Source organism: Triticum aestivum, chromosome 5A (assembly GCF_018294505.1).
Source record: "Triticum aestivum cultivar Chinese Spring chromosome 5A, IWGSC CS RefSeq v2.1, whole genome shotgun sequence".
NCBI lineage: Eukaryota > Viridiplantae > Streptophyta > Magnoliopsida > Poales > Poaceae > Triticum > Triticum aestivum.
The window spans coordinates 554,248,454-554,320,542 of NC_057806.1; the positions used below are offsets into that span (position 1 = coordinate 554,248,454).

The window sequence follows — 72,089 nt, forward strand, 5'->3', positions numbered from 1 at the left end:
AGAATAATAGACATACTATCATCCTCGGGAATATCAAGAATAACAAAGTCCGTTAAAATAATAACGTTTGCAACCACAACAGGCACATCCTCACAAATACCGACAGGTATAGCAGTTGATTTATCAGCCATTTGCAAAGATATTTCGGTAGGTGTCATCTTATTCAAGTCAAGTCTACGATATAAAGAGAGAGGCATAACACTAACACCGGCTCCAAGATCACATAAAGCAGTTTTAATATAATTTCTTTTAATGGAGCAAGGTATAGTAGGTACTCTGGGGTCTCCAAGTTTCTTTGGTATTCCACCCTTAAAAGTATAATTAGCAAGCATGGTGGAAATCTCAGCTTCCCGTATCTTTCTTTTATTAGTAATGCTATCTTTCATATATTTAGCATAAGGGTTCGTTTTGAGCACATCAGTTAATCTCATACGCAAAAAGATAGGCCTAATTATTTCAGCAAAGCGCTCAAAATCCTCATCATCCTTTTTCTTGGATGGTTTCGGAGGAAAAGGCATGGGTTTCTGAACCCAAGGTTCTCTTTCTCTACCATGTTTCCTAACAACAAAGTCTCTTTTATCATAACGTTGATTTTTGATTGTGGGTTATCAAGATCAACAGCAGGTTCAATTTCTACATCATTGTCATTACTAGGTTGAACATCATCATTAACATCATCATTAATATTTTTGCTAAGTTCATGTTCATTACCAGATTGTGTTTCAGCATCAGACATAGATATATCATTTGGATTATCAGGTGGTTCAGCAATAGGCTCACTAGAAGTTTGCACAGCTCTATCATTTTTTCTTCTTCTTCTTTTTAGAAGAACTAGGAACATCAATATTATTTCTTTGAGAATCTTTCTCGATTCTCTTAGGGTGGCCTTCAGGATACAAAGGTTCCTGAGTCATTCTACCAGTTCTAGTAGCCTCTCTAACAGCATAATCATTTTTCTTACTATTCATTTCATCAAGCACTTCTTTTTGAGCCTTAAGTACTTGTTCTACTTGAGTGGTAACCATAGAAGCATGTTTGCTAATAAGTTTATGTTCACCTTTAATATCAGCCATATAATCACCAAACCGTCTAATCATATAAGCATTTTCTTTTAATTGTCTACCAAAATAAGCATTGAAGTCATCTTTCTTATACATAAAATTATCAAACTCATCCAAGCATTGACTAGCAATTTTAGTAGGAGGGACTTCAGCTTTATCATATCTATAGAGAGAATTTAACTTTACTACCTGTGTCGGGATATTGGGATCAGGAGGTTCTTCGGTAAATAAATAATTGAGATCGTATGTTTCTTCAACAGGCGGTATATTAAGACCATGTATTTCTTCAATAGGAGGTAAATTCTTAACGTCTTCAGCTTTAATACCTTTTTCTTTCATAGATTTCTTTGCCTCTTGCATATCTTCGGGACTGAGAAATAAAACACCTCTCTTCTTTGGAGTTGGTTTAGGAATAGGCTCAGTAATTGGAGTAGGAGTTGGCTCAGGAGCTGGTTCAGGAGGTGCCCAATTATTTTCATTTGTCAACATATTATTCAATAGAATTTCAGCTTCATTCGGTGTTCTTTCCCTGAAAAGAGAACCAGCACAACTATCCAGGTAATCTCTGGAAGCATCGGTTAGTCCATGATAAAAGATATCAAGTATTTCAGGTTTCTTAAGAGGATGATCAGGCAAAGCATTAAGTAACTTGAGAAGCCTCCCCAAGCTTGTGGGAGACTCTCTTCTTTAATTTGCACGAAGTTGTATATTTCCCTCAAAGCAGCTTATTTCTTATGAGCAGGGAAATATTTAGCAGAGAAGTAATAAATCATATCCTGGGGACTACGCACACAACCAGGATCAAGAGAATTAAACCATATCTTAGCATCACCCTTTAATGAGAACAGAAATATTTTGAGTAAATAGAGGTAACGTGATCTCTCATTATTAGTGAACAGGGCAGCTATATCATTTAACTTAGTAAGATGTGCCACAATAGTTTCAGATTCATAGCCATAAAACGGATCAGATTCAACCAAAGTAATTATATCAGGATCAACAGAGAATTCATAATCTTTATCAGGAACACATATAGGTGAAGTAGCAAAAGCAGGATCGGGTTTCATTTTATCTCTAAGTGATTCTTTGTTCCATTTAATCAATAACCTCTTGAGCTCATATCTATCTCTGGAAGCTAAAATAGCTAAAGAAGCATCTTGATCAAATAAATAACCCTCAGGAATAACAGGCATATTTTCATCATCACTATCATCATCGTATTCAGATTCAATAATTTCTCTTTCTCTAGCCCTAGCAATTTGTTCATCAAGAAATTCACTAAGGGGCACAGTAGTATCAGGCATAGAAGCAGTGTCATCATAAGTATCATGCATAGCAGAAGTGGCATCATCAATAACATGCGACATATCAGAACGAATAGCAGAAGCAGGTGTAGGTGTCGCAAACTTACTCATAACAGAAGGTGAATCAAGTGCAGAGCTAGATGGTGTCGGCGTTCTGGGAACGGGGGTCCCCAGACTTGCCTGCCTGCGGCCTGCGGCGTGGCTCGAGGAGGGGCCCTGCACGGCCCATCTTCATCAACACAGACCCAAGACCCTCGTGAGGGGTCAAGCCTCGCGGGGCGGACGACACGGAGCTTCCTCAGGCACGGCCTCATCAGGTGGGCTCGCGAGGAGGCGGAGAGATCAAGGCGGGGTACCTCACGAGGTGCCCGTGACGCAAGCCATGACGACCAAGGGTGCCAGGCGGGCGCCAGCCCACGCAGTGTCCTCCTTTCCTCTTTGGTGCAAAGGGAGCAAGCACAGGCGAGAGCATCAAGCAAAGGCACCCGTTTCGGTGCAACGAGACCAAGACCAGTCCAACGGCAGGGAGGAAGTCATTGTGGAGCCCAATCCAGCATCACCACCAGAGCCTTTGGCAGGCGAGGACCAACTTTAGTCAGGATAAGTGTACCAGATGTTCCCCTTCAAAATGGCCAATTGTTGGCGCCCTTCCCGCTCAATATTTGGGAAGAGGCCCAGGGCCTTTGCATATAAATAGGACTAGCCACCCACAGGGTAGAGGGATCAAAATCGAAGAGAGAATCGAGAAGAGAGAGAGAGAGAGAAGGGTGACTGAACTCCTCCTAGCAGTTCATCCCCTCAGCCAAGAACAGACCCTCGCGAGGTTGTTCTTCCTTGTATTGCTCATCATCATCAGCCCAAGAGGCAATCCACCATACCACACACTGGAGTAGGGTATTACACCACAATGGTGGCCCGAACCAGTATAAACCCTGTGTCTCTTGTGTTGTTCTTTCCATAGCTTAGATCTTAGCGAGGCGGAGGGGTGCAGGTAGGTAGAAGGCAAAATCTCCGCGCGCACCCCAGTGTTCGAACCTCAAGGGTCTGCCGAAACCCGAAATCCGACATTTGGCGTGCCAGGTAGGGGTGCACCGAAGTTTTCCCTTCTGCCACCGCCATGACCTGCCTCGGAATGAGTAGCGCGCCGCCCGCTCCGGCCGCCGGTGCCAGCACGGGGGCCAGGGGGCTCCGAGCCCTGGCCCCAGCCCTGCAACGGGTACGGTGGCCGGACAAGTTCAAGCCAACGACGTCGCCGCGCTACAGCGGCGCGACTGATCTGTTGGCCTTCTTGCTGGCGTACGAGGAGGCCATCCTCGAAGCTGGAGGTGACGATAGGGTCATGGCCAATTGGCTCCCCATGGCCCTCACCGGCGCTCCGCGCGCATGGCTGCTCCACCTGCCGGCAGCCTCCGTGGCCTCTTGGGAAGAGCTCCGCAGCCTCTTTCCCGCCCACCATGCTACACCAACACCCCCGGTCGTCGCGGCCCTCCTGGGCGGCTCGCAGGCGCCGCCTACGAGTCACCACGTCAAGCCGTTCATCCGCCGGGACAGTGCCGCTTCCACGCGGCAGGGGGCTCTCCCGGATCGGGCGGCGCCCAAGGCTGGCCTGACCTTCAGCTCGGAGGACCACCCCTCCAACTCGGCCTGCTCGGGTGCGCTTCCCATGCTGTGCACCCCCACCATCTGCTAGGTGGCCGTCACCAGAACTCTCATCGATGGCGGTGCGGGCCTCAGCGTGCTCTCGGTTGAGGCCTTCAACCTCCTCTACATACCCCTAGAACGGCTGCAACCCAGCCGACCCTTCTCAGGCGTTGGGGTGGATCATCCAGCTCCTTGGGACATATCCGGCTCCCAGTAACCTTCGGCACCTACAATAACTTCCGCACGGAGCTGGTCGACTTCGACATCGCCCCCATCGGCCTCCCCTACAACGCCATCCTCGGCTACCCAGCGCTGGCCCAGTTCATGGCTGCGACGCACCCGGCATACAACCTCATGAAGATGCCCGGGAGCAGCGGTGTCCTCACCGTGCACGGGCACACCGGAGACGCGCTGCGAGTGCTCAAGCTCGCCTCAAGACGGCGGTGTCGGCACAGCCCGCCGACTCGGAGACCCCCGAGCCCAAGGGGGCTGCACCCGCCAAGAAGAAACAGTTGTTCACCCAAGACAAGGTAGAAACCAAGCAGATACCCGTTGATGAGGACGGGTCCACCAATGCCACTTTCACCATAGGCGCCAACCTCGAGCCCGAGCAGGAGGAGGCCCTGGTCAGGTTCCTGCGCGCAAACAAGAAGGTATTCGCTTGGGAGCCTGACCAGTTGGCGGGGATCCCTAGGAGCGTAATCGAGCATCACCTCAACGTGTGCCCCAACGTGCGCCCTGTGAAGCAGAAGGCAAGGTGGCAGTCCACAGAAAAGCAGGCCTTCATCGTCCAAGAGACCCGCAAACTAGAAGCCGCTAGGGTCATTCGCGAGGTCCGATACCCAAATTGGTTGGCCAACCCTGTCGTTGTGCCAAAGAAGGGAGGGGAGTGTCGACTTCACCAACCTCAACAAGGCATGCCCGCAAGATCCGTTCCCGCTCCCCCGCATCGACCAGATCGTCGATTCCACCGCAGAATGGGACCTGCTATGCTTCTTGGATGCCTTCTCTGGGTATCACCAGATCAAGATGGCGGTAGAAGACGTCGAAAAGACAGCCTTCCTAACCCCGTGTGGGGTGTACTGCTACACCTGCATGCCATTCGGGCTGCGTAATGTAGGGGCGACCTTTCAGCGGCTGATGCACATCACCTTGGGCCTGCAGCTCGGGAAGAATGTTGAGGCTTACGTCGATGACATTGTGGTGAAGTCTCGGGAGGCCAGGACCCTGATACAAGACCTGGAGGAAACCTTCGCGAGCCTCAATGCAGTGAACCTGCGGCTCAACCCAGAGAAGTGTGTGTTCGGAGTCCCCTCGGGCAAGCTCTTGGGTTTCCTCGTGTCCCACCGAGGCATCAAGGCTAACCCGGAAAAGGTCAAGGCGGTCGAGGACATGAGCCCGCCAAAGACCCTCAGAGAAATGCAGAAGCTCACTGGGCGCGTGACCGCGCTAGGGCGCTTCATCTCCAAGTTGGGGGAGCGAGCGCTGCCCTTCTTCCAGCTAATGAAGAAAAAGGGGCCCTTTGAATGGACTGAAGAGGCCGACAAGGCGTTCCAGGATCTCAAGAGATACCTGACCAGCCCTCCGGTCATGGTGGCTCCGCGCCCTCAAGAGCCCCTGGTGCTTTACCTCGCCGCCACTCCCTACTCCGCCAGCGCAGCCCTGGTGGCGGTTAGGGAGGAGCGTCGAATCAAAACCACAGCAGCAGCCCGGGACAAGGCAAAACAGGAACAAGGAAGGCCCACAGAAACCGCCACCGCGGCTGAGGAGGATCAGCCGCCGCAGAGGAGTGCACCGGAGGCGGAAGAGGCCCCTCTCCCAGATGGCCAGCCTCAGGAGGCCTCATCGCCTCAGGAGGCACCATGGTCTCCGGAGGGCGCCACCAGCACTGACGCACCCAACCTCGTTGAGCACCCAGTGTACTTCGTCAGCACGGTGTTGCGAGACGCGAGGGCATGGTACCCCATGCCTCAGAAGCTCCTCCTCACGCTACTAGTGGCCTCGCGCAAGCTGCGGCACTATTTTCAGGGTCACCCGATCAAGGTCGTCTCGTCATACCCCCTGGAGAGAGTGCTCAGGAGCCCTAACTCAGCTGGAAGGGTCGCTGAGTGGAACATAGAACTGCAAGCGTTTCAGCTCGAATTCAGCACGACCAGAGTCATCAAGGGAGCAGCATTAGCGGATTTTGTGGCAGAATGGACGGAGGCACCAGGCCTCAAGGCCGACGAGGATCGGTCCCTCTCCCGGGAAGTGAGGCGCCAGAAGGCTGGGTCATGTACTTCGATGGGGCGTTCTCCAGGCATGGCGCTGGGGCTGGGGCGGTGCTTATATCGCCCACTCAGGACAAGCTCTACTACGTTGTACAGCTCTGTTTCCAGCAAGGTGAAAAGGTCTCCAACAACATAGCGGAGTATGAAGGTTTAATAGCGGGCTTGAAGGCCGCAGCTGCCCTGGGGGTGAAACGCCTCACCATCAAGGGCGATTCGCAGCTCCTTGTCAATTTCTCCAACAAGGTGTACGAGCCGAAAGATGAGCACATGGAAGCCTACCTTGCGGAGGTCCGCAGGATGGAGAAGCAGTTCTGGGGGTTGGAGTTGCAGCATGTGCCCCGTGGCACCAATCAGGAGGCCGACGACATCGCCAAACGGGCGTCCAGGCGGTTACCTCAGGAGCCTGGCGTCTTCGAGGAGCGGCTCTTCAAGCCCTCAGCCCTGCCGTCATTGTCAAACACGGCTCAGCCTCGGGAGGAGCTCCCCCAGCCACCTGCCTCAGGAGCCCCGGTCTGTGGCCCGGCCTCAGGAGCACGCCTGCTCCTGACGATGGAACCTCAGGAGGGGTGCTGGATCACGGAGCTCCGGAGTTACTTAACACAAGGGACCCTGCCGGAGAAGGAGGAGGAAGCGGAGCATGTGGCACGGCAGGCCACGGCATACTGCATCAAGGATGGAGAGCTCTACCGGAAGCGACCAAACGATGTATCCCTGCGCTGCATCTCCAGGGAGCAAGGAAAGGAACTGCTGGAAGATATACACGGCGGAGACTGTGGACATCATTCATCATCACGGACCCTCGTCGGCAAGGCGTTCCGTAGTGGGTTTTATTGGCCCACCGCACTCAATGACGCTGTCGAACTGGTGAAAGCTTGTGAGGCCTGCCAGTTCCACGCCAAGCAGATCCATCAGCCGGCAGGAGGCCTGCAGACTATACCCCTTTCATGGCCATTCGCAGTCTGGGGGCTGGACATCCTGGGCCCGTTTCCTCGGGCGCCAGGGGGCTACCGCTACCTCTACGTCGCCGTGGACAAGTTCACCAAGTGGGCTGAAGTAGAGGCCGTCCGCACCATCCCCGCGGGTTCCGCGGTCAAGTTCATCAGGGGCATCGTGAGCCGGTTCGGGGTGCCGAACCGCATCATCACAGACAACGGTTCGCAGTTCACCAGTAACCTCTTCAAAACATACTGTGCTAACCTTGGAACGCAGATATGCTACGCTTCGGTGGCGCACCCCCGAAGCAACGGCCAGGCCGAGCGAGCCAACGCAGAGGTCCTGAGGGGCCTCAATACCAGGACGTTCAAGAAGAAGCTGGAGGCCTGCGGCAGAGGTTGGTACGACGAGCTTCAGTCCGTGTTGTGGTCCATCCGCACAACCGCGACCAAGCCGACTGGAGAGACCCCGTTCTTCCTGGTCTACGGAGCCGAAGCAGTCCTCCCTCACGAGGTCAGACATTGCTCCGCGCGGGTCCTAGCATTCGACGAGGCGCAGCAGGACGCCATGTGGGGGATGGACCTCGTGCTGGGGGAGGAACGTCGCCGAGAAGCCGCGTTGCGAGCGGCGAGGTACCAACAAGCACTGCGACGATATCACTGCCGCAACATCCGCCCCAGAACTCTCGAGGTAGGAGACCTCGTGCTCAGGCGGGTTCTCTCCAGGGAGGGACTGCACAAGCTCTCTCCCATGTGGGAGGGCCCGTTCAAGGTTGTTCATGTTTCCAGGCCCGGCTCTGCGCGCTTGGAGACTCAGGAGGGGGTGCCGGTCCAGAACACATGGAACATCCAGCACCTCCGGAGGTTCTACCCCTAAAAAGGCCCAGAGCCTGTGAAGAAGGCGAATGCCTGTGAAGATTATCCTTTTTGGAAAAGGCCCAGAGCCTGTGAAGAAGGCGAATGCCTGTGAAGATTATCCTCTTTGGAAAAGGCCCAGAGCCTATGAAGAAGGCGAATGCCTGTGAAGCTGTCGCGTTTTGGAAAAGGCCCAGAGCCTGTGAAGAAGGCGAATGCCTATGAAGCTGTCGCGTTTTGGAAAAGGCCCAGAGCCTGTGAAGAAGGCGAATGCCTGTGAAGCTGTCGTGTTTTGGAAAGGGCCTGAAGCCTGTGGAGAGGGCAAATGCCCATGAAGTCTGCTTCCCCCAAGAAAGGCCTGGAGCCTGTGAAGAAGGCCAACACCTGTGAAGCTCGCCGCCCGTGACACTCTCACGTAATAATGAGTTGGGGCTGTACACGCCCCGGAGTCTCAGGAGCGCCGGCCTCAGGCCCTGGGGCTCCCTCCCACGCCCAGTGGCAGCACTTAGCTCCGCGCTGGTGAGAAGACGTCGAAGACTAGATTAGGTGCCGGACGCGGCTTTTTCATTTGCTTTCCGCAGTTGGCTTGTTCATTCTCATTCGAAGTTTTATTGAAGCTGTTGCCGTCTTTGGCTTGTGGTTCTTCGACTTTTCACTCTCCTGCCTCGATTTCTCTTATGCAAGGCCTCGCGAGGGGGGCAGCCGAGCGCCCTCGCGAGTGTTCCTGTCCTAGTCGTTCAAAGGTTTCGCGACCTGGGTCCATTACAGGAGCACCCCTCCAGTCCGTGCCCCACGGGCACCGCGACACGAACACATGGCCTGGGTCGGTCGCCCCCCCACGGCTGGGGCCGGGAACTATCCATGCGCGGGCACGTAGCCGGAAGGCACGATAACGGAAGCAAAGCGATGATTAACAGCAATAACCCAAACACGCCCCCGCGGGGCTCCACGCTACTGTCTTTTTACGCAGGAAAAAGGAAAAGAAAGAACAAATCAGGCGCAGCTCGCCTCACACCGGCCTGCAGGGAAGACTCGAGCTGCCTCCGGGGCTCAGGCAAACTCCCTCTCGCGCTTCACCGAGGCACGACGGCGGGCAGACAAGCTACCACCTCCCAAGCAGGTACGACGGCGTGGAGGCTGACCGCGGCCACCGCTAGAAGAGTCGCCGCCTGAAGAAGAATCGGTGAAGCTTGGGGAACCCTGAGCCCCGCCAATCACGCGAGCGCTGTCCTCTCCATCATCGCCGGGGCTGGGTTCCCGGCCGCGGTCATCTTCCTCAGGGCAGCACCCTGCGCGGCGACCATCTTCCCCTAACACCCTCACGTGGAGGGTGGCATCACCGTCAAACTTGAAGTGCAGGGTGCACCGACAGCTCAGGCCACGTGCGTGGGCAAACGTCTGCCAACCGCGGGTCAAGGCCAGGCTCCCGGCTGCGGAGACCTTCAGTGAAGCCCATGAGGCCCGGCTGCAGCAGCCGTCTGCCTGAAGCCAGAGGCCGCCCAGGGCGCCGGCCGAGAGCTCGCCGATAAGGAAGTGAGGAAGTTGAAGCCGGGTGCTAGTCATCTCCGCCGACCACACAACGAACTCCGGCAGCACCTCTGCAGCGCGAAAGCACGGCCTAGGGGAACGCGCGACCGAAGCGCGCCCCCCGGCCATAGCAGTCCGCCCGTCACCATACTGGAAATCATCTCCACGGCTGCAGGGAGCTGTCGTGGTGGCCACAGGATGTTTGCGAGGGCGCCCTCGGCCGCGCTTGGGCGGGGGAGAGGCAGGCTCAACCTGGCGAGCCTTCCCCTTCTCTGCGGCCGAGAACCTCCTCGATGGGGCCATGAAGAAGAAGGAGAAGCAAGGGGGGATGAACTGGAAGGGCGCGCGCCGATCCGTACTTATAGCCGGCGAGGGCCAACCGTCGGCCCCCACGATCGCAGGTAATCCCCGCTTTGCATGCAGGGACTTGTCCAATCCGTACAGTTGCCGAGGCGCCATGGGGAAGTGGGGACGCCCATGTACAATTAACCGCCACGCAGCGCACAAGGCCGCAGGCTGTTAGGGCCCGCGGTGCTTTGCTCTTGCCCTTTCGCCTCCCTGCACGGCCAAGTCCGGGTGCGACTTGGGCCCGGGGGCTATTGTCGGTGTTTTGGGAACGGGGGTCCCCAGACTTGCCTGCCTGCGGCCTGCGGCGTGGCTCGAGGAGGGGCCCAGCACGACCCATCTTCATCAACACGGACCCAAGACCCTCGCGAGGGGTCAAGCCTCGCGGGGCGGACGACACGGAGCTTCCTCAGGCACGGCCTCATCAGGCTGGCTCGCGAGGAGGCGGAGAGATCAAGGCGGGGTACCTCACGAGGTGCCCATGACACAAGCCATGACGACCAAGGGTGCCAGGCGGCCAGCCCGCGCAGTGTCCTCCTTTCCTCTTTGGTGCAAAGGGAGCAAGCGCAGGCGAGAGCATCAAGCAAAGGCACCCATTTCGGTGCAACGAGACCAAGACCAGTCCAACGGCAGGGAGGAAGTCATTGTGGAGCCCAATCCAGCGTCACCACCAGAGCCTTTGGCAGGCGAGGACCAACTTTAGTCAAGATAAGTGTACCAGATGTTCCCCTTCAAAATGGCCAATTGTTGGCGCCCTTCCCGCTCAATATTTGGGAAGAGGCACATGGCCTTTGCATATAAATAGGACTAGCCACCCACGGGGTAGAGGGATCGAAATCGGAGAGAGAATCGAGAAGAGAGAGAGAGAGAGAGAGAGAGAGAGAGAGAGAGAGAGAGAGAGAGAGAGAGAGAGAAGGGTGACTGAACTCCTCCTAGCAGTTCATCCCCTCAGCCAAGAACAGACCCTCGCGAGGCTGTTCTTCCTTGTATTGCTCATCATCATCAGCCCAAGAGGCAATCCACCATACCGCACACTGGAGTAGGGTATTACACCACAACGGTGGCCCGAACCAGTATAAACCCTGCGTCTCTTGTGCTGTTCTTTCCATAGCTTAGATCTTAGCGAGGCGGAGGGGTGCAGGTAGGTAGAAGGCGAAATCTCCGCGTGCACCCCAGTGTTCAAACCTCAAGGGTCTGCCGGAACCCGAAATCCGACAGATGGCAGTTCCTTACCTCCCCTCGTGGTTGAGGGATAGATCTTGGTTCTTGGATCTCTCAAGTTCTTCATAGTGTCCAGCAGATATAAATCCCAAGTGACTCAAAGAATAGAGCTATGCTCCCCGGCAGCGGCGCCAGAAAAAGGTCTTGATAACCCACAAGTATATGGGATCGCAACAGCTTTCGAGGGTAGAGTATTCAACCCAAATTTATTGATTCGACACAAGGGGAGCCAAAGAATATTCTCAAGTATTAGCAACTGAGTTGTCAATTCAACCACACCTGGAAACTTAGTATCTGCAGCAAAGTGTTTAGTAGCAAAGTAATATGATAGTCGTGGTAGCGGCAACAAAAGTAAAGACAGCAAAAGTAATATTTTTGGTATTTTGTAGTGATTGTAACAGTAGCAACGGAAAAGTAAATAAGCGTAAACCAGTATATGGAAAACTCGTAGGCACCGGATCAGTGATGGATAATTATGCCGGATGCGGTTCATCATGTAACAGTCATAACATAGGGTGACACAGAACTAGCTCCAGTTCGTCAATGTAATGTAGGCATGTATTCCGTATATAGTCATACGTGCTTATGGAAAAGAACTTGCATGACATATTTTGTCCTACCCTCCCATGGTAGCGGGGTCCTATTGGAAACTATGGGATATTAAGACCTCCTTTTAATAGAGAACCGGAATAAAGCATTAGCACATAGTGAATACATGAACCCCTCAAACTATGGTCATCACCGGTAAGTATCCCGATTATTGTCACTTCGGGGTTAACGGATCATAACACATAATAGGTGACTATAGACTTGCAAGATAGGATCTAGACTCTCATATATTCATGAAAACGTAATAGGTTCAGATCTGAAATCATGGCACTCGGGCCCTAGTGACAAGCATTAAGCATAGCAAAGTCATAGCAACATCAATCTCAGAACATAGTGGATACTAGGGATCAAACCCTAACAAAACTAACTCGATTACATGCTAAATCTCATCCAACCCATCACCGTCCAGCAAGCCTATGATGAAATTACTCACGCACGGCGGTGAGCATCATGAAATTGGTGATGGAGGATGGTTGATGATGACGATGGCGACGAATCCCCCTCTCCAAACCCCGAACGGACTCCAAATCAGCCCTCCCGAGAGGTTTTAGGGCTTGGCGGCGGCTCCGTATCGTAAAACGCGATGATTTCTTCCCTCTTATTTTTTTCTCGCCGAAAGCAAATATATAGAGTTGGAGTGGTCGTCGAAGGGTCAACAGGGGGCCCACGAGGTAGGGGGCGCGCCCCCACCCTCGTGAGAAGGGTGTGGGCCCACTGGTCTTCATATTTGGTGAGGATTTTTTATTATTTTTTCTAAGACCTCCCGTGGAGTTTCAGGTCATTCCGAGAATATTTGTTTTCTGCACATAAAACAACATCATGGTAATTCTGCTGAAAACAACGTCAGTCTGGGTTAGGTCCATTCAAATCATACAAGTTAGAGTCCAAAACAAGGGCAAAAGTGTTTGGAAAAGTAGATACGACGGAGACGTATCAACCATTCCGCAGTTCCTCGTCATGTCCGTGATCTTATCCGGAACTCCGAACAACATATGGTCACCAACATACATAACTCATAGTAATATATCGTCAATGAATGTTAAGCGTGCGGACCCTACGGGTTCGAGAACTATGTAGACATGACCGAGACACCTCGCTGGTCAATAACCAGTAGCGGGACCTGGATGCCCATATTGGTCCTACATATTCTACAAAGATCTTTATCGGTCAGACTTCATAACAACATACGTTGTTCCCTTTGTCATCGGTATGTTACTTGCCCGAGATTTGATCGTCGGTATCTCAATACCTAGTTCAATCTCGTTACCGGCAAGTCTCTTTACTCGTTCCGTAATACATCATCCCGCAACTAACTCATTAGTTGCAATGCTTGCAAGGCTTATAGTGATGTGCATTACCGAGTGGGCCCAGAGATACCTCTCCGACAATCGGAGTGACAAATCCTAATCTCAAAATACGCCAACCCAACAAGTACCTTCGGAGACACCTGTAGAGAACCTTTATAATCACCCAGTTACGTTGTGACGTTTGGTGGCACACAAAGTGTTCCTCCGGTAAACGGGAGTTGCATAATCTCATAGTCATAGGAACATGTATAAGTCATGAAGAAAGCAATAGCAACAAACTAAATGATCAAGTGCTAAGCTAATGGAATGGGTCAAGTCAATCACATCATTCTCCTAATGACGTGATCCCGTTAATCAAATGACAACTCATGTCTATGGTTAGGAAACTTAATCATCTTTGATCAACGAGCTAGTCAAGTAGAGGCATACTAGTGACACTATGTTTGACTATGTATTCACACATGTATTATGTTTCCGGTTAATACAATTCTAGCATGAATAATAAACATTTATCATGAAATAAGGAAATAAATAATAACTTTATTATTGCCTCTAGGGCATATTTCCTTCGGTCTCCCACTTGCACTAGAGTCAATAATCTAGATCACATCGCCATGTGATTTAACATCAATAATTCACATCACCATGTGATTAACACCCATAGTTCACATCTTCATGTGACCAACACCCAAAGGGTTTACTAGAGTCAATAATCTAGTTCACATTGCTATGTGATTAACACTCAAAGAGTACTAAGGTGTGATCATGTTTTGCTTGTGAGAGAAGTTTAGTCAACGGGTCTGCAACATTCAGATCCGTATGTATTTTGCAAATTTCTATGTCAACAATGATCTGCACGGAGCTACTCTAGCTAATTGCTCCCACTTTCAATATGTATCCAGATTGAGACTTAGAGTCATCTGGATCAGTGTCAAAATTTGCATCGACATAACCTTTTACAACGAACCTTTTTGTCACTTCCATAATGGAGAAACATATCCTTACTTTACTAAGGATAATTTTGACCGCTGTCCAGTGATCTACTCGTAGATCACTATTGTACTCCCTTGCCAAAAACGACGGTGCACGACTATCTCGGTTACGGATATGTCGCGGGGCAGGTGGTCCACAGATTTTCTGGATGCGTAAGGTGCATGGATGACACAACGTATCGCCAGCTAGATAGAGATCCCGGGTCTTCGAAAACCGTGTTCATGGGACATCGAAGGTGGCTTCGCGACGATGACCCGTGGAGAAAACGTAAGGATCTGTTCGATGGTGAAACCGAACCCCGAGAACGCCTGCGTACGAGGAGCGGCGAGGAAATAGACGAGCTGTTGAAAAATTGGAAAGACTGCCCACTGCCGGGAAAGAAGCAAAAGGCGCCAGAGCCGGGAAAGAAGCGAAAGGCGCCAGAGCCGCTGCTGAAGGTATGGAAAACGAGGTCTGTTTTCTGGAACTTGCCGTACTGGAAGATCCACCGTGTGCCTCACAGCCTTGATGTCGTGCATATCACGAAGAACGTGTGCGAGAGTTTGCTTGTTACCCTGCTCAACATGCCAGAGAGGACCAAAGATGGACCGAAAGCAAGGGCATACTTGAAATCAATGGGCATCAGGCAGGAGCTTCACGCTATATATGATGATGATGATGATGAGGCGAAGCAGGACACGGAAAGTCGTCGCAAAGGCAAAAAGGCCAAGAAGACCGGAAATGACTACCCTCCCACGTGCTTCACTCTAAGTCAGGAGGAGATCGAGCAGTTTTTCACCTGCCTCGTAGGAGTAAAACTTCCTTACGGTTACGCGGGGAAGATAAGCAGATACCTAGACCCAGCGAAGCTGAAGTTCAGCGGGATGAAGTCTCACGACTGTCACGTGCTGATGACGCAGATACTTCCAGTTGTAATCCGTGGGATCATGGACGCGCACGTCCGTGAAACCCTATTTGGCCTATGCAACTTTTTCAACGTCATCTCTCAGAAGTCTGTTGGCGTGAGGCAACTCAGAAGGTTACAGGAAGAGATCGTGGTGATACTATGCGAGCGTGAGATGTACTTCCCGCCCGCATTCTTCGACGTTATGGTGCATCTGCTGGTCCATATTGTGGACGATATCATCCAACTCGGGCCGACGTTCCTACACAGCATGATGCAGTTCGAAAGGATGAATGGTGTCATCAAAGGATACGTTCGCAACATGTCACGTCCAGAGGGAAGCATAGCCAGGGGCTTTCTGACCGAAGAGTGCATCTCCTACTGCACGAATTATCTAGGCATCGAGAACTCCGTTGGTCTGCCCGTCAACAGGCACCTCGGCAGGCTCGCTGGATGGGGTCACCGTGAGGGTCGTCGCGAAATGCATGTCGACTTCGAGGATCGACTCGCCGACTTTGAAAGAGCAAACCTAGTCACGCTACAACACATAGACGTGGTCGATCCTTGGGTGGTAGAGCACAAAACCTTTATTAAGAAGACGTACAATGATCGAGGCCAACAGAGGACGGACGGAGATATACTCAAAGAGCACAACTCATGTTTCACGCGTTGGTTCAAGCAGAAGCTTCTGTCATACCCTTTACATGAGGATTCTTCCGCGGAAGAACAACTCATATTCGCCTTGTCATAGGGCGCCGAGCACAACCTGATGACATATGAGGCGTACGATATCAACGGCTACACATTCTACACCGAGGCCAAGGACATGAAGAGCGATGGTTATCAGAACTCTGGGGTAACGATGGAATCCTACACCGGTAACGACAAGGACAGATACTACAGAAGGATCGAGGAGATCTGGGAGCTGAGCTACGCTGGAGAGAAGGTCCCGATGTTCCGTGTCAGATGGGCCAAGAGCGTCCTAAAAGAAGACCGATATTTCACCACCATGGTTATACCCGAAGCCAAATCCAAGACCGTGGGCGCAAACGTCACCGCGAAAAATGAGCCATGGGTACTGGCTTCCCAAGTGGACCAATGCTTCTTCATTACCGACCCGTCAAAGCCCAGTCGTGTTGTCGTGAGGAGAGGCAAAAGGAAGATCATCGGAATGGATGGAGTAGCCAATGAGCAAGACTTCGACAAGTACGGCGACCCGAGGATCGAACATGACGACGATGATGAAGTAGCAGCATACACCACAAGAAGAAGCAGGACCACCCTACCTAAAGGACGTCCGTTCCACAGAAGAACTCCATTTGCGAAAAAGAAGGGCAAGAAGATTGTGAACAGATAGCTAGCTAAGATCGATTGTATTTAAATCGTAGCCTTCATTTCACGATTGTATTTCATGGGCACTTTTTGAACTATCATGAATATTTTTAAATTTCATGGACACTCGATCTCGATCCCCCTCCATCTCGATCGCTATCCCACCTCGCCAGATCCGGCCCTCCTCGCCGCCGAGCACCCCCCGGTCCACCGGCCGTCGCCGCCGACCCCCCGCACCCTCGATTCCCCTACTCAACCGCCGCCGAGCACCCCCCGGTCCACCGGCCGCCGCAGCCGACCCCCCGCACCCTCGATTCCCCTACTCAACCGCCGCCGCCGACCCCCCGCACCCCTCCCCTACTCAACCGCCGCCGCCGACCCCGCGCACCCCGCGCACCCTCCCCCGCTTCACCGGCATTACTGTTTGATGATATTTTTAAAAAAATATTACTGTCTTATAAAAAAATATTACTGTTACTGTCTTATAAAAAAATATTACTGTTATGATTTAAACAAGTTTAAAAAAATATTACTGTCTTATAAAAAAATACTAATGGCGCACCACGGTGAGGTGCGCCATTAGTATGGATGTACTTATGGCGCACCGAGGGTTGGTGCGCCATTAGTATTGTGCCATTGCTATAAGAAAAAAAACTACTAATGGCGCACCACGGTGAGGTGCGCCATTAGTATGGATGTACTTATGGTGCACCGAGGGGTGATGCGCCATTAGTATTGTGCCCGATCCCCCCTTCCCTCTCCCCCTTCGCCCGATCCCCCCTTCCCTCTCCCCCTCGCCAGTTCCCTCTCCCTCCCTCCACCGCGCCACCGCCGCCGCTGCCCCGACCCACTGCGCCCCCGCCGCCCACGCGCCCCCGCCGCCTCCCTCTCCCCTTCCTCCCCCTCGAGCCCGCGACCTCCTCGGACGGACGGCAGCGCGAGCCTCCTAGGTCGTCCCCGTGACCGCTCTCCACCGTCGACACCGCATCGTCCCCGCGACCACCGTCGTCCCCGCGACCACCGGCCCTCCTCCACCGCGACGACCAGGCGCCGCCGTCTGCGGACTGCCTCGAGCTCTGTCCCCGTCCGCGCGAAGATCCCCTCCACTCCGCGGGCAGGGGCTCTTCTCCTGCTGCTGCAGCTACAAGAGGAGAGGAGCACCGGCCAGCCACCACCGACGGACGCCTTAGTTTGGTATGACTCCCTCACTGTTTTCTGCTTCAAAAGTATGAATGCCATGATTTCCAAGAACAAGATAGGATTGATGGGCCCCTGAAGCGGTTGCCATTAACCTGGTACTTGATCAGTAGCTGTTTTGGTGTAGCAAGTGCAGCAGCTGTAGTACTCCATTTGGTACTCCATCTGGAGACTTTAACTGGATCAGATTAGGTACTCCATTTGCTGTAGTACTCCAGGTAACTGAAACTAGTGACATCACTTGAAGCAACTTAAGTCTGAATAATCAAATTCATCATACACTATTACTTGAATAAAAGATTGTGTGCTTGCAGTGGAGTGCATGCGTTTTGGAGTAGCATCAGTAGCTACTGTTACTTTTCCACATGAAGTACAGTACTGGAGTAGCAAGTGTACCAGTATTATTGGAGTAAAAAATTCAGTTAAGTTGTGCAGTAGTGTGCTCATGCTTGCTCTTCTCTGAATCTTTTAAGTAAAATGAAACCTTTTTACTCCAGTAGAATTAGATGAATTTTGTTAGTACTGTGTATTTAAATGAATCTTTTGCTGTGTATTTAAATGAAAGGGGAGTATAAATACTGTTTGGTTAAAACCAAGATTCAGTATCTTGAACTACTCCAGTTGTTTAAATTTGACTTGGTGTAGTAATCCAATACTCCAAACTGTTGATGGACAGATGGCCATTATTGGTGTTGTACTGCTTGGAGTAGCTTGCTGTAGAGATTTGTGTATTCTGCAGTTGAGTGCCAAAATAAACCTTGCTAGGTGAATCTTGTTTGCATTAGGAGTAATCGCTGGAAATTTACTGAATTTTGTTTCCAGTAGATGCACTATTGGAGTATTGGATTACTGCCTCTGTTTTTAATTAACCACTACTAGAAAAAGGACTATAGATGGGAGCTCTGTCAGTAGCTAACTGCCTCATGTTCTTTTCTTCCCAAGTTCACAAAAAATCTTTTACATTTCTAGTGGTTGCCAAAAGCATAATATGACCAGGACAAACATAAACTTTGAGGCTGAAAGGAAATCAAGTAATGAACCACATAGCAATAGAAGTGCGACGTCTCAATATTTCCTGAAAACCCATATTGGCTAGGATAATTTGCTTTTATTACCTTATTTACACCAAGTTTTAGTTAAACAATGATACTTGAATAATTTTGTGCTATTTCTGTTATGGTTTTGTGGACAGTATTTGACCTTATGGTAACTAGTTGGGGTCAGGTTTTGGGGTTTTGATTATTGGTATGAAGTACTGACAGAGGATCTTATTCACACCAAGTTTTAGTTAAACACTGGTACTAGAATGATTTTGTGCTACTTCTGTTGACAGAGAATGGCATGTTAATACCATATAGGTACCCAATGTATTTTCCATGTTGTGACGGAGGCCTTTTTTGCCTTGTCCACCCGAGAGTCCCTTGAGTTTGCTGGAATGTCGATTAACTTCCGTTCCGGCAAATTCGGTACTCCATATGTCCTATTTTCAGCAAAGGTCATGCTGAAATTTTCCGTGAATTTTAGCACGACTTTGCTAAAAATAGGACATATGGGGTACTTGTGACTAATGCATGGGCCGAGGTATCTTAGTAGTTAATTAAGTAGGATCAAGTACCCCGGCGTACTTGTGACTAATGCATGGCTTTTAGGGTGCCTCGGTGTCGATAAAACCGAAATGATGAAAGCTTAGGCTTTTAGGGTGCCTCGGCGTCGAAAAACCCTCAATGATAAAAGCTTAGCTTTTAGGATGCCTCGGTGTCGACAAACCCTAAATGATGAGACCATGATCTTGTTCCTTGACAATAACCAACTTTTTGACCAAACTTTGTTCCTATTTATAGAGAAACATGGCCAACAACGATGAGGCCGGGGGTTCGGGCGGCAAGAAATTCTGGGAGCTGTCCCAGGAGATGGAGGAACAACCTCACTTGTATGAGGACGCCGCCTTCCCCACCGATCCTGAGACCACTGATGGTACCGCCGAGGATGACCCCACTGATGCCACCACTGATGGTGCCGCCGAGGATGCCACCACTGATGATGGCGGCGCACGCACATATGGCAGCCAACCGAAGAGGCAACGGAAGGACCGGCGCCCGACCGTGCTCCGCACCCTCAAGGAGGAAGTTACTGAAGTGGATTCCGACGGGAATCTAACGGCGCCCGAACGAATAGTCAAGGGGTACTCGCTTCAGCTCGGGTGCATTCTCCGGAGCACCGTCTCGATCAACACCGAGAACCTGAGGCATCCTGACAGAGGGAATTTGCGCAACCTCCTCTTCACGAAGCTGCACGAACGATACAAGTTCCCCGCTGAATTTGAAAACACAAGCCTCAAAGGGAATAAAGTGAACAATGCTGCCCTCACGAAGATGAGCAAGGCCCTGTCTACTTGGAAAAGCAATGTGAAGAGAATGATCGAGAAAGGTGAGAGTTATGAGAAGATCAAGGAGAAAAATCCTTCGATCACCGAAGATGACTACAACGACTTCAAGATCAATTGCTCGAGCACCGCAAACTCCGATCAAGTAAGTGGGGGAAAGAAATGCGGGAGCTGAACTTAGGGGAACACACACTCGGTCCCGGCGGTTACAGAGTGGCGGAGCCTATATGGGACAAGGAGGAGGCGGACCGTGCCGAGCAAGGCCTACCGCCCCTCTTTGATAAATACGGTGACAAGCAGACCAGGAACTTTGTCAGGGCCCGGTACAAGAAGGACCCGAAAACAAAGGAGCTTACCACGGATCCGAAGACCAGGGCGCTTGAGCTTGTTCTGGTAAGGAATACACCCCCGCATAATTAGCTCCATATGGTTGCATTCTAATTAATGAAGCCAAATTTCTAAATGGTTCACATTCCTTCCGCGGGCGATTGAAAGCAGTAGCGCAGGGTCGACTAAGAGCAACCCTTGGGACACCACTCTAAATAGGGCGTTGAATGTAATGAAGAACAAGGATAAGCTCAGTAAGCCGACGTCAGCTGGTCGTGTGGCCGGCAAAGGCTTGTCGACAAAATGGTCGTCATACTATAACACTGGTGGGCGAAAGGAGAAAAAGACCAGCTCGGAAAGCCAGACGCGCGAGGTTCAAGAACTCAGGGCACAGGTGGCGCGGATTCCGAAGATTGTCCAAGAGCAAGTGCAACAACAACTCGGAGCGACGATCACCGCCATTGTGCCTACCTTGATCCAGCGGATTAGTGCATGGATTGCGGGCGGCCAACAGGGACTGCCCCCGATTCCTAGCTTCACGGCCAGCAACTCGCAGAACGCGATGGCAGGGCCATTGGTGTCTCCGGCGGAGGCGACATTGGTGTCTCCGACGCCGGCACGGGAGCTTAATGCACCCGGGTGTACGTCGGCCGGCACCTCTGCAGCAAGTGGCCCCTCCGTCAATTGCACGCCCGCCGTTGGCGGTGCCTCGACATTAGCCGAGCTCGACGCCATCATCACGGTAACTAATTAAGCCTCTCTCGGCCGAGGACTTCATCTCCTTGCCTTTGACTGGGCATCCCTGACGCCCTACATGTTTTCGCAGGGCGCCGCCGATGTTCCGTGCACTCTCCTGCACTTCGTGAACAACGAGTTGGTCGATGTCGCCAAGGGCAAAATCGTTCAACCGGGCAACCCCTTGTTCCACGGTACCCAGATGCCACCCAACTTGTTTAGGGTTCAACTGGTTCGGGTGCTGCCAGGCTGCGACGAGTTGTTACCTCCGATTCGACCCGTCGGGGCCGACGATGATGACGTGATGACCCTCAGCGCCTGCCTGAGCTGGCCCCTGCTTTGGCCGAAGAGCCAGATTCGTTTGGGGGCGGGGGACACCACCCCAAAGACAACACCGCCAGTCGTGCCGGCGCCAAGTCGGCCCCATGGCAAGACCGCCGCAACGGTGCCGGACATCCCTATGCCACTGGATCCAAACATGCATATGGCACAGGATCAGAACGACGACGACGATGATACATTTGCCAACGTCGATCAGTACTTTGCCGATCATGGGTACGGTGGCGACTTCATGGGGCCTCCTTCTCAAGAACCCAACCCAACAAAAGACGTGCGCGATCTAGCTGGTACCGCGGAGAAGCCAAGTTGCAACAGGCGTCGTCTGCAGTTCAGCTCTCAGGAGACGCCTCCAGCTGCCGACTTCACCGAGCCTCAGATAGGCGAGGTGCGAAATATGATCAGCCCCAACACACTCAAGAAGGCGGTCTGTGAGCAGAACTCGGTCCCATTACAGGAGAAGAAGAAGGCACGCAAAAGAAAGACTAACAAGGGTGCGGGCCCAGCCGGCACCGAGTACGATCCGTGCTCAGGACGGGCCACCTTCACCTGAGGATATCTCGAGGAGGGTGCATGTGGCGGGTAGGCCGATGCTACCGAGAAATATGCTCGATGCTGCAACCGGTGCTATGCGGAGTCTGCATGACAGTGTTCTTTCTTTGGAGAAGCGGCGTCTCGGAGAGAAGGATGTGGCATACCCGGTTTTCGCGGCCAAGGTGCCAGAGGGCAAGGGCTTTGTGGATAACTCCATCGGGGGTACGATCGTCCTGCGGTTTGATGACATCCACGCTATGTTGAACCTTCATCCGCTGCACTACACCTTCGTTCGGCTATTTTCGCTGAGTATGGAGATGCGGATCATTCGCGACAAGACCCCGGACATCGTGATAGTCGACCCCTTCTACATGCGTGCCAAGATCTTGGGCAGCGCTGGGGACCGGCAAGTCGCGAGTTCTTACCTCGAAGGCGTCATTCTGGCAAACCAAGATAAGGATAACTTCCTCGTGCCTTACTTTCCCGAGTAAGTCCTCCCCTCAACCGCCCCGTAACATATGAATTCTTAGATTTCGATCGTTTTTCTTTTAACATTCCGTGTTTTCTGCAGTGACACACATTGCACGCTCATCCTCCTAAGCCCCAAATATTCCATGGCCACGTATTTCGACCCGGACCGTCAGTCGAACGTAGACTACACAAATGTCAAGAAGGTTCTTGATGATGTTCTCCCCGGCTACGTCAAATCTGGAGGCACCTTCACCAGGCCTATTCGTAAGTACGGCAAGCACGTGTTCTCCCACAATACGACGTTCTGCTGCGTCAAGCAGCCGCCTGGCGGTCAGAAGGGTGCCTACTACGCCATCCATCACATGCGGGCGATCGTACGGGACCATCATCAACTTCTGCTACCGAGTAGACTCAAAGATTGGGCCGCGAGCGTGTCGGCAATCCAGGACGCGGACATCAGACAAGAATTCTTTCGCATCCAGTCGGAGTTTGCGGAAATCATCCATCAAGATGTCCTTCGTACCGCGGGGCAGTTCTACCTCAGAAATCAACCGTCCAACAGTGACATCGACACAATCCTACAAATGCAGGCTGACAACGCCCGTTCTTTCATGACTCCCACGATAGACGGCGGCTTCATCCACGCTCCGGTCCCTTGAGTCGAGTCGAAAGCAGTGATGCTGTGTCTAGTTCTGAAACATCGATTGGCTCATGTTGTAATTAAACTTTAATGAACTTGTAGTATGTCTCTTTGGTTTCGAGAGTCGTTCAACTTAAGATGTAATCGATGCTATTAATGTCTTGCTTTTCTCTTCCGATCGTTCTGTTGCATACTTATATATTGCTTATGTATTGTCTGTGAATTGGTACTAACGTTTCGTTTGGCTACTGCATAGCGATGCCGTGGTATGTCGTGTACAAGGGTAAGGTTCCCGGAGTCTACGACGACTGGGAGGAGTGTCGGAGACAGGTTCACCGATTCAGCGGTAACAGTTACAAAGGGTACGCCACTAGGGCCGAGGCCGAATCTAGATACGCCCGCTATCTAGCGGGAGAGGGGAGGGAGCGTTGGAGGAACCGGATGAAGACGAGTTTCATCGTGATGATGCTCATCGTGATGACCGCAGCTCTCTTCTATGTGATGGTAGTTTAGATGATCGATATCGACTTGTAATGTGAAGACAAACTCGCGGTCTCGAGACTTGTAATATAATGTTCTATCTTTGTTCGGTCTTTTCAATTCGGAGACTAATATGATGACTTGTATTCGGAGACTAAAATGATGAATTGTATTCAGAGACTAATCTTCTATTGTATTCGATGAATCTGTTGTTGATGTGTGCTGTCTATATTTTGTCCAATTATACATTTTGTAACCTGTGCAAAAAACAGAAAATTAAAAAATAAAAAAAACCTAATATTCATACTAATGGCGCATCACATCATAGTGCGCCATTAGTATGCCAAAGGATACTAATGGCGCATCATTAAGCAGTGCGCCATTAGTATGCCGAAGTTACTAATGGCGCATCTTGCTGTCGTGCGCCATTAGTATGCCAAAGCACCTGGGTATACATGGCCCCTGGGAGGCATACTAATGGCGCACTGTTGTATATACTAATGGCGCATCTGAGGTGCGCCATTAGTATACCAGATACTAATGGCGCACCAGTGGTGCGCCATTAGTAAAATATACTAATGGCGTACTACTAATGGCGCACCACTAATGCGCCATTAATGGCCAAATTAGGTGCGCCATTAGTAGGCCTTTTCCTAGTAGTGGGTGAACGCGCGGAAGGACAAGACGGCGCGCGCGTTGCTGCTCGGAGCGCTACCGGAGGACGTGTTGCTGCAGGTGTCGACGAAGCTCACCGCCAGGGAGGTATGGGACTCCTTGAAGGTGAGGTTCGTCGGCGCCGATCGGGTCCGCGCGGCGAGCCTGGCGACGCTGCGCGGCGAATTCGACCGCCTGAAGATGGCGGACGGCGAGGAGCTCGACGTGTACGGCGGGAGGCTCGCGGCGATGGCGGCGAGGTATGTCAACCTCGGGGAGATGCTGGGCGACGCGGCGCTCGTCAAGAAGTTGTTGGATACGGTACCGGATCGCCTCTTCCCCGTCGTCGCCGGCATCGAGCAGTTCCACGACGTGATGACGATGGCGTTCGACGAAGCGCTTGTGCGGCTGCGCGCGTTCGACGAGCGGGTTCGGCGCCGTGGACAAGACGGCGGCGAGCGTGGGGGTGAGCAGCTCCTCATGACGGCGGCGCAGTGGGCAGCGCGGGAGCGTCGACACGGCGGTGCTCGGGACGACGGTGACAACAAAAGCGTGGCGTCGAGCAGCGGCGGGAACCGGCCCGGCGCGGGCGCTGCTACAAGTGCGGCGAGCACGGCCACTTCAAGAGGGACTGCCCCAAGCTGCGGAGGGAGCCGGCGGCGGAGCGCGCGTTGCTGGTGGACGTCGTCGGAGTCGAAGACGGCGGACTCCTCTAGGCCACGGCTTAGGGGGTGAATGTTAGGAATAAAGCCGCGGCCGTCACGGTGGTGATCACGTCGGGTGCGTGTGCGTGCGCGCACCGGACATGCCGGGACCATGCGGGGTCGCGTGTGTAGTGTGTCTGGCTATAGTCCGGCCACAGTCCGACGTGTGTGTTTGGCTAGGTGGTTAGCTAAAGTGTGGCCGTGCATGTAGTTGGCTAGCGAGTTGGTTAGTTGGCGATGGAGCCGGAGGAATGACCGCGTCCAGGGCTGTTTGGTGGCCGCGGCGTCTGCGTACGGGCGCGACGGGAACGTGAGCCAGGTACGGCGTGGGACGCGGGGCGTGGGTGAGTACGTGCGTACGGGCGCGCGTATATAGCCTGGCTGGCCTCTGTGTATCGCTGGGTCGTTGTGTTTTGAGGTTGTGCTCAGGAAATACATAACGAGGCCATTCGTGCGGCTGCGGGTGTTCGAGGGCCCGGTAAAACTACCTATGCCTTCTATTTCCTCCTTCTTCCGCCTTCTTCTTCACTGGTTTGATCCAGAGAGAGAGAGATAGGCAGCAGCTAGGGCAGTCTAGAGCACGGGTAGACACCGACAATTGGTATCAGAGCTTCGGTTCGGGCGATCACCGCCGACCATGGCGCTCGTCCGTCATGGCGGAGGCGCGGGCGGATCGGCGTCGATGGCGATGCCGATGCTCACGGTGGACAACTACACCGTCTGGGCGATCAAGGCGCAGGCCATCCTCGACGTGCACATCGCGTGGGAGGCGGTGGCGCCGGGCGATGCGGTGGTGAACGCGCGGAAGGACAAGACGGCGCACGCGTTGCTGGTCGGAGCGCTACCGGAGGATGTGTTGCTGCAGGTGTCGACGAAGCTCAGCGCCAGGGAGGTATGGGACTCCTTGAAGGTGAGGTTCGTCGGCGCCGATCGGCTCCGTGCGGCGAGGCTGGCGACGCTGCGCGGCGAATTCGACCGCCTGAAGATGGCGGACGGCGAGGAGCTCGACGTGTACGGCGGGAGGCTCGCGGCGATGGCGGCGAGGTATGCCAACCTCGGGGAGACGCTGGGCGACGCGGCGCTCGTCAAGAAGTTGTTGGATACGGTACCGGATCGCCTCTTCCCCTTCGTCGCCGGCATCGAGCAGTTCCACGACGTGACGACGATGGCGTTCGACGAGGCGCTTGGGCGGCTGCGCGCGTTCGACGAGCGGGTTCGGCGCCGTGGACAAGACAGCGGCGAGCGCGGGGGTGAGCAGCTCCTCATGACGGCGGCACAGTGGGCAGCGCGGGAGCGTCGACACGGCGGTGCTCGGGACGACGGCGACAACAAAATCATGGCGTCGAGCAGCGGCGGGAACCGGCGCGGGCGCAACTACAAGTGCGGCGAGCGCGGCCACTTCAAGAGGGACTGCCCCAAGCTGCGGAGGGAGCCGGCGGCGGAGCGCGCGTTGCTGGTGGACGTCGTCGGAGTCGAAGACGGCGGACTCCTCTAGGCCACGGCTTAGGGGGTGAATGTTAGGAATAAAGCCGTGGCCGTCACGGTGATGATCACGTCGGGTGCGTGTGCGTGCGCGCACCGGACATGCCGTGACCGTGGCGGGGTCACATGTGTAGTGTGTCTGGCTATAGTCCGGCCATAGTCCGACGTATGTGTTTGGCTAGGTGGTTAGCTAAAGTGTGGCCGTGCATGTAGTTGGCTAGCGAGTTGGTTAGTTGGCGATGGAGCCGGAGGAATGACCGCGTCCAGGGCTGTTTGGTGGCCGCGTCGTCTGCGTACGGGCGCGACGGGAACGTGAGCCAGCAGGTACGGCGTGGGACACGGGGCGTGGGTGAGTACGTGCGTACGGGCGTGCGTATATAGCCTGGCTGGCCTCTGTGTATCGCTGGGTCGTTGTGTTTTGAGTTCGTGCTCAGGAAATACATAACGAGGCCGTTCGTGCGGCTGCGGGTGTTCGAGCGCCCGGTAAAATTACCTGTGCCTTCTATTTCCTCCTTCTTCCGTCTTCTTCTTCGTTGGTTTGATCCAGAGAGAGATAGGCAGCAGCTAGGGTAGTCTAGAGCTAGGGTAGACACCAACACTTCTACCGCCTCCGACGAGCACAAATTTAGCTGGTGACTTCATCGCCAAGATGCCCAAGTAGCTACCGCTGCACGCGTGCAATAACTCCTTCCGCCGGCACCCTGCCATGAACGTGCCACTAGTCCACTCCTTCGTGTTTGCTGGCTCGAAGCCGTCTACGCACTTGCAGGTTGGGACTGGCGCCGCTGTCTCGTCACAGTAGCCATACGGGCCACAGTAACCCTAGAGATTGCATTCAGTAGGCGGCCACTTCGAAACGACAGTCCACACCGACGACCTGCTACTCCAGATCTCAATCCGAAGCTCACCAGAATAGGTTAGCACTGACCTTGTGGGCGGGGCACCATCAGAGAGGCTATATGTGACGTAGATCTCACCGCCGTTGTCGATGACGGATACATACATGATAAGGCCACTAATGTTCATGGTCACCGCTAATTCTTGCTGGCCTACGCTCTTCACTTGGTACCCCATCCATGGCGCAGTACGGAACACCAAGTTTCACCATCCCACAAGAATGCTGGGAAGGGTGTGTTTGGGTCGTCACCGTAGGAGAAGCACCCGAGCGAGGGGTCTCCGGGTCCCTTCCACGATACCAGACGATCGCCAATACTGCCCGTGCTATATTTTATCCGGATCTTCATCCCTGGGAGGAGCGTGTCTGTGTGGTGGTCGAAGCTCTGCCACACCGTGGAGCCATTTGACAACCAGATGACGAGGTTGCCAGTGTTTAGAAGCACTGCCGTCAGGGTAGACGGACCCGCCGGCGTAGTGGTCACGTTGGCCGTCATCCAAAGGACACGACCACTTTTATTACCTTCGGAAATAATGAGGTTGGAGGCGTTGGTGAGGAAAGGCATCGGTGCGGAGGAATTGTTGTTGGTGATTGGGGTTTCATGGTTAGCAACCCACACAACTGTGAGCTTGAGGATGTTGTTGTACCATATGCCAAGGTACAGCTTGTCGGAGGAGTTGGAGGGGTTGAAGAAGCCCAAGGCGAACATGCCACCGTCAGAGATGATGGTTGTGCCAGGGGAAAGCGCCTTGCCGGGGACAAGGCGGTCATCGGAAGCACTTAACGGCAGGAAGATAATAATCAGGGCCGTGGTGTAGCAGAGGAGAGCTGGCGAATCCATTGATCGGTCACGCCAAAATCGTAATCACTAAGCTGTAAGTCTATAACTATCATGTAACTAGATATAGATCCTGCTAAATGTAGATATCACTGGCGTAGAACCTTGCTGGTCTTACAAAGGACAAAATGCTCGCAGGAACGCAGCATCCACGAATGTCCGACCGCGGAGGCACATGATTGACTAATGCAAAGTTGCCCAGTTTTAGAAGAGTTGGTTTTCCAAGTCGGCATGTGTTGGGATTTATAATTCAGCTGCCCACGTCGGAGTTAGGCTGCCAACATCACTGGCACTGCTAACTACTACTCCCTCCGTTTCCAAATACTTGTCTTTCTAGACATTTCAAATGAACTCAACATACGGATGTATGTAGACATATTTTAAAGTGTAGATTCACTCATTTTGCGCCGTATGTAGTCACTTGTTGAAATCTCTAGAAAGACAAGTATTTAGGAACGAAGGGAGTATATAGCTAGATTTGTTTATCATTGTTCTTTAAGTCACCATGATGTCGAGTACATTGCTTCCCACGAAAGGCAAAATCTGTCTTAGCAAGACACACAGATCTAACTCAAGACTATATAGTGACCAAAACATTCAATTATACTGACCCGGCCTGGACCATATGGCAATGCGGTTGAATCCCAGTATTTCAATTGTTGGGCAAACTGGGTTTCCAAGAAACGGCTTGCGGGGGGGGGGGGGGGGGGGGGGTCATCCAAGGATCAAACAATCACACGAGTACGACACCGAGATTTGTTAACGAGATTCATCAATATGGCTACATCCTCGAGGCCTGACTACGGGCGCTTCTCCCCGTGACACCGTCACAATATCGCACACCGGCCACCCGGGCGCTGGCACACGCCGCCGGCTCCCCCTTGCGTGCCTGTCCTATTATGTTGGCATATGCTACATCGTGTGTCTAGCCCCGCTATATATGAGAGGCCTAGGATATAAGTGTCCTACTAGGACACGACTCCATGTCCTATCTAAACACAATACTACTCAGAGTCCAACCGTAACCTACCTTGTACACAATATTCGACACAACTCTAACAAACTCCACCTTGACGAATATTCTCCACCACCTTGAATTCGTCAATGCGTCAAACTTCCATGTACATTGGACTTGAGCTTATCCCGTGAGTACCTCTGTTACTCAAAAGACTCCATATGACTCCACCTACAACTTGTAGTCCCTTCTTTTCTTGACCACTGTCAACACTCGAGCAAAATTAAGTTTCATAATACTCTAATTTGCGCTCCTAACTTTCAGAGTATCCGTCCAACGTTATCACACACTGATCACTGACCTGCGTGAAAATGAACAACTCACATATTAGGAGTCACACATACGAGTTACCTAAATTCAACATCACCGCTCCTTTCTTAACCCCCTGTCTAAAACTTGAAGAAATTTCACCGCTGCTTGTAATCATTCCGAGTCAAATTCGCAGTTGTCTCACCACATGTATGACCACCAGAGCCCTGGCCCGTCTCCATGTTCATGCATACCGCACGCCTCGCCGCTATTACCCTGTCGAGCCTCCACTGTCCCGGTCGAGTCTCAAGGATCGCGGACCCACACCACTCAACCCCCACTGTAGAGTACCACCGATCATCACCGACCGATGGCGAGTTTCACGCTTCCATCAGACCACTGGGCTCCAGTCCAAACTGCATGTCACTCGCTTTTCCCCGCTGAATAGGCTTCGATTCTCTAGATCCTTACACCGTAGACCCTCAATCCAGCTTTACCTTCAACATGACTCCATGGTAGATGATCAGTCCGCCCTCGCGCCCCATCGACTTCAAGCTCTCATGTGCACCGTCTTGAATCAACCCGGCGTCATAGTCTTGTCGAAGCTACACAAGCCCTTGGGGCCCGCGTCACGTGTTTCCACGCCCAGAAGTCGGTCACCATCAGCATCACGCTCCTATGTCGTCATCGCCGATCCCACCACCGTCTTCTGTACCAACCGACTCGCGTCGATCCATCAGACTGCCTAGTCCAACCCAGCCGAACTTGTCCGACTGCAACGACACGCTCCAGACTCCTCAAGCCTTCACCGTAACCAACGCCATCCATACACAAAAGTGTACCAGCAAAGAAAACCCAAAGCACAATCCTTCATAGCCTTCCCGCGTGAACACCAAAGGAGATTAACAAAGCAAGCCCAGCTCCTAATTGACCACACGTACATAGCTGTTGAACGAGCTTCTCTATTTCTTTCATGATAGCATCCCGGTCTTGACTAGTCTTCGTGTCTTTTTTCTTGTCAAACAAATCTCACGATCCATACTCCAGAGCTTCAGCTGTCTCAACACCATGTGTGCACTTACCTTATGCATGGCCGTTCGGCACACCAGCACTTCGAGCCTATTCACGCCTAGCAACCACAACCCATGGCATACATGGGCCTAGGTCTCCGGACATTACGGCCCAGCCGCTGGCCGCTACTCCGATCGAGCAGTCGCTCGTGCCGCTGTTTGCCGGTGCCCAACCACCACCTGCACGCGTCTCACGCCGAGCCACGCCCACCGCTGAGGTTGTACACATCTATATTCGTCACACGCTTCCGAGACTTTCGCCGAACTCGCCGAGATCAGTCTGGATCGCTGCCTGCTGATAGCTGAAACAATCCGCCGCCGACTTGAATCCCTCGTATTGTCGCTTCCTATCTCCCGAGTCCCGACTCTCCGTCTGCTTTCGCCAGCTCTATTGTCGGGTGCGAAGCCGTTGATAATCACGATCCAACGCAACACTTAGATTCATCCTCCAGACCAACGAGTCTGCCTCCTAACCTAGCTCTGATACCACTTGTTAGAATAAACCCGAGGCATACTGTCAATCATCCGAGGACCAAACAATCACATGAGTACGACACCGAGATTTGTTAACGAGATTCACCGATATGGTTACATCCCCGAGGCCTGACTACGGGCGCTCCTCCCGTGACACCGTCACAATACCGCACACCGGCCACCCGGGCGCCGGCACACGCCGCTGGCTCCCCCTTGCGTGCCTGTGCTATTATGTTGACATAAGTTACATCGTGTGTCTAGCCCCGCTATATATGAGAGGCCTAGGATACAAGTGTCCTACTAGGACACGACTCCATATCCTATCTAAACGCAATACTACTCAGAGTCCAACTGTAACCAACTTTGTACACGATATTCGACACAACTCTAACAATGATGATGGTTCCACTAGAGATTGGCTTGCTAGGGACAAGCCAGTCGTAGGGCATGTTCAATGGCCAATCAATCTCTAGCCAGTAGGCTATTGATGCCGCACCATGATTAGCTTGCACCGAGCCTTGGGTCACAAGCAAAAAAATAAAATAAAAATGCTCTGACGACTTGTTCCAGCATCTATCCACATGTCGAATAAGATAATTCAATGATGCAAAGTTTTTTGGAGTTATATGCGGTAGATTAACATGGAGTGGTTAATTTTGCGTTGGATGGAGTCGACATCTCAGCTGTTCAAGTCGGAGTTGGGATGCCATCGTCACTTGCTTACCAGTCAGGCTAGCGACTGAAATATTAAGCGATACCGGCCCGGCTGCTATGGGCCGCCCCGATGCGTTGGATCTTGCTAGAAAGGGGAATCAGAGTTCTGCCCCTCTCGCGGCGCTCCCGCGAGCGCCCCGAGGGGAACCCTAAATCACCGTCCCCTCCTCCCCATCCTCTGCCCGCTTCCCTCGCCGCCGCCCAGCGGGGCCGCCGGGCAAAGCCTGGCCGACTGGGGCGGCGGCGGGGCCTTCTTCTCCCCTCAGCCCGTGGTCCATGGCCGGCGCGGGACGGCTTCGCGTGCGGGGGCGCTGGCCTATGGCGGGGGCGAGCGGCGCGGCGGTGATCCGTCGGGATGGCGTCGGAGGTCCCTGGTGGCGGCTCGGCGACGTCTTGGTGGGTGCTTGCGGCGTGGCGGTTGCGGCAGGGCCAGATCGGGCGGTGGCGGGCTGGCGCGCTCCTGGCCAGATCCTCGCGGATTTGGTCCCCGGTGGTGGCGGACGTCGCGGGGTGGCGGCGGAGGTCCTCCTGGGACCTGCGTGCAGGTGGCTTGCAGCTGCGTGGCTGCAGCCCGTGGTCGGCCGGTCTGCTCGCGGCACCGGCGGGACTTGCTCCGGCGTGTGGTTGTCTTCGGCTTTCTCGGGTGAGCTTCCTTCCTCCCCTACAGACTCAGGGACGGGCGCAACAGGCAGGGGTGGTTCCATGGTGAGGTGTTGGTGTGCCGGTGGGCTTGCCGGAGGTGGCTGTGGACTTCGGGTAGGGGGCAGGGGTTCCCCTCCGTTGCATCTGGCGGCTGCTCTGTGGCGGCCGGAGTTCCTCTGGCCCAGATCTGGCCGCCGAGGCCACCAACCCTGCCAAGGTTTCCGCTTTGGGGTGGAAAGTCTGCTCCTCTCCGGTCGGTCGTGTCGGTACTGTGTGTCCATGGTCGAGGATGGGGCTCGGATGCTTGGGCGGCGGCCCTGCTGGTGGGAGCCGGGGTGCTTGTGGGCGTAGCACGTGGCTCGGGCGCTGTCCGGTCACCATGGCCGTGTGGGCGGCATGGTGGCCGGGGTGTGTCGTTCAATGGTGGTGGCGCGGCTGTCCGTACCCCAATTTGGTGACGTGAGTGTTGGCCGGGGTGAAAACCCGCTCTGTCTTGTCAGGCCGGCGATGACGGCGTTCCAGCGTCGTTCCCTTCTTGAAGGCGTCGTCGCGGTATCTTGCTTGTCACCGTGGTGCTCCGGGGGAAACCCTAATCCTTGGATTGGGCGGTGGCGGCGATCTGGCGTCGTTCCTTTCTTGAAGGCACCGCCTTGGAGCCCATTGTTCGTCATGCACGACTTCTCCTCATCGTGGTGACTCTTCCACGGTTGAGGGCTCCGACAACTTCATAGTAGTGCTTAGGGTGTTATCGTTGTTTGCTTGGAGTAGTTTGGAGTGATGTTGTTGTTTTCAGCGTCCTTGTATCTGCCTTGGGTGTGTGTGTTGTGTTGGTGTGGGGTGTGTGTTTGTATCGACTTGCTCGGTGATTGTTGCTTTATTTATAAAGCGGGGGGAAACCCTTTTTCTCAATCTTGCTAGAAATAAAATCATTTTCTTAAATTGCAAACTGTGATATGTATACCCTCTAAATCTAGCTAGTACTTAAACGAGTAAGAGGAATTTGATCTTTAAACCCAGCTTTGGTGTGGCCTTGACGATTTGCTCTCTCTATCATTGTATCTGCTTTTTGGACAGTGTGCTGGCGTATTGGGAGATGGAAACATATGCAGTCCTCTCTGTATGTGATCTTGTTGGCCGACAACTATAGTTGATTTTCTGCTTCTGGCACGAGGATGTGACCGAGAGTTGACACGCCAGAGTGGCAGGTAAACTTACCACGCCAAAACCAAAGTGAACCTCTAATCAATGATCAAAATCTGTCATGTTAAGTGCGTGTTTGCGATGAAGATTTGTGCTCGCGATCTTCGAATTTCCGTAGAAGCATCAATCTACTGTGGTTTAACAATTGTAGTTAATCTGTGTACATCACCATTTTATTACTGTGTCCCCTTTGTGAATTCGAATGAAGTGTTCGAACCAGGCTTTGTGTTACCTTTTCAGAGTTGCTTCTGATGATCAGATGGAAATTCACTGGATGGTCATTCTGAATGGCTCGCAGACTCCAAAGCTGCATGCGAACACATGCACTTACGGCAGTCAACATGCTTGCCTTACTTCTACAGGATGGTGCACCTTGATCTTTTTTGTGTGTGTCAGTGCCTGAGCACCTTTGTTTGGAGCACCACAAAATTACGTATATCCGATGTATAGTAGTCACTCTCATTGAATTTCTTTTTCTTCACATATTGAATTGTACTTTAGGTACATCTTACTATCTTGTTTTTCCTACCGAGACTGCTGTCGATGCCAAAACCAGAATAGAAACACATTCATTGGTAATGACTTCTAAACAAAGCATAATCCTTTTGATAGTGTGCAATACATTTTTTTTCCAAAATGTGTATGGTGTGCACTAATATGAAGTTGATGTTCCAAGAATATTTCAATATATCTAGAAATAAAACAAATATTATCTCATCGCCCCTCTATCTCCGTAAGTGTAAACCTATTCACAGAAGTTTGAAAATAATTTCTGATTTGCTCAATATGAGAACTTTGTCGTGCAAAGTAGGCGGGGCGATTCGGGGTTGGAAGTGTGGTGCTTCCATTCTCTAGGACGAACACAACATATGACATACTGGTCTGTCAGCTGGGTTCTCCTGGACACACAAGAGTCCTACATGGACACAAAGCAAAACTTCATCGGTGAACAAGTATCCATAATAGCTGAGTCCAACAAATCATCGGTCTTCCCTTCCTTCCACATATTCCATGACTGGAAAAAGGAAGAACATATAACTATTAATTTCTTTGCCAAACTAAAAACACTTCAAAAATTGGTCCACTTGCATTAAATAATAGAACACGAGATAAGCCTTGCGCATACTCACATAGACAGTGAGACTAGGGAAGCCCATGGTTTCACTATAGGAGCTTCTCCGTATTCCAGTGACAACCTCCAGCAGTAACACGCCAAAGCTGTAGACGTGAGACTGGTAGAGAAAACACCTTCCATTGAATACTCATGAGCCATGTAACCACTGTTGATCAATTATATTAGTTATTAAATGGGAGGCTAATTATTCAGAATTAACATTAGTTTTCCATTGTACTCACTATGTTCCGACAACGCGTTGAGTATTTGCATTTTGTTGATTATCACCAAAGATCCCCGCCATACCAAAATCTGCTACTTTAGGTTTCATATCCACATCTAGCAAAACATTTCCAGCTTTGAGATCTCGGTGAATTATAGTTAGTCTTGAATCCTAGTGGAGGTAGAGAAGTCCCCTAGCGACCCCTTTAATGATATTAAATCGTGTTGCCCAATCCAACAACATTTTACTTGAATCATCTGTAAAGAGAAGCAGACGTAAGAAAAATAAAACAATTTTTTTAGCTGTTTAAGGGAATTATGTTGTGTTTCCGCAATATGCACCAAAAAGGGTAGCATCTAGGCTCTTGTTAGGTAGATACTCATAAATCAGCAACTTTTCATCCCGCTCCCCACAACACCCAAGAAGTCGTACCAAGTTTCTATGCTGTAATTTGGCAATTAGAATAACTTCATTCTTAAACTCCTCTGTTCCTTGTTGAGAATCCTTACTTAGCCTCTTGATAGCAACTTCTTGACCACCCAACATTCCCTAGAGAATTTTAAGGTAAAATATTGATTTAGTTTTGTTAGACAAACCAAAAAATTCTAACGATTTTAGAATACATAATAGGTAGTTGACAAACGAGTTACCTTGTATACTTTGCCAAAACCTCCTTGCCAATCATACATGTTTTAGAGAAATTGTCTGTCGCTTGGGAAATTGTCTGGCAAATGGAAATTCATGCTCATGGGGGGTGTTTCCTTCCCGAAGTTCGTGAAAGGTACTCATACCGTTGAATGTTACATTCTTGTATTTTCTCCATTTTTTTGTTCTGGCTTGCTCCCACAATATTATAGTCATTTTTATCTAATAAACATACGAACATGGCAAAAAATAAAAAGTTCTATAAGAGTCGGACAAGGAAGTGCCAAACTTCCCGTAGATGTCAAATCGGGGGGCGGGGGGGGGGGGGGGGGGGGGGGTCGGCCTCTTATACGCAACTTTTACCTGTTGAGCAATTGCCCATGCTCTTGGCACCGTTGATCACTAAGGCAGAATTTTGTCTTTGCTTGACAGGTGACTATTGCACTCAAGGCCCCATCTGCCTTTGCGTTCGATGAGTAGTATCCCATCCTTACTCTTTTGGGAGGCCAAATCCCGTAGAGATTGTATACGACTGTCCCTTGGCTCAAATGTTTCATAAAAGGATAGAATCCAAGCTCTTTTGGAGTGGTGTATGGTTATCTTTTGACCACCAATATCTTTGACGTTCGTTTACTATTTCATGTATAAGCTCACAAAAAACAAGAGTAAACAACCCATGGGGCACTTTTTTCACAAGGAAAAAGAGAGATCTAACAATATGGCGACGGCTTGGCACATGAGATGTAAATCATCTAGCCTTCCCTCTTCACCCCTCATTAATCCCACCATGTGAGCACAGATATAATCAGAGACATATGTCCTTTAGTGCATAACGTATTGATCATCTATCGCTCTTGTTTCCTGTAGCCAGTCGAAGCCGAGTCTAGTTTCTCTAGCATGTGGACTCCAAGCAAGCTTAAACTCACCTAAGGGTTTATTTGCTCTAGCTTTTGTAGATTCAAGATTTCGAAGCCCAAGGATAAAGTACAATAATACATACTCCCTCTATCCGGAAATACTTGTCATCAAAATGAATAAAATGGGATGTATCTAGATGTATTTTAGTTCTAAATACACCCATTTTTGTTCATTTTGATGACAAGTATTTTCGGACGGAGGGAGTACATTGTAAGATGATGTATTCAAATGTATTATCTAGCTAGGGAGAGGGGGTGAATTTACCTTTGAGTATTCTCCATGCGAAGCAAATGCTAAGTACCAAAACACCACTTCCTAGAACTGGCAACGCAATCCTCGCAATATTGCTCTTTGCCCTCATCCCTGTGTAGTACATACTTAGCATAAAAAAGACAAACCATGAAAGTGAAGTATTTGAGAGAACTAGTGCATGGATATATTTGGTACCATTTGCTCCATCCAAGCCTGCAAGTCGGAGATAGAGTGTATCACTGGCAACCGAAAGTGTCGTGCCAAACTTGCCAGTGTCAACCAACTCCCCCACCCATAGCAAGCACCTTGTCACGTCTCTCCCATACCTACTATTGCTCAGGTTGGCATATTTATATGCCACACAGGAGCAGTTGCGGCTGCACTCTAATTTACACTCCCCGAGTGTGCTTTTATTCCCTCCAACAGCCATGAACCTATCTGGTGACTTCATCCCTGGCAAGGCTAGGAAGCTATCACTGCACCCACGCAATGACTCCTTCCGTTGGCATCCCGCCAAGAACTTGCCACTATTCCACTCCTCTATGCTTACTGGCTCAAAGCCGTTGAGGCATTTACAACTTGGGATGGGCGCGCCCGTCTCATCGCAGTAGCCATTTGGGCCGCAGTAGCCATAGTAGTTGCATTCGGTGGATGGCCACTTCCAGAGGACAACCCATGCCGATGACCTATTGTTAGCATCGCCAAGACAAGGACTGAACCACTGGTTCAGTCGAGACGAGTTATTGTCAATCAGCAGACTGTAGCGGATCCGGCAACAGAAGATGGCGCGATAGAATTCAATCAAGGAGATGGGCCGGCCCAGCGGCCCAAGCGAGCAACCAACCCACCACGTTGGCTCGACGACTACAGCCTGGCCCGTTAATCGAGCTAACGGTAACTGGTTTAAATAGAGATCGATCTCTTACTGTAATAGTTGGCTAGGATTGGAATGACGGCTTCGGCCGATGTAATCGGATAGCCGTGAGGGTGGTTGGGTGGCCAGCTACCGAACTTTTCCCTAATTCGAATTTTGAATCCCTAAATTCCTTCCCGATCTAGTGAGTTGCTTACAGTTGGTATCAGATTCGGCGGTCCTGGAGCTTCCGCAGCATCGCCACGGGACGCGGTGGCGAGATCGGCGGCGATTGGAGGCGATGGACAAGCTGTCCGAGGACGGGCGCAGCGTCTACGCCCTGTTGCGGGCGGATTTCACCGCCGACTTGGACCAGCGCTTCAAGGAGCACGGCGACACCCTTCTCCAAGCTGTCAACAAGCTAATCCAGGCGAACACGACGGCGCTCGACGCTCTCCTGTCGGCGCGGGTGGACGGCGTACGGGACGAGTTCGCCCTCGAGATCGAGCAAGTCCGCGGCGAGCGACCGCGGGAACAAACCGGGCGCATCGAGATCTCGTCGTCACGGATGGCTGGGAGTGGTCGCGGCGGCGCCTCCGACTCCCTTGGCATCGATCAGGAACACCAGGGGAAGGCACATAACACTTATGTCCCTCCTCCGGTCAGAGGTGCGTGTGATTCCACTTTCCGTGCTTGTTCTCCTTCCATCGGTGATGCGGGCTACCCGGATACTGCTGATGCGTTTTCGTTTGGTCTTCGCGCGGATCTCCCTCGATTCAATGGTGTGAATCCGAGGTTGTGGCAGAACAGATGCGAAGACCAGTTCAAACTCTGGAATACTCCGCCGCACCGATGGATTTCGCTGGCGACGTCCCAATTTGAAGGAGCAGTGGCCCGGTGGTTGGAATCAGTCCAACGCAAGTCGCCAAACATTTCATGGTCTGAATTCTGCTGCAATTTGCAGAGTCGCTTCGGCCGAAATCAACACCAGACACTGCTTCGCCAGCTCTTCCGTATAGCCCAAACCAGCACAGTTGCGGATTATGTGGATAGATTCGCCGATTTATATGATCAGTTGTCCGCATATGAAGAAATCCCCAACACCTTGCACTACACTACCCGCTTCCTCGATGGACTCAAACCAGGGGTTCGCGTTGCAGTGGCGCTTCAGAAGCCTAAGGATCTAGATTCAGCATATGACTTGGCCTTGCTGCATGAGGAGCTCGGGGAAGGAGTAACCCATATCAACTCGCCAGCAGGCGTGCGATCAGGTCCATTTCCACTTCCACTTCCTCTTCCCTCAAAACCCCGTGTCAGTGAAGATCGGCGACAGTCTGACACTCTGAAACCAACAACAACTGACGACAAGTTGTCTGCATTGCGCGCTTACCGCAAGTCCAAAGGGTTATGTTTCGTTTGTGGAGAAAAATGGTCCCGTGACCATGTGTGTAAATCAACAGTGCAGTTGCATTTTGTTCAAGAACTAATTGCTCATGTTCAGTCGATGGAGTCCACCCCGACAGATAGTTCAGAGTCAGAGACAGCTTCTGTTCACAGTATGAGGTTGTCAGCTGCTGCAGTTGGGAAAGACCCCAATGCTCCGTCCTTACAGTTGGAAATTCAGTTGCAAGGGCACACTATGGTATTTTTAGTGGATTCAGGCAGTACTCACTCATTCATCGACAGCTCTTTTGCTCCTGTGTTGGGGCATATTCAGGTTACTACTCCAGTTTCTGTTACAGTGGCAGGAGGAGCATCATTGCAGTGTTCTCAGATGTTGAAACAATGCAAATGGAGTTGTTGTAGTGCTGAATTCTCATCTGATTTTCGGCTATTGCAGTTTTCCACTTATGATGGCATCTTGGGCCTTGATTGGTTGGCTCAACATAGCCCTATGCAAGTGGACTGGACTCAGAAGTGGATGTCAGTCCAGCAGTCTGGCAGAACAGTTACTTTGCAAGGCTTGTTGCCTGCTGACCTTGCACTTACAGTGATATCATTGTTCTTCATTCAGTGTTCTGCAACTTCTTTAGTTTGTCCCGAGATGCAAGCAGTATTGGACAAGTTTCCTACAGTCTTTCAATCTCCCACTGGCCTCCCTCGTAGACGAATGCAAGACCATTACATTCCTCTGATCCCTGGGGCCCGACCAGTTTCTGTCAGGCCATACCGAATTGCTCCCCAGTTAAAAGATGAGTTAGAGAAGCAAATTGCAGAGCTCTTGTCGTTGGGAATGAGTCGACCCAGCAAAAGCCCTTTTTCCTCTCCTGTCCTCATGGTCAAGAAAAAAGAAGAAGGGGAATGGAGACTTGTTGTTGACTTCAGACATCTGAATGCTATAACCCTGAAGAGCAAATACCCAGTACCCATTATAGATGAGTTGTTGGATGAACTAGCTGGGGCATGTTGGTTTACCAAAAATGGACCTCAAAGCTGGATTTCACCAGATCAGGTTAGCTCCAGGGGAAGAGTACAAGACTGCATTCCAAACACACCATGGCCACTTTGAGTTCCTGGTAGTTGCCATGGGCTTAACTGGAGCTCCAGCAACATTTCAGAGCACTATAAACTTTGATATGTCCCCCCTGCTCAGGAAGTGTGTGCTGTGTTTCTTTGATGACATACTAGTTTTCAGCAAAACATTTGAGGAACACTTGGAACATGTTGCTCAGGTTCTGACAATTCTGCAAGAGAAGGAATGGAAAGTTAAGATGTCAAAGTGTGCATTTGCTCAACAGGAAATTGCTTACTTGGGACATGTCATTTCTGGTTAGGGTGTGTCTACAGATCCTGCCAAGGTAACATCTGTCCAACAGTGGCCTACTCCAACTAATGTTAAGGAAGTCAGGGGTTTTCTTGGACTCAGTGGTTACTACAGGAAATTCATTAAGCACTATAGGATTATTGCCAAACCTCTCACTGAACTTCTCAAGAAAGGGATGCCATTTGTATGGACCAGTGTTACTGAAGAGGCCTTTGTGATGCTCAAACAAGCTCTAACATCTGCTCCAGTATTGGCTGTGCCAGATTTTTCCAAACCATTTACTGTGGAGACTGATGCATGTGAATATGGCATTGGAGTTGTCCTCATGCAACAGGGTCACCCATTGGCATTTGTTAGCAAGGCCTTGGGACCCAAGAACAGAGGTTTGTCAGTCTATGAGAAAGAATACCTGGCTATTCTGTTGGATGTAGATCAGTGGAGGTCATACTTGCAGATGCAACAGTTTATTATCAAGATTGACCACAAGAGTTTGGCACACCTGCAGGATCAGAGATTGCATACCCCTTGGCAACAGAAATGTTTAACTAAGTTACTGGGCTTAAATTACACAATTCAGTACAAACAAGGGAACACCAATGCTACTGCTGATGCACTTTCCAGGAGACCTCCTGATGGAACAGTTCTTTTCCAGATTTTTTGTGCACAACCTACATGGTTGCTGGAATTTGTTCAGAGCTACAATGGTGACTCTAAAACACAAGACATTTTACAACAACTGGCCATAGATCCTGCATCTAAACCACATTTCTCTCTGCACCAAGGTCTTCTTCGCTACAAGAACAGTATATGGGTTGGGCCTGATGCAGATCTACACCTCAAAATTTTTACAGCCTTTCATGCTAGTCCAGTTGGGGGTCATTCTGGCTTTCCAGTCACATATAAAAGAATAATCTCCCTCTTCAGGTGGCAAGGAATGAAAACCTTCATCAAAACTCAAGTCCAATCCTGCTTGGTGTGTCAGCAAGCTAAACCAGAAAGAGTTCAGTACCCTGGATTGCTATCTCCTCTGCCAGTACCTTCCAAAGCTTGGGACACCGTGTCTATGGATTTTATCTCAGGTCTTCCTACATCCTTCCAGTACAACTGCATACTTGTGGTGATTGACAAGTTCTCTAAATATGGCCATTTCGTTCCTCTCTCACACCCCTTCAATGCTTAGAAAGTGGCTGAAGCTTTTCTAGACAATGTGTACAAGTTGCATGGTATGCCCAGGATTATCATCTGTGACAGAGACCCTGTTTTCACTAGCACATTCTGGCAACTGCTTATTTCCAAAACTGGAGCAGAGCTGAACATGAGTACAGCATATCACTCAGAGACTGACGGCCAAACTGAAAGAGTAAATCAGCAAATTGAGTGTTTCTTGCGGTGTTTCATCAGTGCCCATCCTACTAAATGGAGCAAATGGTTGCCGCTTTATGAATTCTGGTACAATACCAACTGGCATTCGGCACTGAACAAAACGCCTTTTGAAATCATTTATGGGCAGACTCCACGGTTCTTTGGAATATCTGCTTCTGATACAATTGCTCCCGTCGATGTCCAATCGTGGTTGGACTCCCGACAGTTGATGATCGCATCAGTAAAACAGCACTTGTTGCCTGTTCAGCAGAGAATGAAGCATCAAGCAGACAAGAAACGGACTGAACGAGTTTTTGCTGCCAACGATCTCGTGTTCCTCAAACTGCAACCATACGTGCAATCATCAGTTGTCAGAAGAGCTAACCACAAGCTTTCATTCAAGTACTTTGGTCCTTACAAGATACTCGACAAAATTGGAGAAGTGGCATACCGACTGGAGTTGCCTCCTGGTAGTCGCATCCACCCAGTGTTTCATGTGTCTCAGCTCAAGAAGTTCATTCCGCCAACGACTTGGGTGCAAACACAGTTACCCTCTCCTTCAGCCAGTCTGCAAGTGCATGTTCAGGTTCTAGATCGTCGCGTTCGTCAGTCGGGCCGCAAGACAGTGATGCAAGGTTTAATTCTCTGGAGTTGCGGTACACCAGCCACTGCTACTTGGGAGGATCTGGATTCGTTGAAGCAGGAGTTTCCCCGAGCTCCGGCTTGGGGACAAGCCGGTTCACAAGGAGAGGGGGATGTCAGCATCGCCAAGACAAGGACTGAACCACTGGTTCAGTCGAGACGAGTTATTGCCAATCAGCAGACTGTAGCAGATCCGGCAACAGAAGATGGCGCGATAGAATTCAATCAAGGAGATGGGCCGGCCCAGCGGCCCAAGCGAGCGACCAATCCACTGCGTTGGCTCGACGACTACAGCCTGGCCCGTTAATCGAGCTAACGGTAACTGGTTTAAATAGAGATCGATCTCTTCCTGTAATAGTTGGCTAGGATTGGAATGACGGCTTCGGCCGGTGTAATCGGATAGCTGTGAGGGTGGTTGGGTGGCCAGCTACGGAACTTTTCCCCAATTCGAATTTCGAATCCCTAAATTCCTTCCCGATCTAGTGAGTTGCTTACACCTATTGTTCCAGCTCTGGAGCTGATACTGGCCAGAGTATGTTAGCATATACCTAGTGTGTGGGCCGCCATCAAAGACAAGGTAGGTGAAGTAGATCTCCTCGTTGTTGTCTACTACAGTCGGGTAGGTGATGATATCTGTGCTGGTATTCGCCTGTTGGTATAGATGTTCGCACCTCACTTGGTACCCAATCCATGGAGGGATACGGACCACCGGGCATGCTCCATCCGAGAGGAATACCTGGAGGGAATGTGTTCGTTTCACCGCCGAAGGAGAATCGGCCCGGTGAGGGGTCATCGGTGGCCTTCCGAGACACAAGTCGCTGGTAGTCGCCAGGATTGTACCTGATCCGAACCTTCATGCCCGAGAGGAGCGTGTCGGTGAGGTCGCCAAAGCTCTGCCCCAGTGTGGTGCCATTCGACGACCGAATGACGAGGTTGCCGGTGTTCATAAGCACCGCGACCGGGAGACGAGCTCGGGCCAGCTCCATAATCGTTTCTCGTCATCCAAAGGACACGGCCGCCACCATGAGACAAAATAAGACTGGATGTGTTGGTGAGTGAGAGCATTGGTATTGTGTTGTTGGTGTCCGGGATTTCTCGGTTGGCAACCCACACCACAGTGTGCTCGGGAATATCGTTGTACCATAAGCCAAGCTCAAGGTTTTGGTTACCGAATGAGGCATTTTTATCGAGGGGGACTGGTAAACGCGGTTACCACGGTTACCGAGAAATACCGATAAATACCGAGAATATTTTGAACGAAATTTATAGTTGAATTTTGAATTCAAATAAGTTAATGAACGAATATTTGAACCAAAGACCTCTTAAAACAGGAACTAAGTTGCTACCAACATGCCAGAACCAACTCTCATGACATTAATTAGATCCTACGTACTTTACTACAAATCGAGTGTTTAAATTCAAAAAATTTAAAAAACTGGTATTTTTTGCTTGGTACGTGGATTTACCGAGGGGCACGGAAATACGCGGTAACCACGGGAAATCTCGAAATTTCGACCGGTAACCAAAACCTTGGCCAAGCTACAACTTGGCTGGAGTTGGAAGGGGCGAAGAAGCCTAAGGCAAAGCCATCATCGTCGGAGACGATGGTCTTGCCGGGAGAGACCGGCTCGCCAGAAACAAGCTGGTCTTCCGACGCAGACAACGGCAGGATCAGAAGATCAGCACCACCGTGCAGCAGGTGAGAGCTGACCGATCCATCGACTGAGCAGTCTTTTCCGCAAAAAAAGAAAAGAAAAAAAAGACTGAGCGGTCTGAGAAATCTAGTGCAGTAACCACATAGGCAGACTATTTAAGCGCTAAGCGGGCAAGTACTTGCATGGAACCTTGGTTTACACGCAAAAAATGCTTTGACGAGCGCAGCATCCTGGTATGTTCTACGGAGTATCGTTGAAGAAGATAACTGAATAATGCAGGTTCTTGGAATGGAAGTCTACCACGTACGTGGAGTGTGTTGACATTTCGGCTGTCTAAGTGGTAGTGGAGTTGGGAGTCTACCGTCACCGAGAGTCTGAGACTAGTGACTGAAATATTAAGATGTATGATTGGAGAACAGTCGCAGGGCAAATCCATGTCCGGTGGCCATCTGGACGCAGCGCTGTAGTTTGGGATCTCTATTCCTGCCAAGTACTGTAATTTACATCATAAATAGTTAGAAAAGAAATGTTTGCAGCGTATACGGATAATGGAGCTGCAAATGGACTGCATCATAAAAGTTTGAAATTAGATGACTTCTAGAAAGCATACGGTCAAGCTTTTATAGTTTTGACTACTGACAAATACAATGATAATTCAGATTGTTGTAGACCAAAGTAGTACTATTAGATTTTTCATGAAAATACTTTCACTACATAAAAAACAATCATGATTTCTAATAACACATGCGTAAAATAGGATTAGAGATGCCAACCATCTCAAGTCGACCAGTCACTACCGGAATTTGCCCAAATCCCGACGGCCTATATTATGCCGACGGCACCTATGGAGGTGCCCCGACGGCCTAGGGCAAGCCGCCAGCATAGAAAAGCCGTTGGCATGCCTCAACATATGCCGATGAAGGCTGTCGGCATTGCTGGGCCGTCGGCATTACTGGCGCTGTGCCTATAGTGTCCGTCGGCATTACTGGCGCCGAGTCCAAGTTGGTTTTTCTACTCTTCACCACAAGTGATAATTCTACTGTAGTCACTCTCGTAAGGCACAACCCAATAGCACTAGCTTCTTTTCTTCATTATCTGTTTCTATTTCTTTTATCCCTTTTTTTATTGTTCTGTCTTCTTTTCCTTTTTATTCCATTTTCGTTTCCTTTCTTATTTCTCTTCTTCTTATTTATAGTTATTCTTCATCTTAGAACCAGAGTTGCAATGATTACGTGCTCTCCAGTCTTCTAATTAGGCAATGTGCTTGGCTTGACTCTTAACGGTTAATGTCACACGCACATTTTATCTGCATGATTCTATAATTAGGTAAATATATATTTTCATTCTGAGAACGGGAAAACAGCATCACCACTAAATCAATTCGTCCAGAACTTTTGCTCTCTATATGTCGGTTAAATATCATGACGACTAGTACTTCCCTTTGGCAAACTACGGCTGCTAATAACACTGAAAGAGAAGGATAAAAGAAATCATTAGTACATAAGACCCCAAACCAAATGATGCATGACCATTTTGTTTCTTCACCTGGCAATATAATAGTTTTCCAGTACATATAATATTAAATCAAAATTACTTCACCGCCCTTGTATCTCTGAAAGAGTAAAACTATTCACAGAGTTTTGAATATCGACCCTGATTTGCTCTATTTCCGCGCTTCGTCGTGCAAAGTAGGCAGGGATGTTGGGGGTTGGAAGTGTTGTGCTTCCATTCTCCAAGGCAAACACAACATTTGACATGAGTGGCCTGTCATCTGGGTTTTCTTGGACACACATGAGTCCCACATGGATGCAGAGCAAAACTTCATCTGGTGAATAGTTATCCAGCAGAGTCGAGTCTGCCAATTCCTCTGTCTTCCCTTCCTTCCACATATTCCATGCCTACAACAATAAAAATAACACATCGATTTTTATTTAGTTTGGTGAATCAAAAAATTCAATACTATTGATATAATTACAAATTTAAACTAGAGAGTAATCTTGTCTATACTCACATAAACTGTTAGACTAGGGAAACTCATCGTGTGACCATTAGAGTTTCTCCTTATACCGGTTACAACTTCTAGTAGTAACACGCCGAAGCTATAGACATCGGACTTCATAGAGATAATGCCTTCCAGTGCATACTCAGGGGCCATGTAGCCACTGATTGGGCGTTTCAAGCAAAAGAGTTAGCAAATGGGAGATGAATTTGGTCACAAGGTAACATGAAATGACGTTATACAAAGTTACTCACTATGTTCCGACAACACGTTGGGTGTTTGCATTTTGTTGGTTATCACCAAAGAGCCTCGCCATACCAAAATCTGCTATCTTAGGTTTCAGATCTGCATCTAGCAAAACATTTCCAGCCTTGAGATCCCTGTGAATTATGGTTAACCTGGAATCTTCATGAACATAGAGAAGACCCCTTGCAACCCCTTTGATTATACTAAACCGTGTTCGCCAGTTCAACAACAATTTTTTGGACTCATCTGTAGAAATAATAAATGTTAGATAGGATTATTTTCATTTGTCTTATGAAATCATAGTTTTTCTAATCGTATATATACCGAAGAGGTTGGCATCTAAGCTTCCGTTAGGAAGATATTCATATATTAGGATCTTTTCATTTCCCTCGCCACAACATCCGAGAAGGCGAACCAAGTTTCTATGTTGCAATTTGGCAATTAAAATTACTTCGTTCTTGAATTCGTGTGTTCTTGATGAGAATCTTTGCTTAGCCTCTTGACTGCAACTTCTTGACCACCTAAAATTCCCTAGAAAAATATAACGGAAGTCATACAATAAACTTTGACATATGAACATATCAAATCTTCTAATATAGAACGAATAACAAGAAATTGTATATTGATCAAGTTACCTTATAAACTTTCCCGAAGCCTCCCTTTCCAATAATACATGTTTCAGAGAAATCATGAGTTGCAAGGGCAATTTCTTCTAATCTTACAAAAGGAATTTCTTGATCATGATATTCTTCCCCAAGTTCGTCAGAGGTACTCATACCATTCAATCTTATATTCTTGTGCTTTCTCCTTATTATTTTATTTCCTGCTCCCACAATGTAATAGTCATTTCCCCTCCAACAGCATAATATTATAAACATAAGAAATAAATTTTACCATTTGAACCACTGATGTTCATTACTCTTCCCCTTGTCAACCTCACAAAACAAGACAAAATAAACCACAAGGCATGTCTACCACCATAGAGTGGCTGACCTGATAAAATGGATATCGCTCAAAGTCCGCTTATTGGAACAACGCTCTTAAGCCCATTCTTCCCCTATTACATATCCCACGAAAATCATACAAACAAACCCTCGAGTCCATTTTGCATAGTGTCCACACATTTCTCTTGTTTCCTAAACCCCTTCAACATCGAGTATTTTCTAGAACATTGATTGGATTGAGCATGGGAAGTAGCAACCACAAAAATCAATCCACACATAGAAACTCTAACATCTGGACTCTACTTTCTAGTAGATTGTCTATTATCATTACATCGCTCTCTTGGTGGCCAAACCTAAAACCACCTAAAGATTATTTGTTGTAATTATACTTATTCAAGAGGTTTAGAAGATTTTTGAAGCTGATCGTGGTATATTACGCTAGCTTTTTTTTAAGGGCGGTATATTATGCTAGCTTGTACATGTCGAACTCCATGTTCAGGTTTTTTATAATCTAACTCGATGTTCAGGTACCACTGGTGGAGCTTCCGCAAGGCCTAGTGGGCCGTGGCCCGCCCAGGTCTGGAGCAAAATAAAAAGAGTAAAATGCACCATAGATCCCATAACTATTCGAGGTGTGTCACTTTAGTCCTATAACTATCAAAGTGGAAATTTGGGTCCCAAAACTATTTCGAGTCGTTCACTGCAGGTCCTATGGTCGCCCAAACAGTGATTGTTGGCTGACGTGTCACTTGGACCAGTGCCATAACGATCCAGGGCGCGTGGTGGAAGATTTCCCGCCATTGGTGGTTGATACATTTTGCAATTTGGTCCATTAAACAGTTTGCTCTCTCCAGCCGCAGCCCTCCTCCCTGCCAATCTCATCTCTCTTTCATCAGTTCTACCTTGTCTGGAACAAGCTCGATGGCAGCAGGAACAAGCCGTCATGGAAAAATAGTGCAGCCACCGGGCACTGGCCATAGGACCTGCAGTGAATGACTCGAAATAGTTTTGGGACCCAAATCTGCACTTTGAAAGTTATAGGATTAAAGTGACACACCTCAGATAGTTATAGGACATATTATGCATTTTACTCGAATAAAAATTTATATGAAGACCAGCCCACGACGACGGATATACGAATACATAAATACGACATGCATCGGCATCATCCCTAAAAAAAGGCAGCCGGCATCAGCCTCGCATATCGCTTGCCCCTCGGGAAAAAAAGGCATGCAGCGGAGGTGCTCAAGTGCAGCCACCGGGCACTGGCTGCCGCGTCATAGTGCAGCCGCCGGCCTCACATCAGTGCCTCCCACGTCCACTCCAGACGGCCCATCGGCGACCGGCACACAACTTCCAGCCTGTCCAGGCGGCCACGCACTGGCGACGGCGGCGAGGGGGCTGCCCAGCTGGCCAAACTCTTTCTATGAAGTCATCGGAATCCTTGCAAGCTTCGCAGGTAAATCGATTTGAATCGTTACTAATTTTATTCCCCTAAATTCCACCTAGGTCGTCATTCATTAAATAATCCCCCAAATCCCCAATTGGCTAAATGTGCAAGGCATTGTTGTTTTGTTTCAAAAAGCGTAAATGATCGGAAAGCTGATTTGTACTCCCTCCGTCACATAATATAAGATCATTCTTCCAACTAACATAGATTGAAAAACGATCTTATTTTATGGGATGAAGGGTCGGAGGGAGTAGTCTGTAACTCCGTGCGACTTGCCTGAATCGGGTTGTTAATTGGAAATTCTTTTAAGTTGATCAAATGCATCTTTTTTCGTAAGGATGCCAAGTGAACATACCTTTTAATTTTAACCATGCCAGGAAGATGAGTACGAGAACACTGCTGCCTAAAACTGGCAGTACAATTCTCACTGCATTGCCCTTTATCCTTTTACCTATGTATGTAATACATAAGAAACATATAAAGACAGATCTAGAAATATGTTGACAAAACCAGTAATAGAAAGAGGAAACCATTAGGAGAAATACAGAAATGAAAAACCCAATAGGAAAAAGAGGGAGAAATTAGTATTTGGTACCAGCAGTTACGTCCATGCCTGCAAGCCGGAGATAGAGCGTCTCTCCACCGAGCTCTGTGCCTAACTTCCCAGTGTCAATCAACTCCCCTGCCCACATCAAGCACCTTGCCACGTCTCCCCACACAGGAGCAGTTGCGTACCCCACACAGAGCAGTTGCGGTTGCACTCAGCTGCGCACTCCTCGGACGTACTCCTACTACCGCCGATGCGCGCAAACCCGTCTGGTGACTTCATCCCTGGCAAGGCCAAGAAGCCGTCACCGCACCCACCCAATGGCCGTTTCCGCCGGCACCCTGACAAGAACCTGCCGCTGGTCCACTCCTCCATGTTTGCCGGCTCAAAACCATCTAGGCACTTGCACGTTGGGACTGGTGCTGTTGTCTCGTCGCAATAGCCATATGGGCCACAGTAGCCGTAGCTGCTACATTCGGCGGACGGCCACTGCCCAAGGACCTCCCACGTCAACGACCTATTGCTCCAACTGTGGTGTTGATAATGACCGGAGTGAGTTAGCACAAACCTGGTGCGTGGGGCACCGTCGGAGAGGCTGTAGGTCATGTAGATTTCCTTTTCGCTGTCGACGACGGCCAGGTAGACGATGACTTCTGTGCTGGTGTTCACCTGCTGGTACCGCCGCTCCGTCTTCACAAGGTAGCCCGTCCACGGGTCGCTGCGGGCCACCGGTCGCGCCCCGTCCCAAAGGAAGAACTGGAGCAAAGTGTTTGTGTCACCACCGTAGGAGAAATGTCCTGGTGAGGGGTCGTCGGAGCCCTTCCAAGACACCAGGCGCTCTTCTTCGCCATGTATCACATATCTAAACCGGATCTTCATCCCTGGAAGGAGCGTGTCTGTCAGGTGTTTGAAGCTCTGCCACAGCATGGTGCCGTTTGGCGAGCGAATAACGAAGTTGCCGTTATTCAAAAGCACCGCCGTCGAGGTAGACGAGGCCGGGGTAGTGGCCACCTGGGTAGTCCAGATGACACGGCCGCCACCATCACCATCAGAGAGAATGAGATTGGAGGTGTTGGTGAGCGAGAGCATCGGTGAAGAGGAAGTGTTCTTAATGAGCTGGGTTTCTCGGTTGGCGACCCACACCACAGTGAGCTCGGGAATGCCATTGTACCATATGCCAAGGTACAGCTTGGCCGGAGTGGAGTTGGAAGGGGCGAAGAACCCCAAAGCAAAGGCACCACCATCGGAGACGATGATGGCGTCCGACAAGAGCGGCTTGCCGAGGACAAGCCGGTCGTCGGATGCACTCAACGGCAGGAAGAGAAGGATCATGACCGCGGTGCAGCAGGTGAGAGCCGGCCAATCCATCGTGCTCTCAGGGGCCAAAATCCTGGTAGTAGGATCTAACTAGCTATGCTAAGTTTGTAGCAAACAGAGCTTTGACGGACGCAAGCATATGATTGAACAATGCTAGCAGTAGGTTGGCTTTGGAGTTGACATTTCAGCTGTCCATGTCCGAGTTGGGATGCCACAGTCACTACTGACTAGGCAGACTAGTGACTGAAACATTATGCTACACACGGACTAGTGAGTAAAACGTTAAACTAGTCAGGCCTGTACACAAATGTACGAGCACGCTAGTCATACCTTACCAAGTTGATCACATGAATAGTTTTAAAAATATGAGCAGAAAAACTTAGCAGCATAGATTGATGGAGCTAGAATTGAAACGTACTCTTCATGGAGGCTAATTCGTCGGCCTAATTTAGTATGGAAGTCTGGATATTGCATACCGCTAAAAGTCTAGTACTTACGTACACAGATGATGCACCCTAATTTTGTCCGGCCGTCCTGCTATTGTTTTACAGGTACACACAGAACGAATGTAAGAACGGCAAATAAGAACACCACAACCCAATCACTTGTGGCCAGGTCACCTCCATAGTGTTTGATACAAAATAACAAACAATTGTTACTTCATCGCCCCTCTATCTCAGAAAGAGTAAGACTGTTTGCGGAAGTCTGCATATTATTTCCCATTTGATCCATTTCAGCTATTCGTCGTGCAAAGTAGGCGGGCCGGCTTGGAGCTGCAAGTGTGGTGCTTCCATTCTCTAGGACGAACACAATAGATGACATGAGCGGTCTATCATCTGGGTTCTCCTGGACACACAAGAGTGCTACCTGGACGCAAAGCAAAACTTCGTCTGGTGAAGTATCTATGATACATGAGTCTGGCAGTTCATCGGTCTTCTCTTCCTTCCACATATGCCATGACTAAAACAACCAAGAACATCATGTCAGTATTCATTTGGAACTTGATCCAGTTTTAGAAATCAAACCGCAAAAGTCTTGTGTGTACTCACATATATTATGAGGCTAGGGAATCCCATGGTTTGACTATTGGAGTTTCTCTTAATACCAGTTACAACCTCAAGTAGCAGCACACCAAAACTGTAGACGTCAGACTTGGTAGAGAATACGCCTTCCATTGCATACTCAGGAGCCATGTACCCACTATTTGATTAATTCAATTGTAAGAGTTATCTAATGGGAATTGAAATTATTAAGATGTTAATATGAGTTTTTTTCAATGTATACTCACTATGTTCCAACTACGCGTTGGGTATTTGCGTTTTGCTGGTTGTCACCAAAGATTCTGGCCATACCAAAATCCGCTATCTTGGGTTTCATATCTTCATCCAACAAAACATTTCCAGCTTTGAGGTCTCTATGAATTATGGTGAACCTTGAGTCTTCATGAAGATATAGAAGACCCCTGGCAACCCCTTTGATTATACTAAACCGTGTTATCCAATCCAGTGATTGTTTTCTTGAGTCGTCTAAAAGGAAACAGATGTAAGTAATAAATGTTTTTGAATTATCTTAGGAAATCATGGTTTGTTATATTAGAATACGTACCAAAGAGGTTAGCATCTAAGCTCTTGTTAGGAAGATACTCATATATCAAGAGCTTTTCATCTCCCTCACTACAACATCCAAGAAGTCGAACCAAGTTTCTATGTTGCAATTTTGCAATTAGAATCACTTCATTCCTGAATTCTTTTGTTCCTTGTTGAGAATCTCTACTGAGCCTCTTTACTGCGACTTCTTGACCACCTAACAGTCCCTAGAGAAATATAGATTTGAGATCTACATACGAGAATATCACTTACAAAATCTGGAAGCAATAGCAAGAGCTGCATATTAAACAAGCTACCTTGTATACTTTTCCAAAGCCTCCTTGTCCAATCATGCATCCTTCCGAAAATTTTGGGTAGCGAGGACAATTTCTTCTAATTTCACGAATGCCAATGCTTGATCATGAGAAGTGTTTTCGTTCCCAAATTCATCGAAGGTACTTATACCATCCAATCTTAGATTCTTGTGCTTTCTCCATCTTCTGTTCTTGCCTGCACCTACACAATGGTATAGTCATTTCCCCTCTATAAGATGCGTACCATTGGCACAAGAAAGAAAATGTTGTATTTGATCCCGGGAATTGTTGATTTCATTGTTATTCCCTTCATGAACTTGCATAACAAGAGGAAATAACAGACGTGGCAAGTGCCACCATGTCAAAATCGTGGGACGGACAATATGGCTGTCACCTGACATAGTGCACGCACAACCCTCGAGTCTATAACACCCGAACTTGACCTCTCTTTGTTTTTTCAAACCCCATCGACATATAATATGAAGCATGAGCATGAAACGAAAATACACTATGGGTCATGGTGCCAGGCGAGGTCCATATCTTCACTGTTCAATCCTCTAAGATTCGTGTTTTGTTCACCCTCGTGCTCATGTGCTGCTCCATGCACGTGCACAATAGTTCATCGGTTCCTCCATGGTATCTGAGATCCAATCATAATTAGGATCATCAGATTGTTGTTTGGGCGGGGGACATGTCAATTTTGTTGGGCATTTCATATTTATTTATGGTATGTGTATCATCGAATAGGGCCAATGCTGAACAGAACAGCCTTCATTGCTCTCCTGGCAGCAAAATCATGCTAGCAGATTAGTGCCTCTGATGAATCAGTAATAGGGCCAAACGTGTGGCCATGTGATCGTCTTACCAAGCAATGACTAAACAACGCTCCCAGTTTCTAAATTCCAGCTCTGTTCGCTCTGAAATCCTGCTACAGTACTAGATATATTTGTCCCAGATGGTTAGTCCCTCCATTTAGGGCTCTTGTAATTCACAAGTCTTCATGTTCATGTTAATGGCCGGTAATAATAGCCACTCAATTAGCTAAGTATGCATCTCGTACTGGTATTTTAGGAGTAAATAACTTTCCAATGTAAAATCGTGGCGGTCAGCACCCACAATCAGTAATCGTTCCGTGATTTAAACTCGCCTCTCGATGAATTGCACTTAATGTCATCTGCATTTATTGGGTCTGACATGAGCCATATCCTATGAGTATTCGTTGAATTCCCACTACTTTATCTCTAACGTATTCTATTAATGTCTATAATAAGCATCAATCTAAATGCATGTGCGGAGGGACTCGATTTCATCCTCGCTTGTCGCCGTGTCCCAAAAATCTGCACCGGAGCATGGAACCACTACGATCGACATGTAGAGAATCTACAACCATATGTGCATGTGGACTCCATCTTAGTTGATAGTTTTTTTTAAAAAAGGAGTATGCACCCTCGGCCTCTGCATTTGGACGATGCATACGGCCACTTTATTAATTATTAAGCACAAAAAACCTTACAAAGAAGTACATCAGTAAGCCTGAAGTCACCATCTAGGCAACATCTATCGCTTCTCCTACCCCCTTGATGCAGTGGTGCAGAATGTCCGAGCCTAATACCAAACAGACATCGCACCAAATCCTAACATCTAATGCCGGATGCCCCATCCTAGCCACATACCGGGACTGGGTCACAAGCTGGTTCGGCGCACTCACCGAGGCTGCCGCCGCCTTCTTCCACCGATCCATCTCCAGAGCAGGTACTGACGCACAGACCTTGCCAGGTCTGCCGTCGACCCCACCATGGCGCCAGACAGCTCGACCACCCTGCGCTCGTCCATCCAGCCACATCCGTCGTCGATATGCAGTTGCACCATGCCGCCACCACTCGTCGTCAATGACGCGGTAGATACAACGCCGCACCACCTGGCAACCTCCACACCATCGCCACCGCTGGAGCTACTCGGAGCCTACCATCCACAACATCTCTCCCCCAAATAGCAGTTCCTCCCAAGACGGTGCCTCCATGGAGGATACGACGCGCAGGACGCCGCCACCGCCCAATCCAGACTGAATTTTGGACTTTCGTCCGGGAGCGGTTCGGGGGTGGATAGGGGGGACCTCAGCTTCGCCTCCAGGAAGGGTAACAGCGTCAAGTGACGTCGCCAATGCCGGGCCGAACAGGCCGACCAAAGTTTCCTCCGGTCCCCATGCTATGCCACCAAACCTCGATGTACTCCGGATCCGGCAAGCCACGATCCGAAACCCGCGAAGATGAAAGAGCCATGGGGCTCAACCCACCAGAAAGGAGGATCGAGAAGAACTCCTTGTAGATCTCCAGACGCCGAATCCAATGATCTGACGTGGCCAGCAACGATCATCACCACCCCGCGGCGGCCGACGGAGTCCGAAGAAAGGATCCAGATGGATCCGATCTGGATCCGGTGGCACCCGCGACCACCGGTCAGGCAAACGCAGCCACCACCTCACGACACGCAGGTCGCCACCGCCGCGCCACGCACGACGCCGATGGGAGACCCGCCCGCCGCGCCGCCGGACCCCACGTTCACCCGGCGTTCCTCCGAATCCCGCTGTCCCGCGCCAGCCAAGACGGAGAGGATGGGGAGAAGCCCCGCCGCCGCCTAGCCGGCCAGGCTTCGCCCGGTGGCGCTATGGACGGCGTCGAGGAGGGGGAGAGGAGGAGGAGACTCGAGGGGCGGCGGCTAGGGTTTTCCCCCGGGTCGCCCGCGGGGGCGACGTGAGGGGCGAGGCAGGGCTAGCCCATCTTAGTTGATATAGTAGATTGCACGTTAATGTTACATCCCATGAAGTATAAACCGCACATTAAACCACGTCAAAATTATTTTCTCTAGTTTTACATATTCAAGGGCTTACATGTTTATTGAAACTAAAGTATATTGTGGTACTAGAGGACAAATTCTAAGTTTATGTATTCAAATCAGCATTCTGGTCGTCAGACACAACTTTTTGTAAGGAGATTCAACTAAACATACCTTTGCATTTTAACCATGCAAGAGAGATGCATATGAGTACGAGAACACCACTGCCTAAAAACGACAGCACAATCCTGACCGCATTAATCTTTCTATGTTTACCTGCGTCATACAAAAATATCATAAAATATGAATGACTGATAAAAGTACAAGTTTTTTATTAGCAAAGACAAAACCAATTGTAGAAATGACAAAACCAGTAGTAGAAAGCCAGAAAAATTGAAAGTTGCTACCACCTGCCGCATCCATGCCTGCAAGTCGGAGATAGAGTGTCTCGCCGCCTATGCCTACCTTTCCGGTGTCAACCCCCGGACCATACCATGCATGCCGTTATGTCTCCTCCAGACCTGCCGCTACTCGCGTTGCGGTACACGTACCCCACACAGGAGCAATTGTGGTTGCACTCAGCCGCACACTCCTCGAACGTACTTGTGCCCCCTCCAATAAGTGCTAGCTTGTCTGGTGACTTCATGGCCGGCAAGGCCAAGAAGTTACCATCACACCCGTGCAGCTGCTCCTTCCGCTGGCATCCTGCCAAGAACCTGCCGCTAGTCCACTCCTCTTTGTTTGTTGGCTCGAAGCCATCAAGACACTTGCACATTGGGACTGGTGCCGCCGTCTCATCGCAGTAGCCATACGGGCCACAGTAACCATGGAGGTTGCATTCAACAGCTGGCCACTTCATAAGGACAACCCACGCCGACAAGTTGCTACTCCAGCTCTTGAGGTAATACTCACCTGAGTAGGTCAGCACTGACCTTGTGAGTGGGGCGCCCTCAGAGAGGCTATATGTGCCATAGATCTCATCACCGTTGTCGACCACGGCGATGTACATGATAAGATCACTAAAACTCATTGTCCCTGCTAGCTGTTTTTGGCTGACGCTAGTCACTTGGATCCCCGTCCAGGGATTGCCACGGGTCACCAAGCTCTCCCCGTCCCACAGGAATACTTGGAGGGTGTGTCTGGGTCGCCACCGTAGGAGAAGCGCCCTGGAGAGGGATCGTTGGGGCCCTTCCAGGAAACCAGACGATCCCCAGTACCGTTTGTGCTGTATTTGATCCGCATCTTCATCCCCGGGAGGAGCGTGTCTGTGCGGTGGTCGAAGCTCTGCCACACTGTGGTGCCGTTTGACAAGCGAATGATGAGGTTGCCGGTGTTCAGAAGCACCGCCGTCGGGGTAGATGAGCCCGGGGAAATAGTTGTCACGTTGGCCCTCGTCCAAAGGATACGGACACTATTGTTAGCTTCGGAGATAATGAGATTGGAGGTGTTGGTGAGGGAGAGCATGGGTGCAAAGGAAGTGATGTTGGTGACTGGGGTTTCACGGTTCGCAACCCACACAACTGTGAACTCAGAGATGTTGTTGTACCATATACCAAGGTACAGCTTGGCTGGAGTGGAGTTGGAGGGGTTGAAGAAGCCCAAGGAGAACGTGCCACCATCGGAGATGATGGTGTTGCCGGGATACAGCGACTTGCCAGGGACAAGCCGGTCGTCCGAGCCGCACAACGGCAGGAATAAAATGATCAGGGCCACGGTGCAGAGAGCCCGAGAATCCATCAATCGACAATGCAAAAATCTTCGTTACTAAGCAGTAACTAGCTGTAGGCTATATATAGTTGCTGCCAAATGGAGATAGCACTTGCATCGAACCTTGGTCTACAAGTAAATATGTTTTCACGAACACAGGAAAGCAGCTTCCACGAAAGTTCTATCGCAGAAGCAAACGATTGAATAATGGAAAGTTGAGGGATTCAAGAGTTGGTTTCAAAGTCTGAGTGCGTAGTTTATAATTCAGCTGTCCACACTGAAATTTGGATGCCACCATCACTGCTGACTAGATAGCCATGTTTTTTCTACTTTTTCTACATTATGTTTTTGAAATGACTAAAAGACGCACACATAATACTTACGTAGTCGCAGACACATACTTAAGAGAAGAGTCATGTAGTTTCAAAATTAACAAAGTTACAATATGGATGTATTGCTAGCAACAAGGAAATCACCCACCACGAAAAGAAAAATTTGCATTAGTTAGTCATACAGATCGAGTCAAACATAACGTTCGATCAGTCTCGGTGGTGGCTGAAAAATATAATTCACCTCCTAACCTTCTAACCAATGATTGATTTTTGACTAGTAGCTATTGACCGAGACATTGACCTATACTGACCCGGCCACGATCATATATGGTCCAGCTCCGACGCGGCTATTGGGTCCCAGTATTTGAAGTTGTTGGTCAAACCTACAGGCAGATGCGTGCAGTACCAACAGAAAATGTAGTACTTCCATTCTCAGACTGAATTTTCTACAGTTTTAATGTGCAGACTGAATATTCTCTTCCTCGTCATGTAACAGCTGAAAAACAAAAAGAACCTGTATAGTTTAAAAAGAAAAACTTTGCAGATGGGTGATGGAGCTACAAGCCTACAAATGGATTGTACCACCATAAGACCTACTTATGAAACAATTTTGAGCTATTTCATGAAACTTTTGTTATTAAGTGTTCTTTCATGGAATGTATTTTCTAGTATGGAAGACGGATAGCTGACCTATCTTCCCTCTAGAAGAGTAATAATCAGAATGTTCATTGAATTTTGATTTTACATGTTCTACCTACCTATCAGTTAGCTACTTATTTTGATCTTCGCCAACTACCATAGTTGATTTCTGCTCACGACACGATGGTTTCTCCTTTGGGACACGTTTGCTGAGAAGGGTGTGATGATGGTGTTTATGCTTATTTTATCATCATCTTAGACTAGCAGTTGCAGATGAACGCATGCTTTTCAGTTTTCACACCCATCAATATGTTTATCTAAACTCGAAACGTTGAATGTGACGCCCAAATTTCGTCGGACTGCATCATTCTATCCTACAATTCTATCTTCAATAAAACCAACAACTTAATTTCCATTATGAGAGCGAGAGAGACATTGGGATCAATGCATGGTCATGTTTTTATTTAATAATCCCTCCGTTGCTTTATATTATGTGTATTTAGTTTCTGATAAATTTCACAATGTAAGGTGTATTTGTTCTAATTCCTTGTAATTCCATTCTTGGCCCTCTAGAAAAAGGAAATATCTCTCACCTGATTGCATGTATCTCTCCCTGTATAGAAAAAGGAAACTATCTCTCTCATGATTATGTGTATCTATTTCTTTTGCCTAAATGATTTACTTGCCCCTAATGAACGAAATTAACAAGGGTGATTTTGTCCTAATTTCATATAATAATGTGCCTTGGTCACTACCAAAAATAAGACACCTTACATAAATGAATGGAGTATAAATGTAAGTACTTTACTGTGCAAAATGACATAGCTAGCAATACCTACAGAAAAGGAATGAAAACATTGGAAGATAACGACCTCCAACTAACTGATACATTGCCATTTTGTTTCTTTAACGAAATGTTTTTAATTACGTATAAGACTAATCATAATCATTCTACCGCCCTTATATATCCGTAAGAGTAGATTGTCCATGGAGTTTTGTATGCCTACCCCCGGTTTCTAAATTTCCTTTTTTACCATGCAAAACATGCGCTCTGCTGATTTCATTAAGATAGGAAAAAGAAATAGAATACAGAAGTTATTTACAAGGGATTTTTTTGAAAAGATTTAGAAGGGACTAGCTATAGAAAACTACATGTTGGACATTACCTATGCTGCTCAAGGTCACTGTTGGGGAACGTAGTAATTTTCAAAAAAAATCTTACGTCACACACAGGATCATGGTGATGCATAGCAACGAGAGGGGAGAGTATGTCTACATAACCTCGTAGATCGAAAGTGGAAGCGTTATATCAACACGGTTGATGTAGTCGTACGTCTTCACGATCCGACCGATCCAAGTACCGAAAGCACGGCACCTCCGAGTTCTGCACATGTTCGGCTCGGTTACGTCCTCGCCTTCTCGATCCAGCAAGAGGGGCGAAGTAGTAGATGAGTTCCGGCAGCACGACGGCGTGGTGACGGTGTTGGTGAATAACAATCTCCGCAGGGCTTCGCCTAAGCACTACGAAAACTATGACCGAGGATAAACTAGAGGGATGGGGTAGCCGCACATGGCTTTGGTGTTTCTTGATGTGTCTTGGGTGCTACCCTACCCCTCTATTTATATGTTGAGCCTTGGGGTCGAAACTTGGAGTAAAAGCCTCCACAAATCGGTTTCACCCGAAAGGCAAGAGTCCTTCTCGGACTCCAGGGCAGACGCCAGGTCCTTGGCGTCGTCTGGCCCTGGACTCCGCAAACTTCCTTTTGCGCTTTCCAAAAACCTTGTGGGCTTTGCCCTTTGGCCCAAATAAAGTGTTCTCGTACCCAAACATTTCGGGAAACATCCGGAACCCCTTCCGGTGAATTCTGGAACCCTTCCGGAGCCCAAACGCTATTTATCCCATATATCAATCTTTATCTCCGGACCATTGATACCCACAAGTATAGGGGATCGCAACAGCTTTCGAGGGTAGAGTATTCAACCCAAATTTATTGATTCGACACAAGGGGAGCCAAAGAATATTCTCAAGTATTAGCAGCTGAGTTGTCAATTCAACCACACCTGGAAACTTAGTATCTGCAGCAAAGTGTTTAGTAGCAAAGTAATATGATAGTGGTGGTAGCGGCAACAAAAGTAAAGACAGCAAAAGTAATGTTTTTGGTATTTTGTAGTGATTGTAACAGTAGCAGCGGGAAAGTAAATAAGCGTAAACCAGTATATGGAAAACTCGTAGGCACCGGATCAGTGATGGATAATTATGCCGGATGCGGTTCATCATGTAACAGTCATAACATAGGGTGACACAGAACTAGCTCCAATTCATCAATGTAATGTAGGCATGTATTCCGTATATAGTCATACGTGCTTATGGAAAAGAACTTGCATGACATCTTTTGTCCTACCCTCCCGTGGCAGCGGGGTCCTATTGGAAACTAAGGGATATTAAGGCCTCCTTTTAATAGAGAACCGGAACAAAGCATTAGCACATAGTGAATACATGAACTCCTCAAACTATGGTCATCACCGGGAGTGGTCCCGATTATTGTCACTTCGGGGTTGCCGGATCATAACACATAGTAGGTGACTATAGACTTGCAAGATAGGATCAAGAACTCACATATATTCATGAAAACATAATAGGTTCAGATCTGAAATCATGGCACTCGGGCCCTAGTGACAAGCATTAAGCATAGCAAAGTCATAGCAACATCAATCTCAGAACATAATGGATACTAGGGATCAAACCCTAACAAAACTAACTCGATTACATGATAAATCTCATCCAACCCATCACCGTCCAGCAAGCCTACGATGGAATTACTCACGCACGGCGGTGAGCATCATGAAATTGGTGATGGAGGATGGTTGATGATGACGACGGCGACGAATCCCCCTCTCCGGAGCCCCGAACGGACTCCAGATCAGCCCTCCCGAGAGGTTTTAGGGCTTGGCGGCGGCTCCGTATCGTAAAACGCGATGATTTCTTCTCTCTGATTTTTTTCTCTCCGAAAGCAAATATATAGAGTTGGAGTTGGCGTCGGAGGGTCAACAGGGGGCCCACGAGGTAGGGGGCGCGCCCTAGGGGGGCGCCCCCACCCTCGTGAGAAGGGTGTGGGCCCCCTGGTCTTCATATTTGGCGAGGATTTTTTATTATTTTTTCTAAGACCTCCCGTGGAGTTTCAGGTCATTCCGAGAATATTTGTTTTCTGCACATAAAACAACATCATGGTAATTCTGCTGAAAACAGCGTCAGTCCGGGTTAGTTCCATTCAAATCATACAAGTTAGAGTCCAAAACAAGGGCAAAAGTGTTTGGAAAAGTAGATACGACGGAGACGTATCAACTCCCCCAAGCTTAAACCCTTGCTTGTCCTCAAGCAATTCAGTTGACAAACTGAAAGAAAGAAAGAAAAACTTTTACAAACTCTGTTTGCTCTTGTTGTTGTAACTATGTCAAGCCAGCATTCAAGTTTTCAGCATAGATCATAACTAACCACATTTGCAATAATTCTCAGGTCTCATCAATTACTCATATCAATAGCATAATCAACTAGCAAGTCATAATAATAAATCTCGGATGACAACACTTTCTCAAAACAATCATAATATGATATAACAAGATGGTATCTCGCTAGCCCTTTCTGAGACCGCAAAACATAAATGCAGAGCACCTTTAAAGATCAAGGACTGACTAGACATTGTAATTCATGGTAAAAGAGATCCAATCATAGTCATACCCAATATAAATTAACAGTGATGAATGCAAATGACGGTTGTGCTCTCCAGCTAGTGCTTTTTAATAAGAGGGTGATGACTCAACATAAAAGTAAATGGATAGGCCCTTCGCAGAGGGAAGCAGGGATTTGTAGAGGTGCCAGAGCTCGGTTTTGAAATAGAGATAAATTGTATTTTGAGCGGTATACTTTCATTGTCAACGTAACAACTAAGAGATGGCGATATCTTCCATGCTAAACACATTATAGGCGGTTCCCAAACAGAATGGTAAAGTTTATACTCCCCCTCCACCAACAAGCATCAATCCATGGCTTGCTCGAAACAACGAGTGCCTCCAACATACATCAGGTCCCAGGGGGAGTTTTGTTTGCAATTAATTTTGATTTAGTTTGCATAAAGCATGGGACTGGGCATCCCGGTGACCAGCCATTTTCTCGTGAGTGAGGAGCGGAGTCCACTCCTCTTGAGAATAACCCGCCTAACACGGAAGATAAGGACAGCCTTTGTTGATACATGAGCTATTCGAGCATACAAAACAGAATGTTTATTTGAAGGTTTAGAGTTTGGCACATACAAATTTACTTGGAACGGCAGGTAGATACCGCATATAGGAAGGTATAGTGGACTCATCTGGAATAACTTTGGGGTTTAAGGGATTGGATGCACAAGCAGTATTCCCGCTTAGTACAAGTGAAGGCTAGCAAAAGACTGGGAAGCGACCAACTAGAGAGCGACAACAGCCATGTACATGCATTAAAATTAATAAACATTGGATGCAAGCATGAGTAGGATATAATCCACCATGAACATAAATATCGTGAAGGCTATGTTGATTTTGTTTCAACTACATGCGTGAACATGTGCCAAGTCAAGTCACTTAAATCATTCAAAGGAGGATACCACCCCATCATACCACATCATAATCATCTCAATAGCATGTTGGCATACAAGGTAAATCATTATAACTCATAGCTAATCAAGCATGGCACAAGCAACTATGATCTCTAATTGTCATTGCAAACATGTTTATTCATAATAAGCTGAATCAAGAACGACGGGCTCATCATATTTACAAAAACAAAAGAGGTCGAGTTCATACCAGCTTTTCTCATCTCAGTCAGTCCATCATATATCATCATAATTGCCTTTCACTTGCACGACCGAACGGTGTGAATAATAATAAGAGTGCACGTGCATTGGACTAAGCTGGAATCTGCGAGCATTCAATAAACAGGAGAAGACAAGGCAATATGGGCTCTTGGTTAAATCAACAATAATGCATATAAGAGCCACTTCAACAATTTAATTATGGTCTTCTCCTACTGACCCCCAAAGAAAAGAAAAGAAATAAAACTATTTACACGGGAAAGCTCCCAACAAGCAAAAGAAGAACGGGAAATATTTTTGGGTTTTCTTTTTAATTATTACTACTACAGCAGAAAAATAAACTACTACTAATTTTTTGGTTTTTCTTAAGGTTTAACAAACACACAAGAAGAAAGCAGGAAAAGAAAATAAACTAGCATGGATATTACAGTGAAAAAGTATGAGCACCGACATCTAGCAATGAGTGTGTGTGAACATAAATGTAATGTCGGTGAGAAATACGTACTCCCCCAAGCTTAGGCTTTTGGCCTAAGTTGGTCTATGGCCACGGCTGGCCTGGCGGATATCCATAATAATAGTTGTTGGGGTCGTACTGTGATGAGGAAGGATAGTTGGGATCATACTGATGTGCAGCGGTTATCGCCTGCTGAGCTGCAGCGTGGAGTCGAGCTGCCTCCGCTCTCCTCTCGTACTCTTCTGCCTCCTCTCTGGTAATAACATATCTTCCTTTTGTCTGTGAATCAAAGAAGGCAGGAGCAGGGAGAGTAATACGGAAAACACGTCGTTTATCAAAAATTAAGCGATATAAGAGAGGTGATTCAGGCCTCTCGACAAACTGGTGCGAAGCCATAGAGTTATAATCTAAATATGCAGGAGGCAACTCCATATCACCCTCACGAATGTCTATTTCAAGAAAATGAGCTAAGCGGGTTGCATAAATTCCTCCAAAGAAATCTCCATTATGTCTATTATGATGCAACCTACGAGCTACAATGGCTCCCATATGATAAGATTGGTCTCCTAACACAGCACTCCTAAGAATGCTAAGATCAGGGACACACATGTGACATGCTTCATCCTTAGCATTTATGCATCTACCGATGAAGAGAGCAAAATAATGTATAGCAGGAAAGTGAATGCTCCCTATGGTAGCCTGCGTTATATCTCTGGATTCCCCCACAGTTATACTAGCAAGAAAGTTTCTAAATTCAGATTTAGGGGGATCCCTAATACTGCCCCATGATGGAAGTTCGCAAGCAGAAGTGAAATCCTCTAGGTCCATGGTATAAGATTTGTCATAAAGATCAAACATGACTGAAGGAGAATTACGCGAAGATGAATACTCAAACCTCCTCACAAATGAACTTGTGAGATCATGATACTGGGGGCATTTGTTAGCCTCAAAATCCTCAAGACCGGCATTGCGCAAATATGCTTTGAATTCTTCTTTAATTCCCGCACGGTCCATAAAATTTTCCGACGGCCATTCGCAAGGCCGTACTGGAGCGTCTCTTGGTGGATCCTCGTCAGCATCGCGCATAGCAATCCTGGGTCCTTGCTTCTTAGAGGAACCACCTTGGAACATCTTCCTAAACATATTGTTTTTCTCTGAAAAATTCTGAAATTTTTAGTAACTTCAAAATAAAAGTAAACCAAACTCAATAAAACTGATAGCAACTACTCCTACAAGTGCCTAGAGCCTATATCAAGCATTAGAACTACTTGGAACCATATAAATTTGACATGCAAGCTCAAGAACATGGTCACCTATGCAGCACAAATTTGCAAAGAATAAAGCACTAGAACAAAAACTAATTGGACCAATGGAGGAGTCACATACCAAGGAACAATCTCCCCAAGCAGTTTTGCGAGAGGTGCTTTGAGCAAGGAGATCGAAAATCACAGCAAAAGTGGCTGGAACTCGTGCTTGAGTTGGTTTTTCGGGTTTGTGTGAGATAGAGGAAGAAGATGGGTGCTGGGATAAGTGGAGGAGGGCCACCGTGGGCCCACGAGGCAGGGGGCGCGCCCTATAGGGGGGGCGCCCACCACCCTCGTGGCCAGGTGGCAGCTCCTCCCGCGGTAATTTTTGCACAGTAAATCCTCAAATATTCCCGAAAAAATCATATTAAATTGGCATGGCATTCTGAGGACTTTTATTTTCGGGATATTTTTATATTGCACGGATAAGTCAGGAAACAGACAGAAAAATACTATTTTTACTTTATTTAATATAAATAACAGAAAGTAAAAGTGGGGTACAGAAGTTTGTGCTTCTAGTTTCATCCATCTCATGCTCATCAAAAAGAATCCACTAACAAGGTTGATCAAGTCTTGTTAACAAACTCATTCCGATAATCATGAAACCGGAGAAATTTCGAATAACACTAAGTTACCTCAACGGGGATATGCACATCCCCAATAATAAGAATATCATATTTCTTCTTGACAGTAGGAAGAGGAAATTCAAAACCTCCAAATATAATCGATGGAATTTTTCCAATAGAGTTGATACTATGAACTTGAGGTTGTTTCCTCGGAAAGTGTACCGTATGCTCATTACCATTAACATGAAAAGTGACATTGCCTTTGTTGCAATCAATAACAGCCCCTGCAGTATTAAGAAAAGGTCTTCCAAGAATAATAGACATACTATCATCCTCGGGAATATCAAGAATAACAAAGTCCGTTAAAATAGTAACGTTTGCAACCACAACAGGCACATCCTCACAAATACCGACAGGTATAGCAGTTGATTTATCAGCCATTTGCAAAGATATTTCAGTAGGTGTCAACTTATTCAAGTCAAGTCTACGATATAAAGAGAGAGGCATAACACTAACACCGGCTCCAAGATCACATAAAGCAGTTTTAATATAATTTCTTTTAATGGAGCAAGGTATAGTAGGTACTCCGGGGTCTCCAAGTTTCTTTGGTATTCCACCCTTAAAAGTATAATTAGCAAGCATGGTGGAAATTTCAGCTTCCGGTATCTTTCTTTTATTAGTAATGATATCCTTCATATATTTAGCATAAGGATTTGTTTTGAGCACATCAGTTAATCTCATACGCAAAAAGATAGGCCTAATCATTTCAGCAAAGCGCTCAAAATCCTCATCATCCTTTTTCTTGGATGGTTTCGGAGGAAAAGGCATGGGTTTCTGAACCCAAGGTTCCCTTTCTTTACCATGTTTCCTAGCAACAAAGTCTCTTTTATCATAACGTTGATTCTTTGATTGTGGGTTATCAAGATCAACAGCAGGTTCAATTTCTACATCATTATCATTACTAGGTTGAGCATCATCATGAACATCATCATTAATATTTTTACTAGGTTCATGTTCATTACCAGATTGTGTTTCAGCATCAGACATAGAAATATCATTTGGATTATCAGGTGGTTCAGCAATAGGTTCACTAGAAGTTTGCACAGTTCTATCATTTTTCTTCTTCTTCTTTTTAGAAGAACTAGGAACATCAATATTATTTCTTTGAGAATCTTGCTCGATTCTCTTAGGGTGGCCTTCAGGATACAAAGGTTCCTGAGTCATTCTACCAGTTCTAGTAGCCACTCTAACAGCATAATCATTTTTCTTACTATTCATTTCATCAAGCACTTCTTTTTGAGCCTTAAGTACTTGTTCTACTTGAGTGGTAACCATAGAAGCATGTTTGCTAACAAGTTTAAGTTCACCTTTAATATCAGCCATATAATCACCCAAGCGTCTAATCATATAAGCATTTTCTTTTAATTGTCTACCAAAATAAGCATTGAAGTCATCTTGCTTATACATAAAGTTATCAAACTCATCCAAGCATTGACTAGCAATTTTAGTAGGAGGGACTTCAGCTTTATCATATCTATAGAGAGAATTTACCTTTACTACCTGTGTCGGGATATCGGGATCAGGAGGTTCTTCAGTAAATAAATAATTGAGATCATATGTTTCTTCAACAGGCGGTATATTAAGACCATGTATTTCTTCAATAGGAGGTAAATTCTTAACGTCTTCAGCTTTAATACCTTTTTCTTTCATAGATTTCTTTGCCTCTTGCATATCTTCGGGACTGAGAAATAAAACACCTCTCTTCTTCGGAGTTGGTTTAGGAATAGGCTCAGTAATTGGAGCAGGAGTGGCTCAGGAGCTGGCTCAGGAGGTGCCCAATTATTTTCATTTGTCAACATATTATTCAATAGAATTTCAGCTTCATCCGGTGTTCTTTCCCTGAAAAGAGAACCAGCACAACTATCCAGGTAATCTCTGGAAGCATCGGTTAGTCCATTATAAAAGATATCAAGTATTTCAGGTTTCTTAAGAGGATGATCAGGCAAAGCATTAAGTAACTTGAGAAGCCTCCCCAAGCTTGTGGGAGACTCTCTTCTTTAATTTGCACGAAGTTGTATATTTCCCTCAAAGCAGCTTGTTTCTTATGAGCAGGGAAATATTTAGCAGAGAAGTAATAAATCATATCCTGGGGACTACGCACACAACCAGGATCAAGAGAATTAAACCATATCTTAGCATCACCCTTTAATGAGAACAGAAATATTTTGAGTAAATAGAGGTAACGTGATCTCTCATTATTAGTGAACAGGGCAGCTATATCATTTAACTTAGTAAGATGTGCCACAATAGTTTCAGATTCATAGCCATAAAACGGATCAGATTCAACCAAAGTAATTATATCAGGATCAACAGAGAATTCATAATCTTTATCAGGAACACATATAGGTGAAGTAGCAAAAGCAGGATCGGGTTTCATTTTATCTCTAAGTGATTCTTTGTTCCATTTAATCAATAACCTCTTGAGCTCATATCTATCTCTGGAAGCTAAAATAGCTAAAGAAGCATCTTGATCAAATAAATAACCCTCAGGAATAACAGGCATATTTTCATCATCACTATCATCATCGTATTCAGATTCAATAATTTCTCTTTCTCTAGCCCTAGCAATTTGTTCATCAAGAAATTCACTAAGGGGCACAGTAGTATCAGGCATAGAAGCAGTGTCATCATAAGTATCATGCATAGCAGAAGTGGCATCATCAATAACATGCGACATATCAGAACGAATAGCAGAAGCAGGTGTAGGTGTCGCAAACTTACTCATAACAGAAGGTGAATCAAGTGCAGAGCTAGATGGTGTCGGCATTCTGGGAACGGGGGTCCCCAGACTTGCCTGCCTGCGGCCTGCGGCGTGGCTCGAGGAGGGGCCCTGCACGGCCCATCTTCATCAACACAGACCCAAGACCCTCGTGAGGGGTCAAGCCTCGCGGGACGGACGACACGGAGCTTCCTCAGGCACGGCCTCATTAGGTGGGCTCGCGAGGAGGCGGAGAGATCAAGGCGGGGTACCTCACGAGGTGCCCGTGACGCAAGCCATGACGACCAAGGGTGCCAGGCGGGCGCCAGCCCATGCAGTGTCCTCCTTTCCTCTTTGGTGCAAAGGGAGCAAGCACAGGCGAGAGCATCAAGCAAAGGCACCCGTTTCGGTGCAACGAGACCAAGACCAGTCCAACGGCAGGGAGGAAGTCATTGTGGAGCCCAATCCAGCATCACCACCAGAGCCTTTGGCAGGCGAGGACCAACTTTAGTCAGGATAAGTGTACCAGATGTTCCCCTTCAAAATGGCCAATTGTTGGCGCCCTTCCCGCTCAATATTTGGGAAGAGGCCCAGGGCCTTTGCATATAAATAGGACTAGCCACCCACAGGGTAGAGGGATCAAAATCGAAGAGAGAATCGAGAAGAGAGAGAGAGAGAGAAGGGTGACTGAACTCCTCCTAGCAGTTCATCCCCTCAGCCAAGAACAGACCCTCGCGAGGTTGTTCTTCCTTGTATTGCTCATCATCATCAGCCCAAGAGGCAATCCACCATACCACACACTGGAGTAGGGTATTACACCACAATGCTGGCCCGAACCAGTATAAACCATGTGTCTCTTGTGTTGTTCTTTCCATAGCTTAGATCTTAGCGAGGCGGAGGGGTGCAGGTAGGTAGAAGGCAAAATCTCCGCGCGCACCCCAGTGTTCGAACCTCAAGGGTCTGCCGAAACCCGAAATCCGACATTTGGCGTGCCAGGTAGGGGTGCACCGAAGTTTTCCCTTCTGCCACCGCCATGACCTGCCTCGGAACGAGTAGCGCGCCGCCCGCTCCGGCCGCCGGTGCCAGCACGGGGGCCAGGGGGCTCCGAGCCCTGGCCCCAGCCCTGCAACGGGTACGATGGCCGGACAAGTTCAAGCCAACGACGTCGCCGCGCTACAGCGGCGCGACTGATCTGTTGGCCTTCTTGCTGGCGTACGAGGAGGCCATCCTCGAAGCTGGAGGTGACGATAGGGTCATGGCCAATTGGCTCCCCATGGCCCTCACCGGCGCTCCGCGCGCATGGCTGCTCCACCTGCCGGCAGCCTCCGTGGCCTCTTGGGAAGAGCTCCGCAGCCTCTTTCCCGCCCACCATGCTACACCAACACCCCCGGTCGTCGCGGCCCTCCTGGGCGGCTCGCAGGCGCCGCCTACGAGTCACCACGTCAAGCCGTTCATCCGCCGGGACAGTGCCGCTTCCACGCGGCAGGGGGCTCTCCCGGATCGGGCGGCGCCCAAGGCTGGCCTGACCTTCAGCTCGGAGGACCACCCCTCCAACTCGGCCTGCTCGGGTGCGCTTCCCATGCTGTGCACCCCCACCATCTGCTAGGTGGCCGTCACCAGAACTCTCATCGATGGCGGTGCGGGCCTCAGCGTGCTCTCGGTTGAGGCCTTCAACCTCCTCTACATACCCCTAGAACGGCTGCAACCCAGCCGACCCTTCTCAGGCGTTGGGGTGGATCATCCAGCTCCTTGGGACATATCCGGCTCCCAGTAACCTTCGGCACCTACAATAACTTCCGCACGGAGCTGGTCGACTTCGACATCGCCCCCATCAGCCTCCCCTACAACGCCATCCTCGGCTACCCAGCGCTGGCCCAGTTCATGGCTGCGACGCACCCGGCATACAACCTCATGAAGATGCCCGGGAGCAGCGGTGTCCTCACCGTGCACGGGCACACCGGAGACGCGCTGCGAGTGCTCAAGCTCGCCTCAAGACGGCGGTGTCGGCACAGCCCGCCGACTCGGAGACCCCCGAGCCCAAGGGGGCTGCACCCGCCAAGAAGAAACAGTTGTTCATCCAAGACAAGGTAGAAACCAAGCAGATACCCGTTGATGAGGACGGGTCCACCAATGCCACTTTCACCATAGGCGCCAACCTCGAGCCCGAGCAGGAGGAGGCCCTGGTCAGGTTCCTGCGCGCAAACAAGAAGGTATTCGCTTGGGAGCCTGACCAGTTGGCGGGGATCCCTAGGAGCGTAATCGAGCATCACCTCAACGTGTGCCCCAACGTGCGCCCTGTGAAGCAGAAGGCAAGGTGGCAGTCCACAGAAAAGCAGGCCTTCATCATCCAAGAGACCCGCAAACTAGAAGCCGCTGGGGTCATTCGCGAGGTCCGATACCCAAATTGGTTGGCCAACCCTGTCGTTGTGCCAAAGAAGGGAGGGAGTGTCGACTTCACCAACCTCAACACGGCATGCCCGCAAGATCCGTTCCCGCTCCCCCGCATCGACCAGATCGTCGATTCCACCGCAGAATGCGACCTGCTATGCTTCTTGGATGCCTTCTCTGGGTATCACCAGATCAAGATGGCGGTAGAAGACGTCGAAAAGACAGCCTTCCTAACCCCGTGTGGGGTGTACTGCTACACCTGCATGCCATTCGGGCTGCGTAATGTAGGGGCGACCTTTCAGCGGCTGATGCACATCACCTTGGGCCTGCAGCTCGGGAAGAATGTTGAGGCTTACATCGATGACATTGTGGTGAAGTCTCGGGAGGCCAGGACCCTGATACAAGACCTGGAGGAAACCTTCGCGAGCCTCAACGCAGTGAACCTGCGGCTCAACCCAGAGAAGTGTGTGTTCGGAGTCCCCTCGGGCAAGCTCTTGGGTTTCCTCGTGTCCCACCGAGGCATCAAGGCTAACCCGGAAAAGGTCAAGGCGGTCGAGGACATGAGCCCGCCAAAGACCCTCAGAGAAATGCAGAAGCTCACTGGGCGCGTGACCGCGCTAGGGCGCTTCATCTCCAAGTTGGGGGAGCGAGCGCTGCCCTTCTTCCAGCTAATGAAGGAAAAAGGGGCCCTTTGAATGGACTGAAGGGGATGACAAGGCGTTCCAGGATCTCAAGAGATACCTGACCAGCCCTCCGGTCATGGTGGCTCCGCGCCCTCAAGAGCCCCTGGTGCTTTACCTCGCCGCCACTCCCTACTCCGCCAGCGTAGCCCTGGTGGTGGTTAGGGAGGAGCGTCGAATCAAAACCACAGCAGCAGCCCAGGACAAGGCAAAACAGGAACAAGGAAGGCCCACAGAAACCGCCACCGCGGCTGAGGAGGATCAGCCGCCGCAGAGGAGTGCACCGGAGGCGGAAGAGGCCCCTCTCCCAGATGGCCAGCCTCAGGAGGCCTCATCGCCTCAGGAGGCACCATGGTCTCCGGAGGGCGCCACCAGCACTGACGCACCCAACCTCATTGAGCACCCAGTGTACTTCGTCAGCACTGTGTTGCGAGACGCGAGGGCATGGTACCCCATGCCTCAGAAGCTCCTCCTCACGCTACTAGTGGCCTCGCGCAAGCTGCGGCACTATTTTCAGGGTCACCCGATCAAGGTCGTCTCGTCATACCCCCTGGAGAGAGTGCTCAGGAGCCCTAACTCAGCTGGAAGGGTCGCTGAGTGGAACATAGAACTGCAAGCGTTTCATCTCGAATTCAGCACGACCAGAGTCATCAAGGGAGCAGCATTAGCGGATTTTGTGGCAGAATGGACGGAGGCACCAGGCCTCAAGGCCGACGAGGATCGGTCCCTCTTCCCGGGAAGTGGGGCGCCAGAAGGCTAGGTCATGTACTTCGATGGGGCGTTCTCCAGGCATGGCGCTGGGGCTGGGGCGGTGCTTATATCGCCCACTCAGGACAAGCTCTACTACGTTGTACAGCTCTGTTTCCAGCAAGGTGAAAAGGTCTCCAACAACATAGCGGAGTATGAAGGTTTAATAGCGGGCTTGAAGGCCGCAGCTGCCCTGGGGGTGAAACGCCTCACCATCAAGGGCGATTCGCAGCTCCTTGTCAATTTCTCCAACAAGGTGTACGAGCCGAAAGATGAGCACATGGAAGCCTACCTTGCAGAGGTCCGCAGGATGGAGAAGCAGTTCTGGGGGTTGGAGTTGCAGCATGTGCCCCGTGGCACCAATCAGGAGGCCGACGACATCGCCAAACGGGCGTCCAGGAGGTTACCTCAGGAGCCTGGCGTCGTCGAGGAGCGGCTCTTCAAGCCCTCAGCCCTGCCGTCATTGTCAAACACGGCTCAGCCTCGGGAGGAGCTCCCCCAGCCACCTGCCTCAGGAGCCCTGGTCTGTGGCCCGGCCTCAGGAGCACGCCTGCTCCTGACGATGGAACCTCAGGAGGGGTGCTGGATCACGGAGCTCTGGAGTTACTTAACACAAGGGACCCTGCCGGAGAAGGAGGAGGAAGCGGAGCATGTGGCACGGCAGGCCACGGCATACTGCATCAAGGATGG

General features: G+C 49.2%; 4 pseudogenes; 1 reads left to right on the plus strand and 3 right to left on the minus strand.

Moving 5' to 3' along the window:
• Positions 1–25,635: 25,635 nt before the first annotated feature.
• LOC123107661 (uncharacterized) lies at positions 25,636–26,236 on the plus strand (annotated as a pseudogene).
• A 551-nt stretch (positions 26,237–26,787) lies between these two features.
• On the minus strand, positions 26,788–43,158 carry LOC123101544 (putative G-type lectin S-receptor-like serine/threonine-protein kinase At1g61610; annotated as a pseudogene).
• Positions 43,159–45,285: 2,127 nt separating this feature from the next.
• LOC123107662 (putative G-type lectin S-receptor-like serine/threonine-protein kinase At1g61610) lies at positions 45,286–50,302 on the minus strand (annotated as a pseudogene).
• A 609-nt stretch (positions 50,303–50,911) lies between these two features.
• On the minus strand, positions 50,912–56,720 carry LOC123107663 (putative G-type lectin S-receptor-like serine/threonine-protein kinase At1g61610; annotated as a pseudogene).
• Positions 56,721–72,089: the final 15,369 nt, after the last annotated feature.